Here is a 60,948-nt window from a genome sequence, read left to right on the forward strand (position 1 = left end):
GCGAAACCGTGGCCATGTTTTGAGACTGCAGAAGCGTAGTGAGTGTCTGAGCCCAACAGTAACAAGAAGAAAGGCACACAATTGAATTGAATTGAAAAGACAACCAATGCTGCGATTCCACAAAGGCTCAAAGTGTAGCACGGGGACTGTGCGTGCTGGGGATTTTTATCAGCGCACATGAGCTGTGTATATATTATTTCACTGATTATATTCCCAGCTCTAATTACAATGCAACAAGAGCGCATTCAACTCTCAGATCCATGCTTATGTAAAAGGCTCTTGCTGTCGATCATGCACAGACATAAGACATAAATTTGTCACTTCTTCCCTTTGAATAATCTGATCTGCATCCTCGCTGTCTTCATCTGTTCTCTGCACGTCAAGTGTCACCAAAAACAAAATTAAACTAGCAGAGTTATCTGGTGATTTAGGAGACAGATGGCAGAGTTAGTCGAGGATCTGATCAAGGTCTAAAACTGTGTAGTGAATCCTGCACATTCTGTTCATTTTTTACTCTGTGCTGACCAGGGATTAGAGAAATGTGGCTACAGACAGTTAGTAACACCACCAGCACAGGTGCACGACACAGTTCTGAGCACATTTTATGTTGCCGAATGAGCGGCTAAAATGAAAAAACATCTTTATCTGCAAACAAAGGCTATAATATGCAAATGTTTTGTGTGGTTTATGTTTTGCTCACAGTCAAAAATGGACGCCAAGGACTGGATGCTATTTTCAAATTAGGATCAATTTAAGTACAAGTATCTTAGCAGAAAATTACTTTGGTAGAAGTTGAAGCCACTTTTTTTTATAATATTATTTAAGTAAAAGCCTTAAAGTATATGACATTTACTGCACTTAAGTTTCAGAAGTCATTTTCTGATATAAAATGTACTTAAGTTTCAGAAGTAAAAGCTTGGTTGCCGGGTTTCAAAAGCAAATTGTGACGTTAACTCCTCAATATTTGAGAAAATAAAAATATTCTGTGCAACAAAAGGTCATTTCCTCAAGTCTAAGTCAAGCCGAGTCTTGAACCAGCATCAAGTGAGTCTTAAGTCCTCAAATTTGTGACTTAAGTCACGCTCAAGTCAAGTCATGTGACCCGTCCCCCATTTTTTACATTTTCGTTTGATTAAGCACAAAATACCTGACCTTCATAGTTAAATCCAGCCACACATATGTACTGTATATTAGTGCTGGATCGTATTTTCTGCGATCTGAGACGACCTACAGCAAGTGCTGCATTCTGTGCTGTGAGCTTTCTTTGACACAAGCTCAGGAGGAGCTCAGCAAATTAAGGATTAGCTTCCTTGCTTTCCTCTGTATTTGAAGGAATCGGCTGAGGTGACGCTATAATCTTCCCAAATCCCCCGGGGTTTTTTTGTTTTGATTTTTTTTCCTACAGGTGCCTCAGTTTTCCATCACGTCATCACCATGATGAGAGGATCCAGGAGACGCAGACAGGCTTTTATCTGTCAGACCCAGGAGGAAAGGAAACGTCACCAGTAAATCCTCATCTACTCAGCAGTGTTTGACCCATTTGTTAGAAAAGTTAAGCATGAAAACCTTAATCTGCGTGTTTGAGTTTATGTGTGTGTCAGTTTGTGTGTATGTCTGGACCTTGAGCCTGTAAATAAAGTTATAAATAATACCCGAGTCTGCATTTTTAGATCAAAATAACATAGCCTTACACAAACAATGATCAAAAATAATGGTAATAAATATTATATCTTAATCATATACTTTGTTTTTTTGTTTGTGCCATGCATGAAAAGTGTACTTCCTTGTCTGATTCAGTCAGTGATGAGGTTTGTGCTTCCAGAACAAAACCTTGTGCGCCACCTAGTGGTTGCAAGTTGGCAAACATGATGGCTTCACAGACGGATATGACCACTAGAGGGCATCATTTGCACCTAAAATAAGTGAGCTTTTCTCTGTCTGTGCTCTCTCAGTGTCATCTTAAGGGCATATGCACGTGTCCAGGAATACTGTACATAAACAGAATATATGTGGAGAATATGTGTATATACTTTATCTAATTATCATCAGCATTCAAATCTGCTGAACAGGAACCCATGGTCTTACATTTAATTAATATGAATGCGTTGACTTGTAATTGACACAAAAAGCGACATTGGTGATGTTATTTTAACTTATCCTGTTATTAATATGTGTTTATCATATATATATATATATATATATATATATATTTTACATGAAAGAAAACAGACATACAATAAAAAATATTTACTTTTTCTTTATTACCATATATCTAAAAAAATGACGACAGTATTACAAAAAAAGGGCAATCATTCAATAACAATAAAGATCACAATATTCTTCAGTATCGGTGTTAGAAAAGTAGATTTTTTTTTGCATTGTGCTCACACACCTTTGTGAAATGTTATTATTATGTGAAATGTTGAATAATTATTGATCTTGACTGAGCTGAAATGTCTTATTGTGATAGCTTTTACGGACATGTTGCCCAGTGCTGGCTGTCTTTTTTGTACAATATACAACAATGGTTTCATTTCAAGTAGTTATTTCCCTGAATAGTGAGTTTGGCCTTTAGGTGTTTGGTCTCTAGGCAGAAATATTTGTTTTTGCATCACTGAGGTTCGGTACAGTTTGTTTAGCGAGGAAGGTCGAAACAGCCTCTCTAAACGTTGTGGAGTAGTGTGAATGTTGTCGTGATGACTGACATTGTTCTTATTGCACTCTGACCCTTTCATAGTGTTAAAATGTTACACGGCACGCACATAAAACAGGGACACGGCGGCTTAAATGCAAAGTACATCAAACATACATTAAATACAAAAATCAAGAAATCAACCTCTACAATAGGTCATCTCACTGATGTCTGTCAGCATATACTGTACATGGCTTTGTTTATGGTCGAAGACAAGTGTAACCATACATTACAACTATGATAAATAAACCATTTCTTACTTATTTACTTCAACATGACGACTCAGGGAGTCGTGCAAGATGGAGGCAGACGATCTGCTGTGGCGACCCCTTAAGGGAGAGGCTGAAAAACACGCAAACACAATTAACTGTAGGTGTGAGTGCGAGAGTGAAAGGTTGTGCGTGTCTGTACGTTGGCCCTGCGATCCATCTTTAGCCTGATGTTAGCTGGGATTGGCTCCAGGCCTCGCAAACCCTCATGTGGAGGATAAAACTTGTAGACAATGAGTGACTTAAAAATGACAGACTTGAGTGAGTGAGTGACTGAGTGAGTGAGTGGTTGACAACAAATAAGGCAAATTTCCAGCCATACATTCATGTTACTCACATTATCTTTGTTTTTGTAGTGTCAGAATACCAGCATCTGATCTCCTTTAAAGACCAGACTTAATAGGCATAATGAGAAACCATTCAGTTCTGTCAGGCTGCAGAAAGGTTTGCTGTGTGCTGTGCTGGTTAATGCTCATATGTACACTGTGACTACATTCTTTTCTCTGCTAGTGTAATGCCACTTTTCCACTACACAGTCCCGCCGTGACTCGACTCAACACGACTCACCTCGCCTCGGCACAGCACGGTTATTTTCCTTTTCCATTAGCAATAGTACCTGGTACATGGAGGTACAAAAATCTGCGTTAATCTCCGACATTTAGCAAGGAGATGTCTAAAAATCTCATCATTTAACAGAGGAGTCTGTGTATTTAGCGACAGCACTGCTGAAAGCCTGCGATCGCGAGCGACGAGCTGCATCACAACCCTTGCCACTGTATTTCGGGACCATGTAGTGGAAAAGCGGCATACGTTGGTCTGGGGTGGAGTTGGGGTGGGGGAGGGTCGCGATCTACCCAGGTGTGGGACAGCAAGTATGCTCCCTCATCCCTGTTTAATGGGTTCACTCCACCCCGGATGTTTTGGCACCCACCAAGTGGCCTGACACCCCACCCTCTGGTGGCTGGAAGACCTTCTCGCTGTCACTCGTACCTGGATATAACACTAGAGATCACATCACGTGACATCTTCTGAGGAAGAACAAATTTACACTTGCTGAGAAAAGAATATAGTCAGAGTATAATTCATTTGTGAGCTAGAATTAACTTTTTTGGACTCAGTGGAGTATTCGGTGCAGGTATCTCTCTGGGTCATTCTCTGCTGCTCTCCTCAGTCTTGCGCTGACTCTCGTTGGTCTGTTAGATGTCACTGCAGGACTGTGGCTCTCACTTTGCGCTGCCGTAGCTTCTGTGTCTCTTCCTGTGGTTCCTACAGTGGAGTGTGGCTGTGGATCTGTACTGCTGTGTGCTGCTGCCTCAGAATCACTCTCCTCCTCCTCCTCCTCCTCCTCCCCTGAATCCGTTCCTGGGCTCCTGAGTGAGCTCTCCTTGATCCTAAACAACAATGACAGTGTCATTGAAACAATACACAGGCGACAGGAATGTAAATACATTGTGTTTAGCAGTGACTCTACCTGAGTTGATTGAAGGCACGTAGCCAGCGTGACTCCAGAGCATCTCTCCCATTACTCCTCAGCACTCTGCGGTGACTCCGGGTCCTCAGCCCAATTAGGGCCTGAGCCAGTTCAGCCTCGTCTCTGTGGCCCCAGACGAGCTGTGCCCTTTGCTCGGCATCCTGGTCCCCAGCTGCCCTGAACAGTCTCTGGAGCTGCCACAAATTCACACTGCTGAAAATGTTCCCTGCACCGGCCTTTCTACTTCTCCTCTCAGCAAGCCGCCACAGCGGGGAGGGGCTCGCCACCGCGGAGGAAGGTGGAGAGGCAGGTCCAGAATCCATGTAGAGGAACACGGGGAACGGTGGCATACAGCGAATCTAATCCGAGCAGACAAAAGCAAGAGTTTTAGCTCATTTACTCAATTATTATTTACGTTAAACCAGAAAAACAAGTCATTACCACATTTAAATCACATTTTGAAACAATACAATAGAAAGAAACCATTTATATCCTTAAGTTCTCATCCTCACATTAGGGTGTAGTGGTTAATATTTCCATAGTGACGCAATAATTCTCCATCAAGGTTTAAATCTACAACACGGACACTTTTAACACCCGCCGTCACAGTGAAACACTGTCGGTCAGCTGTGAGTCTTCTGCTCTAAATGTTTGATCCTTCTTTAGCAAGTGAGTGATGAGATCTGCTCTAAAGCCCATTAAACTGCAGATGGTAACGTCGTCTCTGATCTCGCATGTGTTTGTAAGTGGGACAGTGACACAGAAAACAGTCAGTAGTGCATGTGATTCAGGTCAGCTGCCTTCTTTCTTTGTGCCTGTAATCAGAATCCATCCACAAATACAGTTATTAGATTTATGATTTGCCAAGTCCTTCCAGGTCAAGTTAAACTTAATTCTGTATAATATCCCTCCATGTCATGTTGAATTTCTCACAATGAAGTTCTACTATAAATAAAGTGTTGGTAGGTAGCTGTGACCATTTAATTGTCCTGATATATATAGGCTGATTATTTTAAAAGGCAGAACAAGAAATAAAAAAATACATTTACATTGTGTAAACTAAAATCATTTGTGAATTACTCTAAAATTATTAAAATTTAAATAAGTGAGAAAAATGTGTTGTCATTTTTGATCTGGAATACTACGAGGATTAGGGCCACAACATTAAAAAGTAAATAAAAGCCAGAATTCTGGGAAAAAACGGAAAAAAAGAAGAAAATAGGCAAAATAAATGAAACTATTTCTAATTCTACAGAAACTACAGCATTCTGACTTTATTCTGAGAAAAAAACTGAAGTCACTGTTTCCCAATTTTTCTTACATTAGACCCTAATCCTCTTCCGTAGGAATACAAAGAAAAACTATTAACTGCAAATTTACCAGGAATAATTAACATTATAGTGCACATTACTCGTTTAAACTGACATTACTGAAGTTCGCAAGTGTAAAGAGAACTAACACACATGCACAGACCAAGTTATCTGCGTTTGAAGTAGGTTTACGCTGACTAATTTACGTCAGACTGTCCTCATACTGTGCTGTGTGTGCGTGTGTGTGTGTGTGTGTGTGTGCGTGCGTGTGTGCGTGCGTGTGTTGCACATGTACCCAGTATGAACCGCTGCAAAACTGACACAGGCGAAGCAGACAATAAATCATCTTTGAAATAAATACAATATCATGCACCGATTGAACGAGTTACCGTAGAAACTACCGCCATTGTTTTGAGAATAAACACGAACCCCGTGATAATCACGTGAAAAACACAGAAAGTACAGCTGCTCACCGGGAGATGAACTCGAGTATCCAGAAGCACTTTGATCCAAACAACGAATCGATGTTCTTCTTCAGCGCAAGACGACTGCAACACGAAAAAAGAGCAGTGTGTATTTGCTGTTGTTTACTCAACGGCACCCGCAGCAGCGTCACCTGCTAACTCCCGCTGTCCTTCAGCCTGCTGTCAATCACACACCAGGGTCAACGGCTGACCAATGACGAGAGAGTATTGCCCTGCTCCGTCACAGTAAGGCGGGGCTAAGGCGTTATTTCGACCAATCTGGGTAAAACAGAGGTGACGCCAGTGTGTGGCACCGCCTTTTTGGCCACGTAGGGTGTGTGTGTGTGTGTGTGTGTGCGCTGATTGAAATCCATTGACGTCAATGTGCCTGGCTGGCACGAGGGGCGTCTGTCAGTTATGCGAGAGAGGAAGTACCATGTGATCAGCGGGAGAGGATGACGCAGGGCCCGCTACACGTCAGGACCGTAAGAACAAGCACAGTATTATGCCCCTGAGACACACACACACACACACACACACACACACCTGCAAATTTATTATTGTAGCTTAGTGAGGACACAGCATTGACATAATGCATTCCCGAGTCCCTTACCCTAACTGTAACCATCACAACTAAGTGCTTAACCCTTAACCTAAACTAAACCCTAAGACCAGGTCTTAAACATGATTAATCCCTTAAAAGTTGTGGAACCTAGAGAAAATGAACCTAAAAGGTCAAAATCTCCCGACAAAGATAGTTTTATGTGCCTTCTGGACCTCATAGAGATATAAATATAAGTGCACACACACACACAAACTTGTTTTCTTAGTGACATAGTAGTGAGGACACATCATTGACACAATGCATTCCCTAGCTGCCTACCCTAACCTTAACCATCACAACTAAGTGCCTAAACTTAACCCTTACCTAAACCCAATTCTAACTTTAACCCTGAAACCTGGTCCTAACTCTGAAAAAGCCCTTTAAAGTTGTGGGGCCCAGTCAAAAGTCCCCCACAAAGTTAGCTTTTTATGCTTTTTGGACCTTACAAAGACATAAATTGTTGTCTGAAAGAACAAAAGACTTTACACACATTTGCAGTCTTGATCCCAGTGTGTCAGAAAGGACGGTGTTGTCTAAGTTACAGACTATTTTGGACAATGTCTTCTACCCATTCCTCAATGTCCTGGTCTAACACAGGAGTAATTCCAGTCAGAAACTGATCCCACCGAGATGCACCACAGAGAGCATCACAGGAAGTCATTACTGCGCCTGTGGTCATCAGACTGTAGCACTCCACCCTTGGTGTGTCAGACACTCTGTAGACAATGACTCTAATTACTACTGTACCATAAACACTGTGCAATAATATCCATGTGAAATATTATAATAATATCCACTGTACTTATGTTCACAATTGTGCTGCATTTGCATTTACATTTACCAATTTAGTTGCACATTAGATTATATACACAGTTCAGTTATTGGTTTAGACAGGGTTCAAGGCCCTTGAAAGTTTTTGAAATTGCCCTAAATAGACACGGGTCAGCTTGAATTCTGTGCAAGAAAGAAATTGAAATGTTGATATTTAGGTAAATGTCTGCCTTGTTTGCTTGTTTGTTATGACATCACCTACTGTTTCATGTGCCCTGCATTGCTTGATGTACGTAGACTAGGCCTATGCTGAACAAACGTTATAATTACTAGCAGTGTTGAGGACACTGTCCATTGTCTCTCTCCGCCTATCCCATTGTCTCTCTATCCTTGGCGACTACTTCTTCTGTTGTCGAAATGTTTTTTCTGCTTGGTAAGCGGGGCTTAATGCTCCACCTACTGGTGGGGCGCTGTCCACGCGTTATTTTGTTTGCCAACATGCTCTTTGTGCTCAGTTCCAAAATCGCAAAGACCAAGTGAGGGAGCACAAACTCAAAAGAGTTGGTGCAAACAAAATTCCGATCATTGCAAACAAAAAATGGGATTTTTCAATGGTAAGATCGATGTTTTATTTGCAATTTGTGCATTTTGATTTTGTGGTTAATTTTTCAAAAGTGTCAAATTCCATACAAATCCCAATCTCGCCCTAGGGCACCAAAACGCATAGGGCCGGCCCTGGTCCCAATCATCTTACAGTGTATGGTCCACATTATGCAAAGTTAGTGAAACAGATGGATGAAGGAGGAGTCCAGCAGAGGAGGAGCAGGGTTTGAATTTCAGGCCCTCCTCCCTCATTTCCTATCATCTCCCAGCACGGACTCAGCAGAGGAAACGGAAAAGACGAAACACAGGCTACAAGAAGGTTTTTCATTTCAAAACCCCGGGGCTGTGGAAAAGAACACAGAGCTCAATTTTTCCGGATTAAACGTGTCCTCACTTTTCGGCTTCATCTTTGAGACCCCTGCCTGGGCTTTCCGCTCCGTTATTTCCACTTTTGTTTGTTTTTGTTGCTCCATCTTCTCTCCAGCTGTTTGCAGCTGGCAGAAAGCATCCGCCCTGTTCGGGTAAGAAGGGAAAAAAAGAAAGTTTGGGTCCGAGAGTGACCGGAGGAGGAGAGAGATGCCACCCCCAGCTTCCCAGCCGCAGGTGAGGCAGAACATCGTGAAGTTCCTCAAGAGTTTTTTGGGAATCACGCGCATCCTGCAGATCGTGTTCGGCGCCGGACTGTGGGTCACCATCGCCGCCAACAAGTACGAGGGCTCCATTCACTTCGTGCTCTTCGTCGCCGTGCTCTTCTGGCTCCTCACGCTCGCCCTCTTCTTCGTCACCCTGCTGGACAAGCAGGACCTGGTGCCGCTGCTGGGCGGAGACCGCTGGCTGTGCACGAACCTGGCGCACGACGTGGCCGCCGCCGCGCTCTACCTGCCGGCCATCGGCGTCATGATCTACAAGACGGACCGCAACTCCTACTGTAACCTGGAGCAGTACAAGCACCTCTGCCTCTACAAGGTCTACCTGACAGCCGCCGTGTTCGCCTGCCTCTGCTGCGTCGCCTACCTGATGTCCGTTATTTACGACGCGTGCAGGAAGTGTCGTGGTGAGCAGACGGTGATCTGAAGAGACTGAAGAGAGGTGTGATGATGGAGGGAGGAGGAGGAGGAGGAGGAGGGTGGAGGTGTATTAACTACAAGATGAGGAATAGTTCACTTCACTGTAATTTAACTCAACAGCTACTCTTATCACCTTTGTCTCCTCAAAAACCAAAGTTTACAGGCGACGTTGAATCACAGAATATCACTCTGTGGCCTCACAGTCAGTGTTTAAAGGTCCAGTGTGTGACATTTACGAACATCTACGGGCAGACATTTAATTAAAGATGCATACGTGTGTTTATATGGTAGTATAATCTGTTCTCGTAGACTAAGAATAAGCCTGTTAGGCAAGGGCCTCGCTTTACGGAGGCCACCGTCTTGCAAAGGTCACTGTAGTTCCCTGATGCTTTTGCAACATCTCTGTCATGACTGTGCGTTCAAACCAATCATACCGCGTCTCTCACTTGTGATGCACCATGGAATCATTCAATCACAGTGAATTCAATGAAAGAGAGGAGAGTGGGAGTGGCTATTTTCTTTCACCAACAAACATGGCTGAAATGACTCAGATTGCAAGTGTAGAGGAAGTAGAAGTGTGGTAGAGTGACCACATACCACAGCTAAAATGTTGTCCTTCTGATATTATTTCTGAGACAATTGGCACTTTTCCACTTTACAGTTGTAGCAAGACTGCTCGTCAATGCGTACGCAACATAGAGCAATTAAACCGACTTAAAAATCCTGAAAACATGCGTTAATCTCCAACATTTAGCGAATCACAACCCCTTCAGTTGCATTTTAGTTCAGTGACTGTATCAGACTCCGGTCATGCAGGAAGTACTGAACTTTTTACTGAACTGATTCTAATGATTCAGTACATCGGAAATAGCCGCTTTGCTCACTATGGCGACCCCACCCATGTGGAGAACGACGTGTCTGATACCAAACAGAGTAGAGTTGAGCCGAATAGCGCCGCAACTGTATCATGGAAAAGTACCAAATGTCATGATGTTGGTTATATGGAGACGCTGATTAGTTATCGTGAAATGACATCACATGATATTGATATGCAAGTTGAAATATTCCAACACAACAAGGGATCTGTTGATAAATTCTGATTTTAAATGTGTGTGGTGTGAACACACAGTCATAGATGTCGCAAATGTGTACACACTGGACCTTTAAAGTTTGCTAACATGAACACAGCCCCTCAGAGGCTAATCAAGAGTCCTATAGAGGCTTTATCTGCACACTGAGTCTGATTGGAAATGTAAAAGTGTTTGTGTGCCTCCACTGCTTAAATGTATTATTCAGTCATTTAAAGATGTAGTAGGCAGGATCGCTTAAAAAAAAAAGTAGATTGTTGCATTTCCATCCGCTGAACATTAATGCTACATCCACATTACTCTGTTTTCATTTGAAAATCATGACCTTTGAAAACAAGGATTCTCACACCTGCTTCCTTCTTGTTGGATACAACTTCTCGACTAAAAGCTGTGTGTGTTATAGGTGTTATTACAGAAAGTTGACTTGTTGATACTTTTTAACGTTGTTGTTTGACAGTTATTTTCTGAAACCAAGTGAACAACTGCAGAGGGAAGAATCAGCTTCCTGTTTACACAAACACACATGTACACACATGTCTTTAGATGATATAGATGATGCAGATAATTTTTATTTGAAAATGCGTAGTGTGGATGTAGAATTAAAGGTCACAATTCTGGAACTTACTGCCGACGTTGACACGTTTAACTTAGTTCATTGTCCATTTGTCTTTTAGACTCTTTCATCTTTTTTTTTAAAGTTTCTCTGTAGAACAGGCAGTTGTTGCTGGTGCTGGAGTGAATAATTCCTCCAACGAGACTTGTATATAGAAATGCGTTCACTTTATTTCTGAACTGCCGTGTTGCCAGATGCCAGATCACTTGATCTACATTTTACTGAAAGGTTATTATGGAATTATTGATCCACAACGACCAAAACTATCCTGCCTACTGTACCTTTAATGCTATTTACGCTTAAAGAGAATTATTATTATTATTATTCCTGTCAGGACTAATTACAGTGGATATGCAGTAAGTTTATAGTACAAAGCCTCAATGTATAGTATGTTTTGTAGATGTTCTTTCTAACAGCTCATCTAAAACCCGCTTAAAAGTATTCATTTCCAAAATGGATTGTTTTCTAATCTTTTAAAAAAAAAAATATATATATAGTATATATTTTTATCTGTTTTATATGTGTGTTTTTTGTTTTTTTAATGAAAGCAAACTATACTGAACAGTTATAGTGAAGCGTGATGGACTAATACTTTTGACTGGCTCTGTTTTTGTTACTTGTTTCGTTCAAACATTGCATTTAGTCGCTTCTGTCAGTGCTGTGAGTGCTGTAGACGACTCAACAACATGGATGTGATTGGTGCTATGACGTGTATGCTGAAGAAAAAACAAGCTTTATACCCCAAGTCTTCGTGATGTAAATCCATAGAGCAAAAAAATAAAGAGCAGTAAGTCATAGGCACTGAGGTGTTTCTTTGGTTTTACAATCATCTGTTTGCGTGTGTTGAAAGTGCCTGAAGAAAATGTCTTGCAAAGTGCTTTGTCAATTTTATTTGAGTTCCCTCGAGATAGAGCTGGGGCCGTGTGCGCCAATTATGTATGACTTTGGTGGCTTTTTCCAAATTAAACACAGATTTAAAAAGATTGCAGACAGAAGCACTCAGGACAGGGGCTTCCTGTTGGATGATGAGATAAAAGCCCTGACCTGATCAGCAGACAGTATTTATAGGCTCTGCCACTTCACCACATGAAAGACAGAGATCCTTTAACCTGCGTGTCTGTCAGATAATGACAGAGTCACTCGCACGTGCACAGACGGTGTAATATGTGTTGTGCATGAAAGCAATCCTTTGGAGACTAAGTTTGAAATGTGGTCAGGTCAATGGTTAGGGTTATATACCAACTTGGTTACGTTAACGCTTTGTTTTGGGCGTCCACATGTATAGAAGCCAATGCAAAGTCCTTGGAAGCATAGCTGTGCAGACTTGTGTGTGTGTAATAGTTTGGGAAGAGGCTTGTTCTTACCAGAACAGTCTGTTGGGGTTCTGGAGGTGGGCTGACTCGTGACCAATGAAAACAAAGCCAAGCAAATGAAGGGAAACAGGCTGCAGGTTACAGAAACTCTTAACATAAACTCCTCCTGCACATAACACTAGTTATTCTGGAGGAAGAAGCACTAAAGATAGCATGTGGCACTGTGACAGCATCAGTGTTACAAAATCAAGGTTTTTGTTGAAGAGTTTTTATATTTAGCCCCCTATGTTTCAGAGGCAACATGTCCGAAAAGTGACCATATAAAGACAGAGGCAGGAAAAAAAAAAAGAAAAAAGGGGGAAGCATTTTGTTCAGTTTATGTCATCCTCTGCGTTCCTTTCTGTATGCAGTGAGGTCAGGAAGAAAACTATGTGTGTGTTGAGCACACGATGACATCTGTGCCTGGAGTTACAGGAGTGGAAGGGTTAATGTTAACCAGCTGCAGCTCCAGGATATAAATCTAGCAAGTCCAAAGGAGGAAAAGACACAATCCCATCCACCCTTTCTTCCCCCTTTGAGATTTCCACACGAGTGTTGTCGTGTCCACGTGTCGGTGTCTGCAGACACTAAGGTCGTGCGTGCTGCATAAACAACACACTGAGTCCAGGGCTCAGTTTGATATTGAAAAATAACTTCATTTTGGAAGACCTACAAGTATGTCATGTGCTGACAATTAAATCCAGAAAATGATTCTCCTCATTTTTTAAACTTTCTACATTATGGCGTCCCGATTATGACACTGACCCCACTTAAAGGCACGGGTATTAACATGAGTCAGGACTCCTGTGTCGCCTCCTAATGCCATAAGAACGGAGTGGGCACTACAAAATGAGGTTATTGTGTTTTTTCCGTGAAGAAAACTCAGACAACTTGGGTATTAGGAACGTATAGAGCCAGGCGGTTCTCTGGAGTGCCAACTGTGTGATATTTACTTTGGTTACTCAACCAAAAAGACATTTCCTGTGTTCCCACCCGTCTGCAAGAGACTAAATGTCTAAAAAAAAAAGTCATGATCACAACCCCTTTCAAATTGTTTCAAAGGCTCCTCCTGAAAACATAGATTGGACACTGCTGACATGGAAAAAATTCATACCTTTATGACATGAGGAGATTTTTTTTCCTGCTTGTTTCACGAAAAGAGTGGTGTAAGAGTGCAGAACATCATCAACAGGAAAACTTGTTTTTCTTAAATGTACCTTATCAGACACAAAGACTGGCAATTTCATTTTATAAATAGTTCTTGCTCATGTCCATTAACATTTCAAAGAAAAATCTAAGAAAAACACAAGTTTGTGATTTGAGTACTACACTATACTAAAAATAATTAATGAGCTTTGTAAATGCTGACCATTGTTCGACAGTATTTAAAAGAAAAATAAGCCACATTTTTATGTTATTTCTCTGGACACTCCCGAATTTCATCTCGGGAGCCTTGTTTTTTTTTCGTCTTTGTAAATTTATTTCATATACAAGCCTTTTGGTTTCATATGAAGGTATTTTCATCACAATAAAATGTTTTCAATTTGTTTTTGTTGACAATGTGGGATGGTTCATCTAAAGTGAAAAAAACTCTTCTTTTATTGGGTTTGTTGTTGAGATTGAGCTCCCTGAGACTCCTGGCTCACAAGCAATGCGGTGTGTCTCATGAGGGTTATTTATTCGTATTTATGTTGCTATGTTCATATGTGTGATTATTACCTGGCACACAAACTGTATCCAACCTCAGCAGTATGATGCACATTTTGCACTTCAGGCTCATTTCTTGTAGACTGTTGTATTTTATTGATATTTGATTCAGAGATGGTTTAAAATGGCATATTTTGTTTTTAGGGTTTTTAGGGTTAGGGTTAGTACATACTCCATATTACAAAAAACTAACAAATGCACAGATGGAGCACAGGAAGTGCTCCATCCTTCCTAAAGGAGTCTGACATTCTTTCCTGCCCTACCATCTGACTTGAGAGGCTATGTGTGCACATGAAAACACAGACACACACACGCACACACACACACACAGCAGCAGCACCCTGTTAACCACACTTTCATCTCATACTGCTGAGATGCACATTCCACTGCAGAGGAGAGGGAGAGAGGGGCTGAGAGAGCAGATGGAGACCAGCAGAACAAGTGAACATGCAAGAGGGGACCATGCTTCATAATACTTCCAGAAGGAATTTGCAGACTGACATTTCCTTGTCTTTGTAGAGGCATAAATGGGCTCATTGTTGAAGCGGGTATGTTGTGTACAGTAGTTTGCATCTGACACTCACCACTTAATAGTTTCCTAACATGGTGACTGGGAATTACTAATTCCACAGCAGCTTCTGCTCGGACGGTGCTTCTGAATGGGCGCAGTGTTCATGTGCTCGATGATGATAACTATTTATAGAGCCCTGAAAATACCACTGCTTCCTTCTTTGTGCCAGTTTGTAGTCGACATGTTCACAGTGTGTGAGTGTGTGAGAGAAAAACAGAGAAAGGGCGGTTTTGTGGTCACTGAGAGGGTGAAATCATTCATTTCCTGTCTGACATTTAACGGTTCCTGACATGTTTATTACAATTTAGGTTAGCAACACCTTTGTTTTTCATCACCTGGACATTTTTGCCTCATGAAAACATGATTCCAAAGAATGGATTAGACACAGTGATGTGTACATTCCCCCACTGAATTAAATCTAAAGAATGATGCTTAAGGAAGGAAGACTTTAAGAGCAGTGCATCTTCAGTGCAGTGTAAGCACACAGGGAAGAAATCATGGAGATCCTGATAACATCCCACATGCCTCTGAACTCTTTTACCACTGTTTTCACACAAAAACCCCACTCCTGTTACACCACACTGCTGCTGGAAAACAGATTTTATCATCTGATTTATTCTGGTCATAAAATATGAAATCAGATTCAGAATTACTTTACTTGAAATTCTTTTATTACAAAAAAGACCATATAGGGATTATAGCTGCTACTTATCTAACCCTATTATTATGGTTGCAATATTACTAATAATAATAATTTTAATAGTAATAGTTGTTGTTTTTAATGTGTCTACTTTTACAGCCAACATTCACATATATACATTAGTACCACATCACCTTATATACAAAAAGATAATGTTTATTATTGTTGTTGTTGTTGTTATTAATATTTTTAGACTATTCAGAGGGACAGTGTGTTGGCCTGTTTCATTACTGGTCAAGACTAGATGATTTTAGCCACTAGGTGGCAACATAGAGCAAAACAAATCACGTATACGATTGTTGTCCTCGATAAAACATACAATAATAAGAAGATGTAAGACGTATTAGATAGATAGATAGATAGATAGATAGATAGATAGATAGATAGATAGATAGATAGATAGATAGTATAAAAGCCCAGTGTACAGTATGAAGGTCGTCGCTGACGGCCACCGCTGTCATTGGTGGAGAAACCACGTGACGCACTTAGTCAGAATCTCATTGGACGCAAACATCAGGAAGTATGGGGCGTGTCCTATTGACGTTTTACATATATATAAAACAATCCTCATTGATTTGACAGCAGCAGCGGCGAGGGAATCTTAACCGTCAACTTCCGACTCTTAACCGTTTATTTAAGTGTTCATTTCTCCATTTTCACTTTCTAACTTGTAACCGACAAACTATAAAACGTCATGGCTGCCTACAAATTAGTGCTGATCCGTCACGGAGAGAGCAACTGGAACCAGGAGAATCGGTTCTGCGGATGGTTCGACGCGGATCTGAGCGAGACCGGGGAGAAGGAGGCGAAGAGAGGGGGACAGGCCCTGAAAGGTGAGCAGGACTGTTCTGTCCATTTTCTGTCCTCGTCCACTGTTATGTATGTATGACAAACTGGAGGTCAGTCCACTGTTGACGGTAACATCACCCCCTCCCTCTGTATCAGACCCACCAACACACAGGAGTGATGCTCAGTTTGTGTGTTTTCAGTCACATCCTCGCGTCATCACAGGCCTCGCAGCCTGCTCACGAGGACATTTTTCAAATGTGGATGATGTGGGGGAAAAAAAAAGGAATTTCATTTGTTTACTCTGTTTTGTTTTCTTACACTGGAATCAAGGAATCTAATATTCAAACTGCCATGTAACCTGGAGATAATATCACTTAATTCATTCATGATTCTGCTTCCATCAAGAAGGCAAGTTTATTCATACGCAGGGCATCTCAACGTGCTTTACAAAGGTGTAGAAATACATTTAAGAAAATTACACAATAAAAGAAAGAGCCCAGTATTTTCTCAGGTGGTACTTTTACATTTGAGAACCACTGGTATTGAGTACTGGTAGTCCTTTTACGACGCTGGTTACCTTCAGCAGGCATCACGAGGTATAGATGGCTGCCAGCGTAGGCAGATGTGTGTTGGGGCTTTTCTTCACATTTTGTTATGACTCTTTACAGACTCTTTTTGTGTCAGTGACTGAGCTGTTTCTGTACCACATGATTGTCCCTTAATCAGGGCACTCGCAATGGAGCAATGACAAAATGACACGACAAGACAAGAATTTGCTGTTTTTCTCTTCTTTTTTTTTTTACAAACTGTCAATTAGTTGAGAAAAATATTGCAAGCAAGGCTGTATTTTCTCAGCCCTCTCCCAGAATCCAAGAGAAGTCCTCTTTTAACTCTTGCATTAAACCCCTGCACCTGTTGCTCTCACAGATGCTGACTTTGAGTTTGATATTTGCTACACTTCCGTGCTGAAGCGGGCCATCAGGACTCTGTGGCTGGTCCTGGACGGCATTGACCAGATGTGGGTGCCAGTGCATCGGACCTGGCGGCTCAACGAACGCCACTATGGAGGTTTGACGGGGCTTAACAAGGCAGAGACGGCGGCCAAGCACGGAGAGGCTCAGGTCAAGATCTGGAGACGCTCGTTTGATATTCCCCCTCCCTCCATGGACCCAGACCACGACTACTACACTATCATCAGCAAGGTAAGATCTGATAACAATGGTGCAAGAGTTTGAAAGGGTTCTGTACACATTGAGCAACTTGATCAACTTATGTCCACAAAGGCGAAACAAAGAGGAGGCATTACTACATCAGGCACCACGAGGGAGTGAAACCACAGATTTAAGATTTAAGGTCATGCCTGGTTGTCTGCAGCACGTTCACTTGAATAATGTCATGCACAAAAGAAATCTGACAGCCAACCTAGAGATTTAGTCTGTTGCTTTTTGCTAATGCTCTTACCTAATAGTATGTTCAAGGTGAGTTAATATACGACAGGGAAGAGTTCTGCTAGGTTTAAGTTCAAAGTTCAGTCATGGTACCTGATCATGTTGGTCTCTCCTGACAGAGACAGTCGGATGTTTATGCACAGTTATCCTGACCAATGTGAGCCATCATAGTACTTCAATAATTACAAATTTATGCTTCAATATCATTTATATAGGTTTCTTCAATGGGCACAGCTGCTTATGCCTTTGCTTGAAAACCCCCCAATGCGGCTTATATCATACACCTGGCCAATGTGTGTATATTGTAGTAAAGAAACATAACCATCAACTAAGGTGCAGCGTGTAATGAGGTCAGTTGTCCATAATCTACCTTCATTTTAGTGAAAATGTGCACTAATATGGAAGAATGTTTCCAAAAGCTTACAGATACGGAGGAAGCAAATGGAATAATGTACTTGTATTACAAAAATATGCTATTATGGACACATTTGTGAACATTTTAAAGTAAATCTTATAGATGTAACATTTGTGCATTAAAAATGTTCAAAAACCCACTCTAACCCTCTCTAAATCCACAGAATCAATCTGTGTCAGTTCAATCAAATGGGTTGGCTATCCTGTATTGGCTATGGGTCATTGTTTATTTTCTACTCTTGCAGGATCGTCGCTATGCAGACTTGACTGAGGAGCAGCTTCCATCCTGTGAGAGCCTTAAAGACACCATTGCACGGGCTCTGCCCTACTGGAACGAAGAGATCGCCCCTCAGATTAAACAGGGGAAGCGGGTGCTCATCGCTGCCCATGGAAACAGCCTCAGGGGGATTGTTAAGCACTTGGAGGGTGAGTGGTGTGATTCATGTCGGCAGTCACTTCATCACTAATAAATATAATACTTTTACTTTATCACTTAACGGTACAGTCCCTGAATTAACTAGTGTGCAGTGTATATAGTTTCTTAAAGGTTGGTGGAGGTGTTTAACGCCAGTTGGCATCCTCAAAGTCTTCCAAAAATCTGCCTTCCTCTCGATCTGTCTTTTTTGTTTTTGTTTTGCTTTGCAGAGGCGAGGCGAGCCAGTGGAAACACGCCAAAAATAAACCAAGTAGAGCAATGCCGAGCCAAGTAGTGCTAGAACTGTATATTGTAAAAGTGCCATAAGTGTGAATGCCAAGTTGTGTGATACCATGTCAGTGACACCCATACATTTGCAGCCTTTTTTCATCTACTTTTGTGTTTCTTTGTTTTTTTTAATGCTTCCACCCGCAGGAATGTCAGACGAGGCCATCATGGAGTTGAACCTACCAACCGGCATCCCCATCCTTTACGAGCTGGACAAAAACCTGAAACCTGTGAAGCCGATGCAGTTTCTGGGAGACGAGGAGACTGTACGTAAGGCCATGGAGGCTGTGGCTGCTCAGGGGAAAGCCAAGAAGTAAAGCAACAGGTGTTTTTTTTTTTGTTTTTTTTTTCTCCACCCAAATTTATTTTTGAATTCTTATACAGAATAAGAAGTATTGTAGATTGTTGCTGAAGTGAACCTCACTTTACTACTTGTTCACTTTCGGAGAAGTAAATTATGAGTGGTTAGGATTTGTTAGAGCCTGGAAAGCAACAGTTCTCAAGAGATTGTAAATCATTTCTTTGCTTATTTTGACCATTAATATTATAACTTTTAACAAAGTAACAAATTCAAATAATAGTATTGGAGACAAAGAAGGTGTTTTATGTGTGTATGTAAATGTACAGAAAACTTTATTTCCCTCACATTCATACATCTACTACTGTATGCATGTGGACAACTCGGAGAGCAGAGGTATATTTTTAAATGTGATAAGTAGAAGAATAAAATTCTATAACGTGGGGAAAAAAAATGACTAGAATAAAAATACAGCATATATAATAATAAATGAACCAAAAGTGTGTGTGTGTGTGTGTGTGTGTGGTTGAATGAAGCCGTTACATTCCAGCGTGTCTAACATGACAACTCATTCTAAAAGAAGATAATTCAAATATTTGACTTATAATACCTTTACTGATTATAACATGAATCCCCTTTTAATTGATACAGTTTCTTTTTTAGGGGGGAGATCAGCTGTGGCTAAACAGTTAAAATGGCTGTTTGTTTGTTTTTTGAAACATTCACTGATTTTCAGAGTGTAAGGAAGTTAAATGTTATTTTTCAGATGAAGAAGGGATATTGTATATTAGACTTAAATTGAAGTTAGATATTTAATTTGAATGTTAAACATAAAATGGGCCGCTGCAGAGGCTGCACAACTCACTTATTTTTACTTGTCATAGGATTAAATTGATGCATTCCGTTAATAAAGGGGTTGTAATTTTGCAATCTCTTGAGAGCAGCATGTGTCGGTGAAGAACTACTGATCAGTGCTTTTCTCCTAATGTCTCTGCCTATGACTGGTTTAGCTGCTGTGTCCTTGTATGTTGTTGCCGTGTGTCTGTAGGACGTTCTTCCCTTTTGTGTGTTTAACCAAGTCTGTCCGGTTTGAAACTGATGAAATGATTTGGATTATCGTGCACCCTGCACAAGAGTCACAATTTTACGTGATGATAAAACCAATGCCTCCGTCACTTTCTCTGAACTCCTTTTGCCCCTTAGTGTCATTGTATTCTTAGTCTTTAAGTAAACACCTACATCTGCCCTCATTGTGACACAATGGTGGTGGAGATAGGAAGGAATATGCGGTTATGTCTCGTAGTATTTTCACTTTTCTTTATTATGTGTAACTCTGTGTGTGTTGGTGAGTCGTGCCCAGAGCGCTCTGATGTGTTAAATGTACATTTATGTGCAAATAAATCAATTCTTATGTGTCAGCTTGTCCTGTTTCGTATTAATGAATACATTTATTACCACCACCAATGATTTTCAAACAATTAAATTAAATTAAATTAAATTAAATTAAATTAAAACAACAACCCTTTACAGAAACCCACAGGTGACCAAAGTGCTTCAGAAAATAATTACATTACAGACGCATGATAGAAAACGAATTCATGAAACATAAATCAAAGCAGGAAAATACCAATTAAAAACATGCAAGAATTAAAAAGGGAACTAAAATAATTAAAATAATAAAAAGTAGTTAGAAGGAGGTATTTTAAACCATTGCTTCTGACAGTTTACCTGCACTCTTACGCTGCATTGGATCCAAAAAATCATTTGCAGACAGGGATTAATTTATTACACACTACTGTGTTTCTTTTGCTTCTCAATTTAGACGCAGAACTGGAACTTTCCTTTCTTTGGGTTCCTGTATATGAAATAGAGGGAAAGGAACAGGAGGATATTCCATGAAGTCACAGACAATAAAAACTGAAAATTTAAATTTGAATATTGAAATATATACATCCCACTAGATAATGTATGTGCTGTAATACTCTGACAAACATGTATTTATAGATTGCATTAAAATTTAAAGAAGACAAGGAAAGAACAGAGAGAAGGGTAGCTCACTCAAAAAGAGAATCTTAATTTTACTTTGGAGAATCTACAGAGAAAGACATCAGAGGACGTTTCTAATCTGTTTGACATGTTTTAGTTGGAAAAGCACATGTGCTACTGGTCATGTAATGACGGCTTTTTTCAGTTAATGTACATGTATGTCTGGACAGTGTGACAATGGAACAGCCTGTGCCCTGAAACCCGAGAAAAATAAATAGAACTCATCCATCATTAATGTGATTATTTACACCAGTGTTATTCATTTTCCAATTGTGACCTCTCAAAATGGCTAAAGAGCAAAAGCCCCCTTTAATGCAAGCGTTATATCTACTAGTGTTAGTAGTAGTCTGTTTTTTTCCTCCCAAATTTCCTGAACCGCATTACTACAGAAGAGGATTAGGGCCATGTGTGAAATTTTTTTTGGAAACAAAATATGAAAGCCAGAATTCTGACTTTAATCTCAGAACTCTGACTTTAATCTTTATTCTCTGACTTTAATCTCCGAACTATGACTTTAATCTTTATTCTCAGAATTCTGACTTTAAGCTCAGAAGCCTGACTTAAATCTCAGAATTTAAATCTCCCAATTCTGACTAAAATCTCTCTTTTAAATTTCTATTTTAAATTTTTATTTTTTTTTTTACATATGACCCTAATCCTCTTCCGTATATTCCAGTTCAGTAGGTGGCGGTAAATTGCTAACTACTGCCAATAGAAGAAGCCCTCCATGGACTCCAAGTCCCACAATTCTTTTCGTCTAAATATGGTCGGTCCAGTCACAGGCGGGAGGGGGTTCAACTGGGGGATTCGAACGTTGTATCTGTAGCGCCGATGATATTTTCACTGTGTACGGTTATGGGAAGTCCACTGACTGCGGAAAATAAGAAAACCTTCAGAAACTCAAATGAGCACTCGGTAAGAGAGCACACACGGACACTCTTCATACTCCTGACGCTAAAGCTGTAAAAGCGTGTTAGCCGGTTAGCTAAACAAAACACTTCCTGATACAACGGCTCAGACAGTAGTATTATTCATTTGCAGTTAGCACTTTGTTAGAATATGACACTTTATTCACCGCTTATATCATCAAAGTTGTGTAGTTAAAAAGGAGGATAAAACTAACAGCAGTGTGTGTGTGCGCGCGTGTGTGTGTGTATGTATGGGGAGGCAACTTATGTCAACAAAGCACTACGTTTGCTAGTATTCAGCGTAGGTACGGTGTTGTTAGTTCGTTTGCAATTGATATTTGCCGTTGGAACAGTTAAAAGACAATGTTTGTGTCTTTAAATTAATTACGTACTAACATGTTGTGATAGGCGTCAGGTGTGAAGTTTCTGTCGGTTGCGGTAAATAACGCCTCGAGCTGTACTCGTAAATAGTGCTGTAAATCTCCTTTCCTCTTCTTCTTCTTCTTCTTCTCAGTCTCCTTTAATAGAATAGAAGTTACTGACCGGCCACTAACAGTTATTTCCATAAACGTGGAAATAACTGTCAATTCGAGTACTTGTTTGGTCCATAAAATGTTGGTTTCCCAAACCTCAACGTGTTAAATTCATTAACTCACTCATCTTCTACTGCTTTATCCTCCATATGAGGGTCGTGTGGGGTGCAGGTGCCAATCCCAGCTGACATGGGGCAAAAGGCGGGGTACACCCTAGTCAGGTCACCAGTCAATCACAGGGCCACATAGAGACAAGCAAGCATTCACTCGCACACTCACACCTACAGTCACTATCCAATTTGCCTAGTCCCCAACTCACGCACACACGGAGAACATGCAAACTCTACGCACAAAGGCTGTGTCGCGAATCCGGTCTGAACATGGGATCATGGGATCATGGTCTTGTTTTGTCCACAAACCAAAGTCTGTTTTAATTATTTTTTTTTTTATATAGAGCAAAATAAACCAGAAAATATTCCCATCTCAGAAGCTGAAAAATCGCTGTACCACAGAAATGGGTACAGTCCTATTAGTGCAACATATGTTTATAAAAATGTCACATTTAAATACATTTAAAACAACTCTAAAATTCTCAACTCTAAACACACTCAAGTACAAGACTGCTTGTTGTGATGACCTGCTGAAGTTCAAACTGAGTATCAGATTAGGACAGTCAAGTGACTTTGACATTGCCAGACAGTCCCTCTCAACCATCTTCAGGGTTCACATAGAATGGTGCGAAAAAGAGAATAAATATCATCCAGTGAGTGCCATTCTGTGAGAAAGTGTCTTGTTCATACCACAGGTCAGAGAAGAAAGCCTCTGGTATCAAGTCAAGCATTCAAGATGAAAGGCAACACTAAGACTCTGAATCTCTGAACTCACAACACATAGAACCTTTGGTTAGCACTCTCGCCTTGCAGCGAGAAGACCCAGGTTCGAGCCCCGGTTGGAGCAAGGGCCTTTCTGCATGGAGTTTGCATGTTCTCCCCGTGTGTGCGTGGGTTCTCTCCGGGTACTCCGGCTTCCTCCCACAGTCCAAAAACATGCAATGTGGGGATAGGTAAATTGGACACTCCAAATTGACCATAGGAGTGAGTGTGAGAGTGAATGGTTGTTTGTCTCTATCTGTGTGTGGCCCTGCGATGGACTGGCGAACTGTCCAGGGTGTACCCCGCCTATCGCCCGATGTAGCTGAGATTGGCACAGCACCCCCCGCGACCCTCTGGCAGAGGATAAAGCGGTAGATGATGACTGACTGACTAAATAATGTTATAGTTGTCAGGCTGTTGTGATACAAATGTCAGTTCGTCTTGCAGGACACATGTGTTTGGGGAGTAAAGGTGGGTCCCTTTGGCTTTGATGTTTTTGAATCATGAAAGTGCCATCAGTGTCAGAGCAGAGACTGTCTGAGTAGTTGGGCTCTGCTGGGACAACTAACCTAACAGTCTGTTTCTGAGGTCCCCGACCTCACAGCATTCATAACACAAAAGGATGTTGATTAGTGATTTGAGCTAGAGCTGCAACGATGAATGGTTAATAATTTTGGAAACAAAAGACATTTGAAAACGCCATCATATCAAGTTTGTAAAATCAACATTTTCATTATTGCTGACAGTGTTCTGGGGTTTATAGGTTGAGCTCTAATGTAATCATACTAGAAATCCTATGTGTGTTATTAATATAATATTTGAGTTTTGGACAGTAGTTTGTAGTGAATTGAACTGTGTACATTTACATGCCGTTTTTTTTATCAGTAAATGAAAGTAAAATGTAAGCATTTTTGTGAAGACATTGGAAATATGTATTCTTTTATTCCACATATGGATTCACATGTCATATATGCTCGCAAACCCTTGTTGAACAATTGCTAAATTGTTATGACTGAAATGTCTTGGTGCTGGATCTCTGTCCAAGGACAGAATGAGTAGGAAACTGTTTTCACTCAGTGAGCAAGCAGTGATAAGTGCATAAGTTCTTGTATAAAATGTTGCATTTCCTTCTAAGTGTTCTTGTATAAAATGTTGCATTTCCTTCCCCTCCCTGTCCTTGTCCTTGACTGTGCTTTGAACTAGCCTGAAACTGCTGGGTTATTAGAGTAACATTTTGCTCTTTAGTCAAACAGTACTACACCATAGTACCAAGTTTGTGACATTTTTCAAATTAACATATTTTGAATCACTTTTTCTCTCAAGTTGTTCAGTCACAATGACCTCAATGCATGTGTGTAGGAGTTTAAAAAATTTTTTTTTGTCATTGTGAATTATCGTAGTAGCATCATGCAATGTTTTTATAGTTTTTTTTAAAGCAACTTCAAACACTGAACTATCTTATGATAATTTGTCAGATGTAGGTCTCTTCAGAAAGGGAAAGAAAAAACAAAATTGCAGGCCAAATGTTGCACTTTCTCAAACCAAAACACTGTGTATTGTAACAGTAACGGGAATGTTGAGTGTTCCTGCTGATTGTTGCACATCATAGCCCCTGCTTTGAACTTTTCCATAATAATTTCAGATGATGGTCAGCATTTCCAACCATTGTTTTTTTAATTTATTTAAAAAAAAAAAAATCTTTATCTTCCATTATTTCTTTAAAAACAACAACAGCTATGCACCAGAGATAAATAAAACAAAATATAGAAACATATGACCTAATAGACAAAACAATAAATAAAACATACAATAAAACAAAAAGATCACATCATAGTCGATAGAACACACCTCAAAGGCAACACCATGTATATACCTAACCACTGGCTCTGCATTGTCAACTGTATTTTAAATACACATCTTCAAGTTAAAATGTTTCAATCGTGGTTTGTCAACTATCCTGTGACTGAGAGCTACCTGAAAGGTGTGAGGATATTTATTATGTTGCTTATACAGGTTTGACTGTAATTTAATATTTATGAATATAGTATTTAACGAAGCATTGACTAGGGAAATGGTAGATCTATTGGTTTGTCTAGGAAAGGACGGATGTGTTAGTCTATAAGGACAACGTGGTGAGACAGTGGCAGGAAGAGTGGGAGATTGGACAGAAGGGTCAACTTTATCGCTCGCTGCAACCTTAAAAATGGCTGGTTATAGAAAAAGGATCAGGACTTTGTGGATTAGCCGGAGACAAATTTAACATGCTTTATTTTCATGTGGTCGATTCAAAAGTGAAAGGCAACCGCTGTTAATTTGCTTAATTTTTTTAATAATTAAAACAAGTGATAATTTTTCATGTGAATACTTTGTTGTTTCTTTGCTCCATATAACAAAGAAATCATTTTGTAGGAGCCAGTATTGAGCTAATTTAGTTTAGGGTTAGTTTAAATGATTAGTGCAGGATTACTTGTTACAGTGTAATTTGTAAACGGTTAAAGTAGTTAACCGTTGGCCTTAAACCTTTGATTAGATATCTTGCAAGGAAAGGAACGTGGCTTTGTGACCTTTTATCTTGAAATGACATCAGAAGGTCCAAAAAGCCACGTTCCTTTCCTTGCAAGATATTTAATCGAAGGTTTAAGGCCAACAGTTGACTATTTTAATTTACAAATTACACTCAACAACACAGAAATATTCCCATGATGGTTTAACAGCAATATAGCGTAACCTAACATCAGGTCACGCTATATTTCGTTATATTACTGTCAAATCAATACGTCATCATTCATGACCTGGAACATCAAAGGAATAGTTCTATGTTTTGTGGATCCTAAAGAAGCTTGGATGCATGTGGGTAGAAATCTAACTTGGATGTACAAGTTGGCAAGTAGAAATGTATGTGCAAACTCTTCACATGACTCTTTCTTGCCTTGGTGATTGAGGAATTAAAACAGTGCCTACGAGTCAAGCCCATAGAGCCTGCCTACAGCTAATGACTTTCGGTGGCTTTGGAATTAAGTGTACGTTTGCCACTACACATTTAAACAGAATCATTTTGTGGTTTGTGAACAAAACAAGACTTTTGAGAACCTTACCATTTCTAGGTTTTGAAACACTGACAAGTACTCTAGTACTTCTAATATCTAAAAAATGATAGACCGATTAATTGACGATTTATTAGAAATAATCGCTAGTTGCAGCGCTATACCAGTACTACTTTCTGAACATCATATGATAATGCCTTCTTTGTTTGAACAGTACATACATTTTGTCATTTGAAATTTATATATGTATTTTGATAATCTGAAGATAATAAGTAATTTAAAAATCCAAATTGTGATTTAAAAAATCATAAATGGTCATTTGTAAAATTAGTAATATGAAAAGACCTTTGTAAATCAGACATAGGATGGCATGTGTAGACAGCAGCACATCTCTCTCTCTCGTGCACACACACACATTCTTGTTTTGCATTCTTAGTGAAGACACTCAGACCTTAACCATCACAACTAAATGCTTTTGACCCTTGACGCAACACTAACTAAACCCAATTATATCGCCTGCAGTCAACCGTAAGTATTTATGTGTAGTGATGGAATATAAGCCAGAGATATTTTGTTTTTGCACCTGAGAAAAACTTCTGTGTTACATTTTGTCATGTTGCTCCTCTGTTTTAGGGGAAGTCCTTGCACTTCAGCATCATTCCCTACACCAGGAGACTCCAATGAAGCCGCCCCACATCCCGAATGAGCCGTATCATCCACCACCCAGGAGAAAGTTACCACTTCAAAGTCCTGAGCTGTGTCACAGATCAGAACACTTAACTATTTCCTTGGAACCAATCTGTATAATGGACAGCCCAGCTAACATTGGAACCCCAGCACTTCTGTCCAGTCACTGTTCAAGGGAAAGACTTTGTGCAACACGGAACTCTGGTCAACACCCAGGGCCTTTCTACTCCTCACATAATGTTCCATTCAACCAGTCTAACATTCGTGCCTCAGTAGATGGGCAACAGTCCCGGCCTCCCACTGACTTCCATTACATCTCCCCTAAGTGCATGAGGGATGTAAGCAACTACAGTACCTCGTCTTTTCACATGAGGAGAGATCAAGTAACCAAACCCAAGGACACCTTGTGTTTTTCAGGAAGCAAGAATGTAACTGCGATAAATCAAGACTCAAACAAGGTATTGTTTTTTGTTTTTTAATGTGTCCATCAGTAAAGCTTTCTTAAAGCATCTACTTTTTGACCTGTACTACAGCAATAATGTATCGCTGAATTCTTGTGGCTTTTACCATTTAATCTTACAGACTCAACCTAGTGATTTTAGAAGTTTCTTATTTACTCCCCAGCAGCACAGGCCTCATGTGAGCCCACCAGAGAGAGCAGCTGAAGAAGTTTATCCACAGCAACCCTCGTACTGTGAGCCCCAGAGTCCTGGGAACTGCCATTGCCCCCCAAGTTACTGCAAATATCCTCTGAGTAGACGGTCTTCTGACAGAAGAAGTGATGTTGGTGTACCTATGATGCACAGCCCTGCACGCCCTGACCAGGTAGAATTGTTCAGAAAGTGTGATGAATTTATTCCACTAACATAGATGCTGTGATTGTGGTTTCAGATTCAAGTCTTAACGTTTGTTTATTGTAGTATGATATAGTGTATTGCTGTGTTGAGCTGCTGTATACCTTCTTTCTTAGTAGTTATGAATGGCTTTAGCCTACAGCTAGTTGATGGGTTACTTAGGGTTAAAATTTACTGATATTTATTTTATAATATTGTGATAACATGGATTGCTGTTGAAAATTCTCCTGCTAAGGGATCACTTTTATTTTATTGTAGGACCAGCAATATAAACGAGTACCTTCAAGTGTAAAGTCAACTCCAGGTAATATTTTCAAAGTTCAAATTACTTACCATTTTTTGATGTGACTTACATGATTTGGTGAAATAACGCATAGTATTTTCTCAGCAGAGGACTCGCATTGCTCGTCATTGAAGAGGCGAAGGGACTCTGAGGACAACTCGACCAGCCCATCATTAGTGTCTTCATTGAAGTGTTCTTCGGACTTTAAACTGCAACAGAAAACCACAGACAGCCACCTGTGTACAGAGCCAGTATGTGGCCAGTCGTCACATCTGGTTGACACTGATGCACAGGATGACGATTCCAAACATTACATAAGGAAGGCATATATAACTTCCTCTCAGGATCAGATCATCAAGATCAGATTATCTGAAATGCCTGCTGATGGATGTTTGAGAAAAACAGAAGTGGAACCTGTTAGAAAGACTAAATGTAGCACTTTATTCTCCCCCAAGGTCACGAGTAGTTTGCCTCATACGCACAGTACCTCAGTTCTACAAGTGAAGACTCCAAGGACCAAGATGAGCATTGCGTCCAAATCATCCTCAAAGTTAAATTCAGGTTCTCAGGTTGAACTGAATAAAACTGGCCGCCTACGAAGACATGGTGTGATGCCTAATTACACAGATTATCTCTTTACCCCTGATCCCATTTCCTATTTAGTCAGCCCTGCACATAAAACGGCAAAACCTGAGAGAGCTGGATCAACCATTAAGTCTACCATGCCAGAGAAAAGCTGTTCATCCACTACATCCGTTAGATCCAGTACTCGAGTTACTGGATCCTCATGTCAAAAAACTCAGAACTCCACAGTAAGGGGCTTTACTAATGCAGAAGACACCAAAGTCCCTTATTCAGTAGGTAACATACAATTCCAATTGCCTTCTGTAACTTTAGAGAGGATAAAACTTGAAAACATTCCTTCTCGCTCTAAAGACAGTGAACCCATCACCATTTCAGGTAGGCAACTTCAGGGCACGAGTGTTAAATCTGAAGAGGAACACACGACTCTCCTCGCTCACAATGTGACTTCAGTGACGGGCACCACTGCCTCTAAAGAGATGTTTCATTTCACAGAAGTGAAGAAGGAGACAGGTGAAAGGAATGGAAAAAAGACAAATGAAGAAGATTCTGCCGATATTGAGTCTGTAGAACTTGACCTAGACTTCAGCTTTGAGTTAGATGTGGGTTTAGCCCAGAGCTCTCAGAGCAGTGAAGAAGAGCAGCTGCTTTCCTTGCAGGAGATGATTGAGTCGGTTACCAAGCCTCCAGATACACCAGAGAAGGGAGCCTTTTCAGAGCCAAGTACACCTGGAAATCATAGCATGCGGTTACGTGCTGTAAGTTCCTAACGTGTCTTAATTATGTAATAATGTTGTGAATGTCCATTAACCAACTTGCTTGGCTAAACTGCCAGACAATCTTAACTGCCTCCATTTGTATGTCAAGTGTCACCTTTCGTGTTTCCTACCACAGCGATTGTCTTCCCCTACAAAGCCAGGTCTCTACAAAAACAACCTTGATCTACTGCTGAAGGAAATCAACACCAATAAAAAGTATACATTTTTACACCCTTTACCCTTTTAATCTGGTCTTTAGTAGCTGTTCAGAGGAGGAGTTCACTTTCTCCACATTCTTTCTTTTTTTTTTGCTATCAGAGCTAAAAAGAGTGAGGAGCAGCTTCTGTTGATGTGCAAAGAGGACCTGCTGAGAATAGCCAAATTTGAGGAGGACCAGGAGCAACAAGAGGAGGCCATCACCAGTGAACAGCAGTATGGCATTTAGGAGAGCATTGATACATTGTACCTCATCACCAGGACAAAGTCCTTTTACAGCAGTTCCTTTTAAGTGGCATTTATGTGTTTTCTTTGCCCCTTTTTCAACTAGGGAATTTGTGCAACGCTACACATTGATGTCAGATGGACTCAGGGAAGTTCCTCCAGGAGAAGCGGTGTTCAACCTGGAGAAGTTTGGTCAGATATTCAACCAGGACACACTGCAGCTAAGAAAATACATGGTCAAGCCACAGGGGATGGCACAAAAAACTCTTCTTTGGTAAGCTGTCTGTACAGTTAATATTTAGAGCAATAGACTGTACCCTATCAATAGAAGACTACATTTGTTATGGGTACTATAGTTTATCTTTATGGTGACCCTCTGAGCTGTTATGTTGGATTAGCCAAACGTGACGTGAACATTTGTGGTGTCTTCGCACAGCAGATCACAGTGGGGGAAATTAAAGTAATCAAAGGAACAATGGTTGAGCTCCTTTTAAGTTTTCTAAAGACTAACTAAAAGAACATGACTGTCTATATGATTGGTAAAAATCAATGATAGCATGTAGCTAAACAGACTAAAACACCACGTTAGAGATTAATTATGTCATTACGAGAAATGCAAAAAATGGGTACATTATGTAACAATGGTGGTGGGATAAATTACAATGTGGTGGACTGCCACAAAAAAATATGAAAACATCAGGGAATATTTAAGAACATCCAGTATACCAGTACTAAATAACTTAATAACCTCCACACTTCCCTGTGTTATTAACTCCATCCACCCAGCACGTTTGACAGTTGGATTTGTTGTGTATTTAATTCCACTTGTCTTTCTTCCTTCACTTCCATTCCCCAGGTCCAGTCCAGCTCAGCTGAGATCACATGTGACCATGGGGTTGTTTCAAGAGGCGTACGACTGTCAATCGCCTTGTCCAACTCAAGTCAGCCGCTTCCTGTTCAAGGTAGGCTCCCTATAACAGCGTATTAGCAGAGATGCTTGTCCTAATATTTAAGCAGTTAAACTCATTGTTGATGTTGTCAGATGATGTCGGTCCACACGGAGAGGCTGATATCCGAAAAGATACTCGAGGTCCTCCGTGACATCGCCTGCACTGCTGCGTGTCAGATAGGTAAGTATTCCCTCTACGCTTGTGATATTTAGTTCTTTAGACATTTTAACATGTTTTTTTTTTTTTACCTGTGTTAATATTTTTTCTCAGTGGAAAGTGAAAGCCAGCAGTTTAAAGTGTGGGTCCCCAGTTTGGCCGATGTGACACTGGTCCTGCTGAACATGGGAGTTCCATTTGTTTCCCTCTTCCCTTTTGAAAATCTGCAGCCTCAATTCACAGAAGGAGATTTGCTGTAAGTAGCATCATTGTGAATTTTCATTCCCTTTGTTTAAGCATATAGCCGACATCTAGTATTATTTTAATAGGTATTAAAGTTTAAATGTTAGATTGTTGCAGGGCCCACTGATTTTTGGAGTTTTTGGCCTATTCCAAATGAATTTACTGTATGTATGTATGTTTAGTTTCATGCTGTTGAATTTCTGTGTGTCTCTCTGCAGGGAGGATGTTTACATATATAAAAGTGAAAGTCCTTCCCATAACAAGGAACAGAAAACTGTTCCTGAACACAACTACAGCACCATATTGAAGGTGAGACACTAAGGGAAATGGTTAGATGTCTTTTGGAAACCATGTCTCTTGACTTAAAGTAAGTTAGAGTTTGGCAAATTCAATATTATTCATGACTTGTTTTTTTTCTTTTTCCGCCGTGTCCTTATCTGCAGTATCTGTCTCTCTGTATGGGCCTGTGTCCACGAGCATACAGCGACGATGAGCTGCTTTTGCTGCTCTCTGTGTTGGAAAGAGTGAGCCTTGACACTCAGCTCATCCTCCAGCCCAGTGTGGAAATCTTCCCTCTTCTATATAAAATTCTCAACAACTTCAGGGACTGGAAATCTATGGTGAGTGCATGACACGGGTCATTTTATATAATCATTAGTGTGTTTATGATATTGTACTCACTATGTCATTCATGATGAAACTAAGCTTTACGTGCTGTTTCCTCTTGTGAATTTCTAACTATATGACTGTATAAAATCTATTTAGCTGCCCAGAATCTGTCTGGCCCTTACTGATCTGACAGATGACCACCACAACATGTGTCTGCTCATTCAGCAGCTGCCTGACAACAAACGTGGAAAGTATGTCTTGTTTTTTTCCTCCTTTTCTTACCATTGCTTTCTGAACTATTTGTATTTATTGCAGTGTTTTTGTTTTTAACATGTATTGTGGCTTAATGTCTCTTATTTCTCCAGGCAACTGCGCCAACATCTGAGTCTGTCTATGATTTCTAAACTGTTGAATGGAAAAAGCACATACAGGCCTACAGAAGAAGAGTTTCAGGTAACCTCTTACAGTCCATCTCAGGCCTCATAAGGACAATATTTTTGGGGTTTCTGGTCTCAACAGTGAATATCTGCACTGAGACTTGTTTACCATTTGTCAGAAATTGTTTAGAATATAATAGCCTTTACAGTTCAACTGCTACAGGTTAAGATGCAAAATAGATCTCATCTGTGACTGGATTATTTGTTTTTCCAGGCTTTGACAAATCCCTTTTGTTGGCTGTCTACATATGACTCGAGTAGGGCTCCAAATAACGAATAGTGATTATTTTCTTGATTAATCGATGAATTGTTTGGTCCATAAAATGTTGATCAGTGTTTCCCCAACCTCAAAATGATGAGGTTCCCAAACATCTTGTTTTGTCCACAAATGTTTTTTTTTTTATTTCTTTGTTATATGGAACAAAGACACTAGAAAATAATCACATTAAAGAAGCAGAAAAATCTGAGAACTTGGTTGAATTATGAAAGAATCTGTCATCAAAATAGTTGATGATTAATTAATGATTAATAAATGTGGTTTGTAGCTCTCTGCGCTGAGGCCATATTTGCCCGCTATGCAACCTTCCACCATTATTCAAGGAATGCTGAGCTCCTCCAGCCGGAGTTGGAGAGATAAAGATGAGGATATGGCTTATCTAGACCAACAGGTGAGAAAAGTCAATACCTTAAGCTACAAAATATCCCTTATTAAATACAATTTTAGATTTGTCTGTTTTTGTTGGCATTCATCGTTTTGTGAATTAATTTTTTATATGTTTCAGTCCTACTACCTCTGCTATAGCCTGCTGACATTGACAAATGAGGCTTCCAACTTTCAGTCTTTCCCAGCCCATCAGAACGTATGACTTGTCCTAAATTATTTTCTCTTCTTCCTGGTCTTGTTTCTTGTGTGTTAATATTGAGCTTCTCTTCTTTCTTTTTTTTCTTTTTTTTACTTTTGGCTCTCAGGACCAGCTGCTGTGTCTGTACTCTGACCTGGATGTACATGTTAAGTGTGACATCAGGGAGAGTGAGAAATGTCTGTACCGAAGCAAGGTGAGCATATCTGTGTGTGTGTGTGTGTGTGTGTGTGTTGTGCTGTTGATCTAGACATGGTGTTTCTGGTGTCATGTTTTAGCGTCAGTCAGTCAGGAAGGGAGGGAGGAAAACTTTGAAGATCAAGCCTGGTGATTAAGGTTGTTAAGAACATCAATGACGACATATTGGAAACAATAAAATATTTTGTGATGGTGTCTTTTGGTTTTTGGATCAATAATCCTCTAAATTACCACTTGTCCAATATCAGGGTCAGTAGCTTGAGCAGAGAAGCCCAGACTTCCCTCTCCCCTGCCACTTTGTCTGGTTCTTCCTGGGCTGTCCTGAGCTGTTCCCAGGCCAGCCGAGAGACAGTCTCCAGCGAGTCCTGGTTCTTCCACCTCATCTGGCTCCTCATGTGGAGGAGCAGCGGCTCTTCTCTAACCCCTTCCAAATGACTGAGCTTTCATTCTCACCCTATCTCTATGGTCAATATCTAAATCAATCCAAATACTTTACTAGTTTCTCTTTGTTTGCAAAAGAGAGTGCAGCTGGAGGTCATTTATATGATATACTACACTATTATTGCTTTTTCACAAAACTCCCAAAACCTCAATTTTCCTTCTCATTTGACGTAAAACTTTATACTGCTTTCTGATATACTGGCTTTGCTCCAGGATGCACCTGTTGGCAGGGTTTATTTAAACTCCCCTCTGTTTTCTGAGTAAATTTGTTAATCTCAACCTTTGTCTCATCTTGCCAGGTAAAGGATTTAGTTTCCAGAATTGACATCAAGTGGCAGAATATGCTTCAGAAGACCAAGCCCTTCTATTCATGTAAATATTTGTTGTTTTTTACCCTTTTGTCTCGGATTATACACTAGTCACTAAATGCCAGTCCTGTTTCTGAAAAGTTAGGATTATGATTCTCTTCTCACTTCTTTGCATTGATGTATTTTCATCCCTTAGGGTCTGCTGTATGATCACTGGCAACCTCAGTAGCCGAGAAGAGGATGGCATATGGATAGGGACGATGAAGAGGATGTCCAGATGGAAGAGGACAAAATCCAGTGGACGGCAGAAGAGGCAATTGTTCTAGAAGATTAAAGGCCCAGTGTGTAAGAATTAGAGACTGCGAAATGCAACAGAGGGCTCCTCCACTTCCACTGCTGACCACACTGAGGCCTTTACATACAACGGAGGATGTCGTTTTTTGATTTCATATTTTGCTTCTGCTTTAATGTGTTTATATACAAACCGTATATTTAATTCTGCCAATAAACTCTCCATATACGCACAAATTACACACTGGGCCTTTAAGTACAGGTTCTATATGTAGTCTTTTGCTTTTAAATGACCAAGTAATTTACAGAATGTACCATACATATGGTATTGTGCTTTTTTTTTTTTAGCCCAGTAAGTTAAATATTTGATACCTTGATCCTAAATGTTGTTTCTTAATTTGGCAGTGATGGCAGTGTCTGTGATTTAAATATCATTAACAAGTTGGTTATTTATGCCAATATTCTGCTGGATTTGCAATACAGCGGCCGCTAGTCAGTGCTTTACTGAACTATTACTTGTTTGTTTCCTACAGTAATTAAAGTTATACTTGTCATTGCAGGAAAAACAGATGAGGCGTTTCTAATAATATTAATGGTCTCGGTTCTATTAAAATATTTCTAGGAAGCCGCATCACACTGTACCATAAAGTTCTGAAACAGAATTAGTTCAGCAATCAATTTCCTACAGGTTCCTTTAAATTTTTTCAGTGAAAAAGGCCTTTAAATTGTCAATATTGTTCTTGTACATAATGTTTTGTTTTATTGTAATATTTACTCTTGTGTTGATTGTGCATGTGTTTTTCAGTTATTAAACTATTTTGAAATACAGAAAATAAACTTTATTTACAAATTCTAAGTAAATTGTGTCTGAAATGTATGACATTGTTCACTCATATGCTATAATGAGGCTTCTGCACACAATCCATAAATATAAAGATGGAAAAACATGTTATGAGACACTTCTGCCTTGTAATGTGAACATAGTCAATGATTCTGCAAGTGTTTTTGTGATTTGGAGCCTAAACAGAAATAGGATATGGTTTAAATTAAAGCGTGTTTTTAAATTAAATCACTTGAGCAATTAGGCATTAAATTGGCTGGGTTTAGATTAAATGTGATATATCTCTCGGTTGCAAATGAGCATAAACTTCAATGAATGGTTTATCCCAAAGACAAGGCCGGGTTGTTTTCCTTCTCATCCACCGCAGTTATTGGTTTGTTCCGCTCCGCCCCGATTTGACTGGGTTGCCATGCAACGGGTAGTCAGGTGACTGTCTGCAGACAGAACATGGCTGACCTGTCAGAAGACCAATGAGGGGACGGCCAAATTTAGCATAATCGATCTTATTTATTTTTTTTACGTCGCTTACAAACACAGTTGACCGTCGTGGACAGCAGCGGATTGAAGGTGAGCAAGAGAGCGTTTTCATATGCGTGGATGTGATTCTACCCCTCGTTCCATGGGGCAGCTAGAGCTAACGCTAGTGTTGGCTAGCTAAGTTGGGCTAGCTGCTAGCCAAACCATCTTAGCTTTCTCTTCTCTTAGGCGAAAAGTCTTATTTGAATGAAAGCGAGTTGAGGTTAATAATGTTTGGCCAACTTTATGTAGACACAAGTTATCTTCCTCTAATTTGCAACGTCATGGTCACAGTTAGCTTAAGTGTGTCAGCATCAGTTAAAACAGGAGCATTCAATTAAAATTCAGAGAGGTCCTGTTAACCCTCAGGCATCAGTTTAATTTACTACCCTCTTAAGTCATTAAGGACAAAAATGTCCACTTCCAAAAAACTTCTATAGACTAAAACATTTGCAAATTAATATATTTTTTTCTGCATTCATCTTATAAACAACTTCAGCCCTACACAAAACTACCAAACATTCAATCATGTTGAGGATTTTAACCCTTTTTATTCGCCAGTTTGATTACTTGATGTCATTGTTGTTCTTTATGAACTTCTTTATTAGCCAAAAATATTGACTTTAAAGCATTATTAGTTTTTGTGTAGCATCAGATTTAAAATGTACTATACTCTTATGTCATTAAGGACAAGGACTTAATGACATATCCATCACTGTACAACCTCCAGACAGAGTGTATCAGACTTAGCATGTTTACATTGGTAGTCAATTGGTCAATATGGATCAAGTGAATGAGGGAAACTGACCGGAAGTTACCTGGCTGAAGAAGAGGGAGTTTGCAGGGGGATAATGGCAGAGAAAGCTACGTTAAGAGATGCCCATACACGTTAAATACATAGACTGTGTGCACTTTGTTCTTTACGTTGTGAATAAGTAGAGAATAAATGTATCGCTATGTGATTGTTTTGCAACATATCTTCACGCACCATATGGCTTAAATGAACATGTGCAGCAACAGGTTGAAGTAGAATTTAGCAGCAACTAGGAGAAATCTGCAAAATGTGCATATCTATTGCAGTGTGCACAAAAGTCTTCAAGGCTTATTATTGTACTCCCTTAACATGAATGCATGTCACATTCCAAAGCATAGCATAGCAGAGGTGGGCTCAGTTTGTAGTTAGTTTGCACACTCTGGGGTGAATGATCTTTAAACAACTGAATAGAGGGGCAGTAGTTGTTACTTCATACAGGTTGTTCCTCAGTGGGAGACATCTGTTTTTTTTTTGTTTTTTTTTACTTTGTTGATGCTATTCATAGAATAAAAGTAGTGTTTGATCAGATCCATGTCTTGTTTTTAGGAGAAATTGTCACTAAATGTTATACTTTGGGCTTTTCAGTTCTATGCCTTGGGCGGAAACAGGTGCAAATATGCAAATATAAAGCAAATAAGAGTAAAGAGTGTTTGTTTAAGTATTTTTTTTTATGGATGTGCTTTTGAACAATTAATGGTACAATGTTGCCACATTTATTAAATTAAACAACATTAAAACACAAATCTGTATAGTTTATCCTCCGTGGGCAATTGTAAATTAATAGTGGTTCAAAATGGCAGCCTCTGTAGAACTAACTTGGCTCCTGATAAAAATTTAAAAAGTAAGGGGTAATAGAAAAACAATTCACACAAACGGGAGATTGAAAAAAAAAATTAAGTATAATTATTTTGTCTTCAGTCTTCAATTTCTGCCAAATAACTTCCCCTAAATTTTACACACTGGACCTTTTTAAGGTTTTTTAATAACAGAAAATTGTCTTGTTGCAGATGAGCGGTTTGCCAGAGGGAATGGCAAATGGCCCAAGCCGGAGTGAACACTTGGAGAAAGATGCTCAGATATGGGAGAGACCCTGGACTCTTGAAGAAATGCGACAGGGCAGTGCCAACTGGTCTTTGGCAGCTGACTCAGGGGTGAGTGGAAATGGCCTCCCCAGCTTTGATTCAAGCCAGTGAAAACAGACATTTACCATCGTCATCTTGGTCTGCATAGTCTGAAAAGTGCTGTGTTATTCCTTTAGACGTCAAGAGTAGGCATTGTGAAATATGTTCTGTTCTGCTCTGATGTGATGAAAGTAACTCTGCAACAATGTGCTCTTTCAATAACGGTTTCCCCCTCCTTCACAGCTCTTCCTGTTCCTTCAAGACTTCTCCCACAGAATGCTGTCAAAGACTCATGAGATTGAAAAGCAGTTGGACTGTCTCATCCGTGACACCAAGGCCACAGACAGCTGTCTACACACTGTCTTCAATGACTTTCTCATGCTCTCCAACACACAGTTTATAGAAAACGTAATGTATATGATTGACATATTTTCCATCTGTTGTTTTTGCTTTTTATGGTAACAACATTGATGATTCGACTTAAGCCTTGTTCATACTTGTGTGAGGCCCCGCAGTGCAGACTTCCATTGAAGGCACACGCACTAGGAGCAGCTGCAGAGGCGTTGATGGTTGGCGTGTGACTCTCGTCAGTATGCTCCGTCTTGCAAGGCAGTGTAACAAGAAACTAGTCTGGATAAACTGGAAGTTAACCAGATCTGGAATAGATTTAGTGAATCCTTTTTTCTCACACACACTGTAACCTTCTCTCATTTCTGCATTTGAGTTTTGTTTCACGCCTCACACATCGTATGAGCTGCATTTAAAGCAGTAGACCAGATGTGTGAATCTCAGTGTTTGATTACAGTTTACATGTGACTCCTGTCCTGTGTTGACTTGTTAATTGCTCCATGAAAAACTCCTCTCCAGGACTCCATAACCATGTGATCATCTCTCTGGTCTTATAAAGCTGCTGATGCACTGATGCATACATTGCACACAATTCATGCATTGTTTCTAAAAAATGTGCCAGCATTGATTACTTCAGGAACATTTGTTACCTGCTGGGTAAGAGTAACGTCTCCCTTTTCTGTGTCCTGTCGCAGAGAGTATATGATGAAGAGGTTGAAGAAACTGCACCAAAGGCTGATGCTTTGGAGAAGCAGCCTGAACAGGTATGTGGAACTTTTGTCTTAACATTTGCTGGCGTAGAAAGACTGAATCATGCATATAAATGTCGCTGTCATGAATGTTTTTGCCTGTAGGAGAAGACTCGAGAGCAGAAAGAAGCAGAGTTGATACCTAAGATGCAGGAAGCTGTAAATTATGGTTTGCGAGTTCTGGAGTCAGCCTTTGAGCATTTGGACATCAAAGCGGGAAACTCCGATTCAGAGGACGAGGAGGTCACTGACAGAGTGGAGGCCATCTTAGAGCCCAAGGTGAGCATATAAGCAAATTGCAGTTCATCATGATTATAGCAAGAATGCGTGTGTTTACACATCTTCTAAATCTTGTTTTTGCTGTTGTCATTCAGGATCTTTATGTGGACAGACCACTTCCATATCTGATCGGTTCCCAGGCGTTCATGGAACAGGAGGATGTTGGACTTGGTGACCTCTCAAGTGATGGTAGTGTACTCATTGCAGTGTCCTCAGGTTCCATCAGCACTCACACAATGTAGAGTTCTTGTAGCTCAATGTGTCCGCGTGTAATTCTCTCTGCAGAAATGTCAGTTGACAGTGATCGAGACAGCGTGGTCGAGAGTGAAGATGACAAAGAGGCAGTTGTAAGATTCTGTATTTTTTTTTTTTTTACAGTATCATTCAAGTCTTGTAAAATTGAAAACTTCTTCAATTATTATTATTATTTTTATATTTTATTTATGTATTTTACAGCACTTGGATGAGGATTTTAATCCAGAGGAAGACGAAGGTCAAAATAATTTTAAGAAGGTAAACTTGCATGAACTTCAAAGATTTTATTTAAAACATAAAATAAAATATTTAAAATAAAACATTTCTAAGTTAACATTCTCCTCCGTTACTTCTCTAGAAGTCATCCATGTTGAGTTATGAGGATGACGAGGAGGATGAAGAAGATGAGGACTCTGACATATTTGGAGAATCAGACAAGGACGACGATGATGACGACGACACCACAAAGGTACGTCTCTTTATGAATTTAGAGATGGATTTCCCATAGGTGTATTTGTAAATGATGTCCGAAAGCTTTCAGGCATGTTGCTCCCTCAGGTAAAAATAGACTTCTTTTTTGAAATGTCACATTCAGAACACTGGCCCATCATCCTTTGCTGATGAGCTGGCAGCACGTATTAAAGGTGAACCACTTCACAAACAGGAAGGAGATCGTGCATGTAAGTCCCTGTCACAGCCGGTAGCATTTTGTGTCATCTCACTTTGATTTTTCATTTATTTTTTTCATTCCTTCCTATCAGAATATGGTTAATTTCGTCAAACCACCAATGTGTTTATTTGAGATTTTACTTGAAAGCATGTCAGGGATGAGAGCCATCACTGCATGTGCATGTTTATGGATGTTTTCTTTCTGCCATGTCATGTCTTGGAAGCACTGGCATCTAAGAAGAAAAGTAAAGGCAGAAAAGAAGCAAAGACTTCCAAGTCACAGGGTAGGACTTCCATGTGTTGTGTGTACAATCTGATCCTCCTCCTCTCAACATTAGTTATCTCCACAGCATTCCAGGTGTGCCTCGTGTGTCTCTCAAAAGTTTTGTCTGTGTTGTAACAGCAGCTGAAGACGACAGTGATGACATGTTTAAACCGCCAAAGATGGATGACGAAGACTTCTCCCCATTTGGAGGGAAAGGTGGGCTCTTCAGCGGAGGGAGAGGCCTTTTTGACGATGACGATGAGGTACATTTAAATAATAACTCCCAGTTTTCCTTCTCAGTCTGTTTAATTCCACACTACATACATACATTTTGCCCTGCAAATCCTAAATGGTGCTGTATTTATGGTTACGTCATTCAGGGTGATCTTTTCTCTGAGGCACCTAAACCTTTTGTGCCTGAAGAGACAAGAGCGGTGAACGAAGGCACCAAAGGCACGGCTCAATCTGCAGGTAACGTACAGCTGATCGGATGTGTACAGACAAATTGAGAAAAGTAGAGATTGTTGCATAACATTTCTTTTACTGTCTAAGAATCTGGCAAACCTGGAAAGAAGATTCCAACAGGTGGTGTTTCAATATTCCCAGGTAGCAGCAGTCACTTGTATTACGGCTATTTCTATTTATTTTTTTATTCACCTTGTCATCTAGACACTAATCAAATGACCTTGTACAGATAACAGCCTGTTCAGCTCAGGGAATGACTCGGATTCAGTGGGAAGCAAGGAAAATGGAATTCCAGTTCCCAAGGCCAATGCTCCTCCCAAACTGGTTCCTACAGCAACTGCTGTTGTTGGAGGAGGGCTGTTTGATGAAGATGAAGAGGAGGATGACTTCTTCAGTGGCACAAGTTGTAAGTGTGTGTGTGAGAATGCCCTCTACAGTGCTACAGTTTAAGTTCAGGTTGAATCCTTACCCCTTTTTTTTCCCTCCTACTTCTCCAGCTGAAAAAGACAAATCAAAACCCAAGAAAGCCGTTGACCTCTTTGATGAAGATGATGAAGATGGGGACATATTCAGTAATAAGTACAGTCCACCAAATCCAGCTCAGCCCAAGAAGGAGGTTGTGGTAGAACAGGAGAAACCACCTGAGAAGAAGGTAAACATCATACATATGCAGGATAAGGGTTGTGTTGCCTGAGTTTTTATGGTATGTTTAAGACTAAATTGACTGGTATGTTTAGATGCCGGCTGGGGCGATCTCCATGTTTGGCCCTGGAACTAAAAGCTTGCTCAGTGAGGGCCTGAAAAAACGTCGACCTTCTACCAGCGAGGAGTCTGAGAAATCTGTGGAGGTCTGAATAGTTCTTTGTGTAACAATGTGCTCCACACAATATCAAATGTGGTTCACATTTGATATTTGGAGAGAGAAAAAGTTTTGCACTTCTCCCATTTAAAATTGTTTTAATATTCGTTCCAAAAAAGACTTATCAGAAAGATGGAGCTGCTACTTCATTAATGTTTGCTCATAATCAAACCTTGAAAAAGGACATATATACTTCTGTCCTCTATCTATACTCTGCATCAGTATTAAAACTTAATTAGAATTTAGAAATCTCTTTAGTAAATGTCACATTGTCTAAATCTTTGTTTCAGAATGGTCCTGCTCCTGATGTCAGTAAAGCTGCTGCCAAGCCAAGTCCGAAACCCCAGACCAGAGGCCTCTTCTCTGATGATGAAGATGCACAAGTAAGACTTTTTCTATCTTTACTGTGAATAATATTGATAAATAAAATGTATATATGAATCATATTGTCTACTTCTTTGTCCTGTTCTTTAGGTATTTCCAGCCATTCCCAGAAGTCAGTCTAAACCAGAACCAACAAGTCAGAGCAAAACCAACAAGGCCCCTCTGTCATTCTTTGATGATGAGGAAGAAGAGGTGGCTCACACTGAATTTAATTGAGCTTGTTTTATTTAATTTTTTTCTCCAAGTACATTACTGTAATCTGTTTCTTTATTTTGCAGGATCTGTTTGCATCTGCATCTAAATCTAAACCAAAAGCAAGTTCAGCTAAAGTGTCCCCGCTGCAGCCCAGTAAAACCACTTCCAGCTCCCTCTTCAGTGATGATGAGGTAAACAACATTCAAATGTGGAACAATTTTTCTGCTGCTTCTCAGTATTTAGTTGATCATACATTTTCTTGAATGACAGGACCAGTGGATAAGTAATACAACAAAGACGGAGACCAAGTCTGGAGGAATGAGGCCCAGTGTCAGCGCCCCCTCCAGTTTCCCCAGTGCCAAAACAACTCCGAAGAGCATCCTCTTTGATGATGAAGAGGAAGACGATCTGTTTGCTCCAACACAAGAGTCGAGGTATTCATAGAACTAATGTTTTTTTACTCTATTACTTTCTTAATTTTGCATGGCCATGGATTCTTATCTGTTATCGTTCTGTTTCTTGTAGTCAGAAGAAGACACAGAAAGTTGCACTGTTGTTTGAAGATGAGGGTGACGATGAAGATAAAGGGTCCCTTTTTGGCATTAAACCTGATGTCAACACGAACACTGCAGCACCAGCTGCTAAAGTGAGCGCGGTAACTAATGCTTTGTCTTTCATGTTTGTTATGAAAAACCTGTTGGCTCTATGAGTGTGTCACATAGGTTTATGTATTTGCATTATCTCCCACACTGAGATTGCATTTCTTTTAATACTTCAGACACCTGCCATGGCCTCTGAGTCCTCCTCCCAGTTACAGAAATCAGAGGAAGTTGCAGTTTCTCCGTCAGAAGCCCAAAACAAAGCTTTGCAGGTGGAGAAACCAGTTGCAAAGACTCCTCAGACACTCTCGGCATCACCGGCTCCACAAAACACTGAAAGTAAAAAGAAACCCGCCGGAGCCGTCAGTCTCTTTGGAGGCATTGATGTACTTGAAAAGAAGACGACGACGAGCTTGCTGGATGAAGACGATGATGACAATGATGGTGGCTTCCTGTCTAAGGCCAGTCCGCCACCAAATGTAAGGGAGGAGAAGAAAGAAAACAAAGTTATCACAAAAACTGTGAGTCTGTTTGAAGATGAGGATGAAGGTGAATCTGAGTGGACCGATCCCATCTTTACACCAAGTAAACCCACAGGCAGAAACACACAGAAGGTTTGTTTTTGTAAGAAAGAAGTCAAAGATATGAATTGTTTCCAACATGTATGTGTTTCAGTTGATTACTTGGCATAAAACAAGAAATATGAATCATGAATAGAACATTTAAAATTGCAGCCCTTGTGATTTGCTGATTCCGTCGTTACTATTAATTGTTCTGTCCTCATTTTTACAGCCTTCCGAGGAGCAACCACAGGTAAAGAGCACGGGTGTTTTCCAGGACGAGGAGCTGCTGTTCAGTCACACGCAGCAGAAGGACAACGACCCGGATGTTGACCTCTTTGCCACCTCAGGGAAAGCTGTGGTCAGTATATTAGTCTTATATCTGTATACTAAATGCATATGCCATCACTAGATGGTAACTATACGATTTTCACGCTTTTAGAGCCCCAAGCCCAGCTCAGCGAAGGCAGCAGCACAAAGTCTGTTTGCAGATGAGGATGAAGATGACCTCTTCGCCTCCACCAGGCCAAAAGCTCCTCCTCCGGTAGCTGTCTGATTACTGAAGTCATCAGAATAAGGTGGACTCCTGCCTCCGAGCTTTGTGTATAAACGTTGTGTCTTTAATTTTCATTCACAGAAGGTGGCAGAGAAGCCCAGTAAACCTGCTGACACTGCGCCACTAGCAAATCCAGAATCAGTTTCAGAGATACAGGTGAGCTTGTGATGTGATGTATTTTGTTTTATGAGGATATGTGTGTGTGTATGTTTTTTTTTTGCTTTGTGTTAACTGTTCTTTAATACATTGTAATTTACTGCTAATTTAAAAAATGTTAATATATGTAGATGAACTGAAAAATTCCTTTTATTGGATAAAAATCTGATCCTGCTGTAATCTGACTACACAGAAGCCTGCACCATGCCCTGTAAAACCTAAAGATTCCTCATCAAGGATTGGGAAACTTCAAGTAATTTTTTTTTGATGAATTTAAACTTACCACCTGACATTTTCACTCTGATTCCTCCTGGGGAAATACTCTCTTATTCCCACATGCACATGTTCTCTTTTAATGTCTCTTTTCTCTGGGCTTTTTAACATTCACATTCAAAATCTTGGCTGTGACGCAGCTGCATGGCTGTCAAAGTAGAGAAAATGTGCTCACTGATTCTTTTAAGTTTCAGTAGATTTTTCTCATGCGTCTTATTCTTGCCTCATTTATATCCATTGTTCTGGTTTCTTTATTTCCCTCTGAATGACCTGCTCCATGGAAGGAAAGCTGTAATTAGATGAAAGTTTAGTTTTGAGGCCTAGATCAGGATCCATGGTGTCTTTTTCTCCATGATAATTGTTTCCACTGGTGCGTCTGTTCATTTTACACTCAGGCAAATCTAAAGATCAATACTGCTGCGTTGCTACCTGGTGCTGCTCCCAGTTTGGCAGGTGCTATAAGCGTAATCCCAGGTATGGGTCCTAGTTCCTCGTCTGGAGTGTCTAGCTCCAGCCTGAGCCCCAGCCCTGCCACAACTCCTGTAGGAGCCCAGACAGACGGTGAAGCAGTGAGCTTCGACACCCCAGTCCAGGTCACGACACTGCAGAGCGCACACAAGGTGGATATTTGATTCAGTGTCTTCTTATGTTGAATTCTTTTAGTTGCTATTTATTGCCTCTTATTTCTGGTGTTTTGTTGTTGTTGTTGTTGTAAACTCATCTCATCTGTATTTGCAGAGTCGCACCAAAGGTGCTGTTCATCGTAGACCCCAGTCCAGAGCTGCACGACAGCACGCTGCTCAGAGGTCAGGCAAAGATAAAGAAGAGACTGTGAGTGGAGACGTTCTGGGGCCAAACCCCAGTTTAGCCCTACCCTTACCAGACAAATCCGGCCAGTCAAGTGCAAGTCCGACTCTACCAAACTCATCCGCACCCACAACCTTGCCCACCTCACCTTCTCAGCCTTCAGTACCTGAAGTGTCAACCAGACCGTCTGTGCTGGCATTACCACTATCTAAAGACACTGGGAAGAAAGACTCTAGTAAGGTCCGAACAAAGATGTTGCCGTCTTCTGATGAGGACGACCTTTTTGGCTCTGACAGTCTGTTTGAGGCCACCTCAGTCACCAACACGCCCTCCTCCACCAAACAAACAACCAAGAAGACACCACCTCAGGCCAGTAGTGGAGTGGAATCGAAGGAAGACAAAGACAAGAGCACATTCCCATCCATTTTTGATGCCAATACTGATGACCTCTTTAAAAAAGTCAAACCAAGGTCTACGACTAAGAAAGCCAAGGCCTCGCCCTTCTTGGAAGATGATGACGATGAGGACGATGACGATATCTTTAGAGTAAGCAACAGTTCCACTCCCTCATCCACCAGTAGTAAAGAAATCAAGAACAGCAAAAGTTTTTTAAAACAGGACATTTTCCAGGTACGTTTGTTTTTCATTCATGGTCATTTTGTCAGGGTTTGTCTGCTTTACCATCTATAAATTTGTCTTACCTTATTGGATATTCTTAGGATGAAGTAGCCACTGTGCCTAAAGTTCACAAGAAGCACAAAGAGAAGTACATTGACGCCAGTTTGTTTGATGACAATGTGGACATCTTTGCCGACCTGACAGACACTTTAAAACCAAAACAGAAGTCCAAGACAAAGGGAGAGACCAAGTCAATATTTGACGATGATATGGGTAAGCAGTAAGAAATATTTAGCAGGCTTGTCTTTTTTTTAACTAAGTAACGTGTCCATCTCTGTCTCATCCTTTTTTTCAGATGAAATCTTCTCACCAAGCACAGCAAAAACAGTGTCAAAGGCTCCCAATAAATCAAAGAAGAAGCCACCGTCACAGGAAACCAGTGCAACAACCGATCCGATCAGCATATTTGATGATCCACTCAATGCTCTTGGTGGGAACTGAACTGTTGTTTCCCAAGAAGCCACATGTGTACACTTGTTGAATGTGGATGGTTTATTTCCTCATCTGGATCGCTCAAAGACGGGATTGCACTCTTAATGTTGGTGGCAGAATATTTGTCCATATGAATCCCTGTAAATTCTGTGGCTTCTTTTTGGCAGATAACAATGCAATTGAAAATGATTCCAGTCGTCTTCTGGCAGCAAAAAAAATCATCTTTAATTCCTATAATAGTTAATGTTGATCTTGATTTTACATGATAGCACTTTATGAGCATACCATTATGCTTAGCCTCTAAGCCTGCAGAAATAAACAGATTATTGTTTTGTTTTGAATACGTTTTCTTTTGGCTTTGCCATGTTGAGAGTCCGTGTCTGGGTTTGTGCCATATCTTGGTTATGAGAAATCGATGTGTTTTCTTAATGTTGCAGGCATTTTGACAATGTTTTTATTAATAGAGATTCATGGATTTCTTAACTTTGGCTGTGATGAAAATGAAAGTAATTTTTAATAACTAAAAAGGAAACATATTTTATGCTTTTTTTGAAATGTGTGTGATTATTTCCCAATCTGTGACTCCTTGTGCACTCATTTTCACCTATTTGCCAGTTAATGCAAGTATTGTTGTGCTTTCTTACATATTTTTTACACAGACGTGTTTTGAACAGCGGTCCAATTTTTGTAACATTTGGCAGATGTTTTAATTCTGTTGCTGAGACACTAAGCACGAGGAATAAACCTACCTTTATATCATTGCACAAATAGAATAAAATTGAGTGGCTGTCCTAGCTGATGCAAAAGGGCAGGAAAGTTAAATATACATATAGAATCAGAAAAGCAACAACCTAATCAACACATACAAATACTCGCGCTATGTTTGTATAGTTATTTTTGGTTAATCGTACCCCGCCCACCCCACTATCCGCGATGCCAATTGGTCCGTGTGTCTTTCAATCAAACTGCGTCGTGAAGGTGTTGTCCAGCCGCTTCTGACAGGTGTAATGATGTCGCCAACAATAGGACAACGGCGGCCGTCAGTTGTGGACCGGCCGCTTTGTTCAGTGTGAGGCTTTTTTTTTTTGACGTGAAATGTGATGAGTTAAGTTGTGACCGTAACGTTTCCCCTCGACAGCTCAGCTGCATCAGACGGCACAGACAGGACATGACTGGAGCCCGTGGATGTAGCTTAGCAGCCTGCTAGCGAACAACCGAGAAAAGTAGCCATTGTTTTAGTTGATGGCTAACATGGCAACGAAAGCTAACGCTAGCAGCGTCGGTTAAACGGGTCAAACCGTTGGCAGAAGATACTGGTAAGGAGGATTTTATTGTATATTACTTGTAAACGTTAATTTCCACGTTAAATGGATACGTCTGTGCTGCTTATGTGGTCTTTCTCTGCTAACGTTAGCCGCTGGAATTGTAATAAAACGACTGTTAACTCCATTCATCCCCGTTGTCAGGCAGCTAGCTCACTCCTTTGATTAGCTCTTTGACCCACCTGGCCTGCGGCTTCTTTTTGTCGTCAACCAAGGTTAAATGGAACTGAATTTGCACATTTCGTCGCCTGCACTCTGACACCATGGTCTTTTTCGTAGAGTAACCTGTTAAATCTGTGAATGGGAAAATCTCAGGCCTTGAAGACAATCACCACCATCATCATCATCACAGAGCTAACAATAAGCAGGACAGTTGATTTCCAGGCTTTTGGTTTACTAGTTGTGGCTTTGAGTAAGTCGTTTTTAACTGCTAACAGTCAGTGTGTTGTAACTGCCATGTATACGAGCTTGTGGACAATTATACCCCAAAAAGAGCTGAACGATTTGGGCAAACTGTATTTCAAACATGATGGAAGCATTATCATTTGAGGTAACATCAAAACATTTTAACCACTCTAATGCAAGGATGAGAACTATTTCATACGTGTACTGTTATTTATTTTTTTAACATAAAACAATCGCAAATAAAAAAAGATGCGACTCATATCAGTAAACAAAGCAGCACAGTAATGATATGCAAGTTGAAAATATATCCCCTTTATGTAAACAAATTCTCACAGTAAATCATATTCAGACTTGTAAACGGTAATTTGTTTAGCCCTAGGGTCAAGATAATACAGCTATATACTAAAATGTGATTCACATCAGTCTCAAATAGGACTGAATCAATTACTCGACTAACTGATTCAATGTTGTCTTCAACTCTCCCATTGGAGTGAAAATAAATTAGTATTTACCTAAAAGTGTTTCGCTATATTATCGATATTTGCCATAGTTGGTCACATTGTCCAGCCCTAATCGGACTATCTTATGTCTCATGCTGATTATGTCATAAATTGGAGGGATAGAGTGACACAGGAGGTAATCAGTCAGGCACAGGACACCTCATACCACACATGGGCTTATGTAACACACCTGATCTTGAATTTTGGCCAGAGCCTTAAATGCTGCTCTGAATGTTTCATTAGATGGCTGCACATGTCTCCTGCCACTGATCCATGCCCTTGTTCTCAAACGGTTGCTCTTCAGTATTAAGTTCATGAGACAATTTGACTGTTTTTGTTTTAATTACATGCATGAGCGTATATTCTTTTGCACCTTTTGTCCTTTTCCATTGGTTCATCCTCTTTGTGCTGCTTACAAAATTATCTCATTAGGTACTTATGTCAATTGTTATGTCAGTCAATCATATTTTCATAGTTATGTTTAATTGATCAAAGTAGGCACAGAAAGTTAGACAGTTGAGTGATTGAAATGTCCAAATGGTGCATCCATGAGTAAAGGGAAATAGATTGGGGTTTAATTACAGTGTGTAAATTATTGGAAATGAATTCCTGACCTGTAGAAAGCACATGCAGTGTATTTAAAACATTTGTTTGTAGGGGCTTTTCATGTTAAACAAATCTACCCATATGAAAAGTTAAGTTAATAATGCAATGCTTTGGTTTCTACTTACAGCTGTGGTCACCCTGCAGATTGTGTGATGATTGTGAGGCCAGTGAGCAGTGCCTGTCCCTCTTTTCCTCATCTTGGGCTAGTCTACCTTCTCCCTGAATAACTGTCTACAAGTCTGTGAAGATGACCGACAAGAAGGAGCCACCCTTCTTTAATGACGACAGTCCGGGAGCTTTTCATTATAAGATTCCTCTCTATGACACTATGGAGCTCTTCATAGAGACCCTGACAGGAACCTGCTTTGAGCTGCGTGTGTTGCCCTTTGAGGCTGTTATTTCAGTCAAGGCAAAGATCCAGCGGTTGGAAGGTACAAAGCTCACTGAAGTATTATTTGTATATTAAGAATGTTAACAAATAGTGAAGCAGAATCTCTTTGTTTTTGTACAAAATAATTCAACAAAACTAGGATTACCATTACAGATCAATGCAGAAAATAAGCATTTAAAACACAGTTGCATACCTAGGAATTTATGAAGCACCTTGTCTTAAATATGCAAAAATTGTGAATAATCAGACTATTCACTGACATTAAATTAATCTGCCTTTGAACACATTTACTGCAAAATCTGTGGTCTTGCATGTTGGCTTGTCTCCCAGATCATGCACCAGAGGCAAAATCTGTTGAGCAGTTTAATTTTAGGACTGTAGTGGATGGGGTTGTGGTGGATTTGATGTAAAAATAAAAACAAAAAAAACATGTTTTGTTAAATTTGACATTAGCAGTCTTAGATGATCTTTTTTATCCACATTCTGTGCATCTGTTTTCAGTTTTGGTCAGAAAGGCCTCTCTGTGCTCTTTGTGCGGAGGCGTGTCAGCCATGTCTGTGTGTTTGTGATGGAGCATAACACTCTGCAGTGAAGGGACCACTGCTCTCTCACCAACACTGGCTCACCTCCAGCACTGAGTCACAGCATTCACTCACTGTGGGTGCAGAGAGCGTACTGACTATGAATCCACTCCATCTCATTCCAAGGAGTACCACTAGAGAGTCTTTGTATTCAACAGACTCTCATCTTTCTACTGAAATCACATGGTTTTGGTCTCATTTGCACAATGTCAGTTACAGTAAAGAGTTGTCCAGTCATGATTATTTATTTGTCAGTTTTAGCTGAAAGATTAGCTGTTTTTATTTGGTAATAAAAACATGTAAAACATCACCAACTTAACTAGCTGACAAGACATTTTGTGTGATTTGCTGTTTTTTAGCAGTTGCATAAGTTTGCCTTTAGGGGGCAGACATGACTCATTATTTGTGTTTAACCGCTCTGTCAGTATTATTCTCATCTCAATTGTGAGTCAGATTAGTGAAGGTTTTTTATTTTTATATATAAAATATGAGCATGTCCTTGTCAACTTTGTTTTGTCTCCTGACGTCTCTCTCTCTCTCTCTCTGTCTGTCTGTAAAGGTATCCCTGTTGCCCAGCAACATCTTATCTGGAACAATCTGGAGCTGGATGATGAGCATTGTCTCCATGACTATGGGTAAATCTATTCCTCCTGACCCTTTTTGTCCTCCAGAGCGTTACCGCAGAGACAAATCCCACTCACAAATGTTTGAGCAATTATCACTTATGTTGAATGCATTCTCAGTACATGAAGAATCGGGAGCATGTGAGCCTTAAACGCTGTTCATTCTCTTCCATTTATTTGAACAAGTTGTAAATGAGATTTAGAGATTGATGAGTCAAGTGACTTACCAGTCCTGTGAAGATAGTTTGGCCTTCCACTTTATTTCCCACATGAACAGCATCTGCAGAGATCTTGCCAAAGTTCGCTTGTCAAAGTTTAGCACGTCTTTGAAAATTTAGAAGCACAGGGGTAGTGTGGGCAATAAAATGTGTTCAGATGAAACAAATACTGCGGTGGATCTTATGCACAAGATGAAATCATTCTGAGCCTCTTGTAGGTCAGAATCTCACAAAGTGAAGTATTTGACAGTATTTTAATGTAAATATGGATGTTGCATACTGTTTCTGCTTATTCTTTACTGTTATGTTCACTGAGTTTTAATGCTACGCACTCATTCTCCTGTACTGATCACTTGTTTGCAGCATTGCTGAAGGCTGCACTTTAAAACTGGTCTTAGCCATGAGGGGTGGGCCGATCAACATCAGGAGAGGTAATGTGTGAAAACACCAAAGTGCTGCACAGTCACATGATAGCTGGATATTTATGATTTTACATCATCTGACTAATATCCATGATGCATTTGGGAATTACAATCTAATTGCTGTGATTTTGACCCTATTTTTCAGTGACCATGGAAGATCCGATCAAAGAGGTGGCCGACCTGATGGAGAGCACCAAGGAGGAAGGTTGGGAAAAAAGCACGGCCAACAAGCAGGTCACGTTTGTGGTTTATCGAAAAGGTGACCAGCTAAGCTTCTTCCGAGTGGTCGACAGGGGAGATGGAACTCTGACTCCGTTGTCGGAGTCTCTGAGGTAAGAATATTCTCATAATATTATCTGTCAAGATACTGTAAACCTACACTTAAGGGGAAACGAGAGAGGACCTTGTACGTTGTGTAACAGAATACACAGACTTTAAACAGACTTTTGTTTCGGGTTTCTCCGACACACAAATGAGGAACAGAATCCGTAAGAATAATTATATAATTTTGCAGTCACTGAATGTCATGGACTGCTATAGTTCAGGTCTTTTTGTGCAGAGAGGGTTTTTAAAATCATTAATTGTGCTTTTGCCTCTCATGAACTAGCAGCGGTTCAGGGTACAATGTTTATGCAGAGGAGGAGAATGGAGAGACCTCTGCAGCGGCACAGCAGAGCCTTGAGAACTCCATCACCATGAACAAAATGAAGCTGCTCAAAGCCAAGATGGAGGACATGAACCTGAACAAGAAGGTACACCACTGGCATCACATTTGTTTTACTGTCTATTGAAGGGCAAATGAGGTGTTGACACAATAATTTTCCAGTGAAAATAATTGTTGTAGAGCAGAAGAATACTGCTCATCATTCTCAGAGACTTAACTGGCTGTCTGCAACAATTTTGCATATTGCATTTGAACTGCACCAAAAGCCCATATAGGAAGTACCCCTTAGAATCCCGCAGGGGGTGCACAAAAGTTTTCCTACTATATAATATGACAGTGTCAGCTGCATCTTATAGATGCAAGCCTACCGTACATTAGGGAAACTCCTCTATGTGCAAATGGCACCTCCTGCTTTGGTGGAGAGACATGGTGTGTTCTGAATACACACTGAACTGAGGCCTGTAAATTAAGTAAAAATGATTAGTATTAATAAATGCATGAAAACTGTGATGTTGAATAGTGTATTAGGAGAGTGGGTGGGGGTGAATTATAGGTCATTATAGATTATTTGGATCTTGATTTTTAGGAAAAAGTGACCACCCTAATACATTTGAATGGATACTGTGGTAGAATGTAAATGCATGTGTCTGTGTTCTCCAGCCGAAGAAGTCTGCAATGATGAAACCGCAACCCCCTGTCAGCCCACATCCCAGCGTTGGTTCACCAGGATCTTCCAACATGCGACACCACCATCGCCTCTTTCGTTCACTCCATCAGATCAACCAGCCTCAGCAGTTACATGCACTACCTCCAATCGCTGACCATGAAACCATAGACCCCTTTCCACCCTCTGCTGCAGCAGGCTCTCTCCACTTGTCCATCCCCCGGCAACTATCTCCCTCCTTCTCCTCGTCTTCTTGTTATATGCTTCAGGAAGAGGAGCCATGGGAGACATGCCCAGCATTTGCCAAAATACGGCCCCCTCCTAAAGTTTCCCGGTTAGACATCGGCAGCACCAGGTTGATGAGGGACTGTGTGTACCCTCAGCTCCCTCCTCTGTGTACCAGGGGGCCACCTGAAGCTCTCTTTGACCCAGTTGAACCTGCAGGAGAGGCATTTGGGCTGGGTTTGTTGGATGAGGCTACTGGGCTTCTGGAGCCAACACGACCTGGAGCTCCATATGGGAAACTGCCAGACCCTCTGAGTCTGGATGTGTCATCCCAGCCAGATGGAGGTTGTCAGTCCCTCGAAGTTGGCACTCAGCACCAGTTGCCCCTCTCTCCCTCCCCACTCAGTACCTGGACACTTGGGAAAAGTGACACTCTCACCAGCAGAACTGATAGGACACAGCTTAGCGCAGCTTTACATATCAGCCCTTCCCCTCCATTACCCACATCCTCTACTACCAGACTGCTGCCTCAGCCGTTTGATTCCACTCTCTCCTGTTTACAGCCCAGTATTCAAGCACAACCCCCTGCACATGTGAAGCCTGGCAACACGTCTCCTCACACCTCATCCGCTCATCCCCCCCTCCTTTGTAGTGTTAATGCGGAGACATCTGGCAAGAGGCCAGAGCTAATCTCAAAGAGGGAAGCAAGAAGCATCACTAAGTTGGTCAACCAAGCTTGCAAGCAGCCTCTGGGAACTCGGAACAACTCTGAGCTCTTGGCTTCTCTCTCCACAAGGGCTACAGACAGCAGCAGCAGCAGCAGGAGGGAGGGCCTTGGGGAGAGTCTGGGACTTGCACTGGCAGTTCCTCCTGCTGCTGCCTCAGGACAGGGCAGCCATGCCTCCAGGCTGCCATCCATCCCAACTAACAGACTCCTTCAGGATGGTTACAATAGGCATCGAGCAGCAGCCTCTTACATGGTGACCATGTTTTCTGTTAATAATTGTTTTTAATGCCCAATTTAGGCTTTGAGCTATTTTGTAGTAAAAATGTACTCTATAAATTGATAATGTCCTCTAGAAATGACATGCTCAACCCTCAAAGGCAGCATCCGCTTAAACATGTAGAGAATGAACCTAGATTATAGTCGGGTTCACTTAGCTGTTTATTTTAGTCATCAATTATCACAGCCAGTCATTTCTAATATATGGCAATATAATTCACAGTGATGTCTCGTCAGGATATCATTGTTTTAGTTTGAAGATGAAGTGATGATACAGCTGCTCACCCCAGATCAAACCATGCAGTAGAAATTATGAAAAAGCATGAAACACTTTGGCTTAGTCTCTTAGTTGAAACATTTAATGAAAATACAATAGTTGGAGTCAATATAAGATTCAGTTAATGCATAGTGTGACATGATTTCTAGTGAATTTTCCAATATGAAATGAACCACGTTTGTGGCATACACTTCATACATATGCAAATTGTGTTGCCTCTAACTTAGTGAGACAAAAAGTACTTGTAGAACAACATCAGAAGTCCAAGCTGATGTCGGTGTAAAACTTTTGTTAAAATTAATTTTAAAGGCTCTATATTTGTGTTCAATCCACCTCTCAGTCGCAGCAAAATTGGAAATAAATGGAGGAGAAACTCATTGAGTTTTCCATTACACTTTATATCAGGAACCAGACCTCAGCAAAAAGGTGGTCCTTTTGTGTAGGCTGTGTTCATGTGGTGATGCGGAGAGGAGGTAGGGGATTGCTATTGGCGGCAATGGACAGGAATTTAAAGGAGCTCAATCTTGTATTTTTCTCTTGATATTAAACCTTACCTCCTGCCCTGAACCATGTCAGTATGCTCTTATATCCATATCTTAGCCTCTTGAAAAAGAGTCTTTCCTTTAGCATCAAAATGATCACTTATTTACCTCCTCATCCTTCTAATATCGAGTTAATTCCTTGTGAAGTACTGCTCGTAAATCTCTTACTTTGCCAGTCAAAGTGCTTCTATCAATCTTTTTACATCCTGCTCTCTTTAAGTGTAGAATTCTACAGGTTGTTTTATTGATCTACTCTAAAACATTTCATGTTGCTGTTGTTTTCACAGGCCACAAACACTCTTGCGTCAACTGGAGGAGTCATGACCTCTTTTGGGAGACTAGGTAAGGGCACAAACACTTGAATGTAACCGCATGATGAAAGTGTTGCATTGTGGTGGTTTGGATTGGAACCTTTCGACTTGTGGACTGTTTACCTACAAGAGTACACTGCAGTGTTAGACATGCCTCAGAGCGTACAGTACAGCCAGTCGCGTACGGGGATGTTTGTTATGTGAAAGTGCATGTTGTGTATGAGGCTACAACAAAGCACCACAAGGGTTTTAAATATTCATTATTTCTACCACTGCAGAAGCAGCACAAACAACAGAAGGCGGCGAGCCCTGCACACCAACACACTCGTTTATTTATCTCAGCCACTGATATGCTCCTACTGAATAATACGCACCGATCAATACACATAATGAGTAATCACTTTCCTTTAATAGTAAACATCTGTTTATCAGCATCAGTGTGGATGAGTCAGGATGAGTCAAATGTAACATGGTTAAAAAAACAAAACAAAAAACAGTAAATAACCCAGTTAATGCCTGTGGGTTTTTTTTTTGCTTTGTTTTTTAAGTTCTGACATTGGGTGACATTCCTGACTTTCAGCCTTGTACCTCAGCTTGTTCAGTCGTCAGCCCTCCACGCAGAGATTATTTGTGCTCTTAACACTTTTAAAAGGTCTATGTATATTTTACTTTTTGTTGTAGCTTCATAGAACACCATCCACTTCACTCTGATTTAGAAATGTTGCTGAATGACCGTGTTGTAGGCAAGTGATGTAGTAGTGGTTTGAATTCAGAAAGAAGTCAGTCAATTTTGGTCTTAACACACAAGAGTATAGTTTTTTAAGTATTTCGTTTTTTGAAAAAGTAAAAAAAATCATTGCAGGTAAATACACACAACACATTTGATGTCTCTGTATTTGTGGCAAACACTAAATATTCATGTTCAACACCTTATTTCTTCTGTTCATTTCTTAGCGGTGGGTAATATAAGAACTGATATGGTTTCCAATAGGGCTGCAAAGATTAAGCAATGAAAGGGTTTTTTTCTTTAATAATTGAAATAAGCTCTCTCCTTAAATATGAACATGATCTGGTTTCTTCATATGATGAAATCATTAAACCTAAAAACAAAACACGAAGTTTTTCAGAAAGATTTTTCCACAGATTGTGACATTTTTGAACCAAAAATGAAAATTATCTGGTAAAATAATCAACAGATGAATCCATTTTGAAAATAATCATCAGCGGCAGCCCTCGATTCCAATTAATTTATTTTCACTTGGGTTTAATTTGAGCTTTGCCTTGTTGCCTGAGAAAATATAGCCCTGTTAAAAAGTTGTTTTTAATTGGTCTGTAATTCAAATGTATTTGTTTTGTTTTGTTTGTTTTTAAAGAATCCCATTCTGCTCCAGGTAAACAAGCTTTCACTGTGCTTCATTAAAACATGGGGACCGTTTCCTCTGTCAGCAGTGACTGAACTGCAGAATAACAAAAAAACAGTCAATAGTAGTCAATATTTTAATTTGCAAAAATGGTACCTTTGTTGCTCAAGTGGGTACATTATGTGTCTACAGTTCTTATAATTTAGATCCTATTTAGGAAACTTAACCGGAACATCTTTATAATAAAATGTGTTCAAATTCAAACGATATCTTGTTTTGGTTGCAGATTGCAGAGTTAACAGAATAAGTAAGAAAAGAAACAAACAATCCCTCGTCCCCGCTTTTTGACGGCGAGCTCCCTGTACCGTCATCACAGAGCTGCCTCTTTTATATCTGGGTGTTCAAGTCTCTCCCCATCCCCAAACTTATCCAAGATGCCTTCCTTCACAGACGGGATTGTCACACCAAAACTGAATTCCACCAGTTTTCTGCTGTTTCTGCTGTACTGGTTCATAGGGTCAAAGTTATTCCCTGAAACTGAACAGACCGCATGATTTTTGTTTAGGTCTGACTGCAGTTATTTTACAGAAACACACATTCAATTTCAATCTTGAAATGAACTGTGATAAAACGGGATTAACGTAACAGGATTGTCTTTGTGGGTACTTGATAATTCATGGTGAAAATGCTTTTTCTCAATTAAATGGCAGTGAAATAGAAACATGGAGGAAAAAAAAGTATTTTAAAAAGATTAAGAGACGTGCTTTAATACTTAAACCCACTGAATTTCTGGCCACTCTTCAGTTTGTAATGATTTAACAGGTGTTTTACAGTTTGGTCAGAAGTAGAACATAACTGAAGTGTACTGAACCAAAAGAAATACAATTTTAACAGCTTTTTTGTTTTTGAGGAACAGAATTCAGACCTTTTACTGAACATTACTCACTGATCTGCTGCCAAATAACAGTTGTTAATTATGTGATAAAAACCTTTATGGCTTCCTGTTTATTGTGATGAACTACCTTATGTTTTTGGAATGTTAAACAGCACAAATGAAAACAAAGGCCTTCAAAATAAAGTATGATATTGGAAAAAGGATTTTAATGTCTCCCATTTTGATACACAGACACCTAGGGATCCTTGAAGTGGTAGAAGAGAGCAGAAGAAATGCATGATTGAACAGTGAATATTAATTCCTATTTAATCCCCACTGGCTCAAAATGGTTTCCTCTACTTTTAGGCACTCCGACTTACCACCTACCTCCAGTCAAAGCTCCGACAGGCAGCAAAAAGAAGAGCTCGAAGCACTGCTTCCTCTGTGACAAAAAGACCGGCTTGGCCACAAGCTACAAGTGCAGGTACGAGTCCCTCCGGCATTTCACTCACACACCAGCTGACTCTCTATCAGCCTTTTGTTTTCAAACATTAGACGTCCCAAAAACAAAGTTCAATGGGAAAAGAGAGATAATGTTCTCCAGTCATGGGTTACGTGGCGGGGGGGGGCACTGGTGTGTTATGAAACCAGATTTAATATTCCAAAAAACCTTTGCTGCGTAGCCTGAGTGTTCATATCTTCACATGTAAAGTATCCATCGGTTCTCTCGTCCAGGTGTGAACATTGATTTGCAGAATCGTAGCTTTAAGATGCAGCATTGCAGCATCGCTGTCATGTCACATAACAAAGCAGCACCGGTACTGTGGTGCACACAGTATGCAGTACTACGGCCGAGTAACAAAATAAAGCCAAGATCCAGGGGTCCGGTAACGGAGTAATGTTAAATACAGAAGAATATCATTGAAACAACCAAGACCAAAAGTTCCGACGGATCCAGGAAACGGTGAGTCATGTTTTCCTCTGCACTCACAACTGCTACAAAAGGGCAAATTGTATGCAATTTTGCCTCAGAGTAATATAATCTATGGATTACTTTAAATTTAATTAGCTGGAGCCTAACATTAATTGAACATGGTTTTATTCCATCCAGTGTCTTTTGCCAAATGTCCGCCTACAGCTGATTTCAGAATGTAATTCCGTCTTGCTAGCTTGTTATATTTTGGACGTGGATCTGGTTTCACATTTACGGCAAATGGACACACAATCCGACAGAAAATGTCAAGGACAGCCTTAAACTCTGGTATTTCTATAGGGAGGAGAGGAAACTGTGTGTCAGAATATTCCCTGTTTTGGATCTGTCCCCGTTTGTCGCACAAGAGAATTAAAAGAAAATAGGTTTTACAGAGTTTGTCTTGTTTTGTCAGGCTCTTATCAAAGTTTTGCCCCCACCACATCCATCTGGATCAATTTCATCTCCAAGATACACACTTTAAATGTGACGCAGCACCATGGAGTGAGTTATTAAATGGTAGAGCATTGTGTTAACCCTATTTGTTACCATTCTGTCGTCGCCGACTGCATTTGGCATGCATTCTTCTCATTACCGTAACTCTGATTTGTGATATCTTGAAAATGGTACAGAAATGGAGCCCTCAGGACTTCCACCGAACGAACGTCCAATCACAGACGAGATTCACAAGAGTCAGATTCTCTGTACCATCGTGTAACCTCAGTGGTTTAATAACTGTCAGATATTGAAAGTGGAAGTTATCTTGTAAAAAGGGGCAGAAGCACTCTTTTGACATTTCTACAGCCATGAAATCCAAAATAAATCCAGGCGGCCTGAATATCATGACAGCCATAAAAGAACAGACACCAGATCAGTCAGTTGGTGACCTTGTGATTGAATAAGTAATGTCATTTCCTCGACGTTAGTGTTTACAAATGAAATAAACTGGAGATCTGTAATAGTGTTTCTCTTTTTGAATTTGAGTCACAAGAAAAGCCTCCGTTTGCTGCTGACTCTCTCAGGGTTTGAGATGAGATCTTCTAAATCAAGTATAATTTCCACAACAGATGCTTTGCTGTACTTTTCCACACTGAAGTATGTGAATGTATTTGCATCTCTTATAGGTGTGGTCACAACTTCTGCGCCGCACACCGCTACGCAGAGACACATGACTGCACTTACGACTACAAGAGCGCCGGACGGCGATTTCTACAAGAAACCAACCCTCTTATCAGCGCTCCCAAGCTGCCCAAGATCTAGACCCCACAACCCTCAGCTCTCACCAGGGACGACCAAAAGTACTACAGGATAAAACTGACATGAAGTGGAAAGGAGGCACTTATTCACCACTGTGCTTTTTTTTGCTTTTTTAAATCAGCCAAGTTTGCTTAGAATTTAAATCAAATATTCTGTAAAGCCAAGTGTGAACAAACAAAAATAGACTGAACTGGCACAGAACAAATTCTCACCTCTTGACAGTGTGGAGGAAACATGTTTATCCTTTTTATTTGTTGCCTTTTATCTCTTTCTTTTTAGCACCGTGTAAAAACGAAACAAAGTGTGTATGTCTTCTTTCTTTCTTTCTTTCTTTTATTTGTTAATATATCTGCTGCACGTTCAGACATATCTATTTTTAGTTTTGTAAACCCTTTTTTTTTTTTTTAATGTTTTTAAATAATAGGACCACTGATGACTTCATTTGACAAGTCTTTGACAGATGCACTTTAGAACTATCATATTTATACATTTACTTTTCTTATTGTGTGGGAGAAGGACCGTTATCTTTTGTAGTTGTTGAGATTGTTTTGTATTCAGCGTCTTTCTAACACAGGCACATACACACCAACATCACTAATGCTATATTTCTGCAGAGCAAACGATACACCACCTTTTACTAATGAAATACTTCATATTTATTAATGATAACTACTTATTTATGATTGGTCTATAGTGGTTTTTAAATGGCAATTATGCAATGTGTGTCAGTGTGAGTGTATGTTGTAATCCACATGCCTATCAAGTTAACTGTATAGGATTATGGAGTACGATTATGGTATTAATGATGTGTCTACTGTTCAGTGGTTGCCATAAAAAAAATCTTTTGTAAGTCTTTTTATTGCTCAGCTGTTGCAAAAAAAACTTTAAATGCTGTTAAAGTATCTACAGGGGTTTGATCCAATAAAGTTTCTTCTAAGCGTTTCAGTCCAGCACTTGTCTGAAATTATATTTCCATCTGATTTATTCATTGTTTTTGGAGTTTCTAAGAAAATGTTGATTTCACAGTACACTTGGCCCTGCTGTAATTCACTCTGGTTTTGCAGTGTTGTCAAGTGTTGCTGATGCAGTGCTTCCTGCTGCTCACCCTTGATAGCTCTCATCGTGTGTTTGGTGTGACCGACTCGTTCTTGTTACTCTGATGACCGCCCGTCCTCCCGACTCAGACCCTCGACTTGTTACTCGGCAACGGGCAGAAAACATTAGACCCTTAGGTCATGCAGTCGTCTTACAGACCTGGCATATTTCCATTTGTTTTGTCAGCAAGTTTAAGTGACATGCAGCTCAACAACAACTTTGAAGACAACACCCAACATTAGGAAATATGTATCTGTGACCAAAACAATGAGTGTACCAGGGCCTTTGTACTTGTATGGACATGTTGGCCATCACAAAAAAGCCCAGGAGGAGAAGATCCATACATCTGTGAGCTCCCATTAAAGGATATTTATTGCAGAC

The 60,948-nt window shown here is 40.2% G+C and overlaps 6 protein-coding genes across 21 annotated transcripts; 5 read left to right on the forward strand and 1 right to left on the reverse strand.

Annotated features, from left to right (window-relative positions):
- Positions 1–2,242: 2,242 nt before the first annotated feature.
- LOC131474525 (arginine vasopressin-induced protein 1-like) lies at positions 2,243–6,393 on the reverse strand. The gene is made up of 3 exons (XM_058652433.1): positions 6,216–6,393; positions 4,433–4,791; positions 2,243–4,352 (listed from the first exon to the last, which is right to left on the reverse strand). Exons 2-3 carry the CDS (start codon positions 4,780–4,782, stop codon positions 4,076–4,078), a joined length of 627 nt encoding a protein of 208 aa, XP_058508416.1. The 5' UTR covers positions 4,783–4,791; positions 6,216–6,393; the 3' UTR covers positions 2,243–4,075.
- Positions 6,394–8,270: 1,877 nt separating this feature from the next.
- marveld1 (MARVEL domain containing 1) lies at positions 8,271–11,749 on the forward strand. The gene has a single exon (XM_058652245.1). The coding sequence runs from the start codon at positions 8,761–8,763 to the stop codon at positions 9,256–9,258; it is 498 nt and encodes a 165-aa protein (XP_058508228.1). The 5' UTR covers positions 8,271–8,760; the 3' UTR covers positions 9,259–11,749.
- Positions 11,750–15,841: 4,092 nt separating this feature from the next.
- LOC131473885 (phosphoglycerate mutase 1) lies at positions 15,842–20,352 on the forward strand. The gene is made up of 4 exons (XM_058651486.1): positions 15,842–16,115; positions 16,999–17,273; positions 18,179–18,359; positions 18,784–20,352. Exons 1-4 carry the CDS (start codon positions 15,977–15,979, stop codon positions 18,951–18,953), a joined length of 765 nt encoding a protein of 254 aa, XP_058507469.1. The 5' UTR covers positions 15,842–15,976; the 3' UTR covers positions 18,954–20,352.
- Positions 20,353–21,699: 1,347 nt separating this feature from the next.
- On the forward strand, positions 21,700–35,290 carry slf2 (SMC5-SMC6 complex localization factor 2). Of its 9 annotated transcripts, XR_009242243.1 has the most exons (22): positions 25,088–25,274; positions 26,971–27,482; positions 27,607–27,849; positions 28,137–28,182; positions 28,267–29,501; positions 29,638–29,717; positions 29,820–29,933; positions 30,049–30,216; positions 30,799–30,904; positions 30,985–31,072; positions 31,163–31,304; positions 31,510–31,600; positions 31,735–31,911; positions 32,057–32,151; positions 32,266–32,353; positions 32,883–33,005; positions 33,120–33,197; positions 33,307–33,393; positions 33,476–33,533; positions 33,644–33,860; positions 34,136–34,208; positions 34,341–35,290. XR_009242243.1 is itself a non-coding variant. In XM_058651482.1 (21 exons), exons 1-21 carry the CDS (start codon positions 25,157–25,159, stop codon positions 34,352–34,354), a joined length of 3,561 nt encoding a protein of 1,186 aa, XP_058507465.1. In that variant the 5' UTR covers positions 25,119–25,156; the 3' UTR covers positions 34,355–35,290. The 9 variants fall into 9 exon arrangements, 8 of the variants coding, with proteins under 8 accessions (XP_058507466.1, XP_058507468.1, XP_058507465.1 ...); XM_058651482.1 differs by lacking the exons at positions 33,476–33,533; positions 33,644–33,860 and having other exon boundaries at positions 25,119–25,274; positions 28,267–29,121; positions 29,239–29,501; XM_058651483.1 differs by lacking the exons at positions 25,088–25,274; positions 33,476–33,533; positions 33,644–33,860 and adding an exon at positions 21,700–21,895.
- A 419-nt stretch (positions 35,291–35,709) lies between these two features.
- washc2c (WASH complex subunit 2C) lies at positions 35,710–46,802 on the forward strand. Of its 6 annotated transcripts, none has more exons than XM_058651323.1 (31): positions 35,710–35,843; positions 37,614–37,757; positions 37,971–38,135; positions 38,771–38,839; positions 38,930–39,103; positions 39,199–39,292; positions 39,389–39,450; positions 39,560–39,616; positions 39,717–39,827; positions 39,954–40,038; positions 40,252–40,311; positions 40,431–40,555; positions 40,673–40,763; positions 40,845–40,898; positions 40,987–41,163; positions 41,255–41,409; positions 41,495–41,605; positions 41,907–41,999; positions 42,091–42,192; positions 42,279–42,386; positions 42,466–42,629; positions 42,721–42,850; positions 42,974–43,408; positions 43,587–43,715; positions 43,797–43,898; positions 43,992–44,066; positions 44,260–44,319; positions 44,735–44,959; positions 45,078–45,776; positions 45,866–46,037; positions 46,120–46,802. In XM_058651323.1, the coding sequence occupies exons 2-31, from the start codon at positions 37,614–37,616 to the stop codon at positions 46,263–46,265; spliced, it is 4,374 nt and encodes a 1,457-aa protein (XP_058507306.1). In that variant the 5' UTR covers positions 35,710–35,843; the 3' UTR covers positions 46,266–46,802. The 6 variants fall into 6 exon arrangements, with proteins under 6 accessions (XP_058507306.1, XP_058507308.1, XP_058507307.1 ...); XM_058651325.1 differs by having other exon boundaries at positions 42,721–42,841; XM_058651324.1 differs by having other exon boundaries at positions 40,434–40,555.
- Positions 46,803–47,207: 405 nt separating this feature from the next.
- On the forward strand, positions 47,208–60,422 carry zfand4 (zinc finger, AN1-type domain 4). 3 transcript variants are annotated; one of them, XM_058651330.1, is made up of 11 exons: positions 47,208–47,572; positions 47,858–47,990; positions 49,217–49,520; positions 50,621–50,696; positions 51,266–51,333; positions 51,470–51,656; positions 51,932–52,076; positions 52,649–53,857; positions 54,987–55,041; positions 57,612–57,729; positions 59,340–60,422. In XM_058651330.1, the coding sequence occupies exons 3-11, from the start codon at positions 49,337–49,339 to the stop codon at positions 59,473–59,475; spliced, it is 2,178 nt and encodes a 725-aa protein (XP_058507313.1). In that variant the 5' UTR covers positions 47,208–47,572; positions 47,858–47,990; positions 49,217–49,336; the 3' UTR covers positions 59,476–60,422. The 3 variants fall into 3 exon arrangements, with proteins under 3 accessions (XP_058507313.1, XP_058507312.1, XP_058507314.1); XM_058651329.1 differs by lacking the exon at positions 47,858–47,990 and having other exon boundaries at positions 47,209–47,572; XM_058651331.1 differs by lacking the exon at positions 47,858–47,990 and having other exon boundaries at positions 47,209–47,572; positions 51,935–52,076.
- The last annotated feature ends 526 nt before the right edge of the window (positions 60,423–60,948 follow it).

Source organism: Solea solea, chromosome 15, assembly GCF_958295425.1.
Source record: "Solea solea chromosome 15, fSolSol10.1, whole genome shotgun sequence".
Taxonomy (NCBI): Eukaryota; Metazoa; Chordata; class Actinopteri; order Pleuronectiformes; family Soleidae; genus Solea; species Solea solea.

Bases quoted from the DNA above. Each gene is read 5' to 3' on its own strand.
- LOC131474525 (XM_058652433.1), bottom strand. From the start codon at position 4,782: ATGCCACCGTTCCCCGTGTTCCTCTACATGGATTCTGGACCTGCCTCT. The intron at 4,353-4,432 runs GTAGAGTCACTG...ATTGTTGTTTAG, and splicing joins CGTGCCTTCAATCAACTCAG to GATCAAGGAGAGCTCACTCA.
- marveld1 (XM_058652245.1), top strand. From the start codon at position 8,761: ATGCCACCCCCAGCTTCCCAGCCGCAGGTGAGGCAGAACATCGTGAAG.
- LOC131473885 (XM_058651486.1), top strand. From the start codon at position 15,977: ATGGCTGCCTACAAATTAGTGCTGATCCGTCACGGAGAGAGCAACTGG. The intron at 16,116-16,998 runs GTGAGCAGGACT...TTGCTCTCACAG, and splicing joins AGGGGGACAGGCCCTGAAAG to ATGCTGACTTTGAGTTTGAT. The intron at 17,274-18,178 runs GTAAGATCTGAT...CTACTCTTGCAG, and splicing joins ACTACACTATCATCAGCAAG to GATCGTCGCTATGCAGACTT.
- slf2 (XM_058651478.1), top strand. From the start codon at position 25,157: ATGTATATACCTAACCACTGGCTCTGCATTGTCAACTGTATTTTAAAT. The intron at 30,905-30,984 runs GTAGGCTCCCTA...TGATGTTGTCAG, and splicing joins TCAGCCGCTTCCTGTTCAAG to ATGATGTCGGTCCACACGGA. The intron at 31,073-31,162 runs GTAAGTATTCCC...ATTTTTTCTCAG, and splicing joins CACTGCTGCGTGTCAGATAG to TGGAAAGTGAAAGCCAGCAG.
- washc2c (XM_058651323.1), top strand. From the start codon at position 37,614: ATGAGCGGTTTGCCAGAGGGAATGGCAAATGGCCCAAGCCGGAGTGAA. The intron at 40,039-40,251 runs GTAAGTCCCTGT...ATGTCTTGGAAG, and splicing joins ACAGGAAGGAGATCGTGCAT to CACTGGCATCTAAGAAGAAA. The intron at 45,777-45,865 runs GTACGTTTGTTT...GGATATTCTTAG, and splicing joins TAAAACAGGACATTTTCCAG to GATGAAGTAGCCACTGTGCC.
- zfand4 (XM_058651330.1), top strand. From the start codon at position 49,337: ATGACCGACAAGAAGGAGCCACCCTTCTTTAATGACGACAGTCCGGGA. The intron at 50,697-51,265 runs GTAAATCTATTC...ACTTGTTTGCAG, and splicing joins CATTGTCTCCATGACTATGG to CATTGCTGAAGGCTGCACTT. The intron at 53,858-54,986 runs GTGACCATGTTT...TTGTTTTCACAG, and splicing joins GAGCAGCAGCCTCTTACATG to GCCACAAACACTCTTGCGTC.